This window comes from Eublepharis macularius, chromosome 3, assembly GCF_028583425.1.
Source record: "Eublepharis macularius isolate TG4126 chromosome 3, MPM_Emac_v1.0, whole genome shotgun sequence".
Classification (NCBI taxonomy): domain Eukaryota; kingdom Metazoa; phylum Chordata; class Lepidosauria; order Squamata; family Eublepharidae; genus Eublepharis; species Eublepharis macularius.
The window spans coordinates 574819-646526 of record NC_072792.1 but is presented as its reverse complement, the minus strand read 5'-3'; the positions used below and the strand labels follow the sequence as shown (position 1 = coordinate 646526).

The following is a 71708-nucleotide window of genomic DNA, read 5'->3' as shown; positions in this document are numbered from 1 at the left end:
TCCATAGCCTGACAGGTACAGATAAAAAAAGGGTGACAAATGGAAAACGGCCTTTAACACCCCACTGGGCCAATTCGAGTATAGAGTAATGCTGTTTGGTCTACAAGGAGCCCCAGGAGTGTTCATGAACCTAATTAACAAAGCTCTGCATAAGTGTACAAAGGGGTGGTGGTCTATTTGGATGATGTCTTGGTGTACACAAAGGACCTCGCTTCCAATGTGAAGTTGGTAAGAGAAGTGTTAAGAACCCTGCTTCAGCACTGGTTATTTGCCAAGCTCTCTAAATGCGAATCCCACAGGATAGAACGGGACTTCCTAGGCTACTGGGTGCCCCAGAAAGGTCTGGGAATGGAACCAGCAAAAGTTGAAGCAGTATTAGGGTGGGAAGCCCCCTGAACTAGGAGACAATTGCAATCCTTCTTGGGATTCATGAATTTTTATAGACCCTTAATTGGAAATTTTGCCCAAGTTGCACTACCACTCACTCACTTACTAAAAACCAAAGGGAAAGGCCTGAATGGAACTAAACCAAGTGCAAAGTTAGTATGGTCTGGGGAATGGCAGAGCACATTTATGGAATTAAAATCTAGGTTTACCTCTGAGCCAGTGTTGCACCAACCAAATAAAGCTCATATGTTTGTAATGCAGGTAAATGCTAGTGATGCGGCTATGGGAGGAGTTCTATTACAAGAAAGAGACAGGAAGATGCATCTGTGTGCTTACATATCAAAAACATTCTCAGATGTCGAGTAACTAAAATTAAAGCTGCCAAAGAATTTAAAGAATGTCCACCTTGTTTTCCATTGCAGCCTCCTAAAAAGGGCACCAGATCTGGACCAGTGGCACCCAGACCCGGGGATTCCCACCCCTTTGATGATGAATGGCTAATCTCATCATGAAGTAAAATCTATTTTGGATTCAAAACGCAAACAAGGGACATTATTATACCTTATTTGGTGGAAACATTTTAATCAAAGTCACCAAGAGTGGGTCACAGCGGAAAATGTTAACGTTCCAAAGTTAGTTAAGGAGTTTCACAAACAATATCCAGATAAACCGAGGGGGAGTTGAAAATAAGGGGGACCAAATGTCAGACGGGTTAACCTGTCTGGCATAGAAGGTAGGGAAGTTACATAGTTGCAGTTTAGTTTTCTAGCACTGAAAGGTTGTCAAAGCCAAGAGCTTCACTCCATAGGAAAAGGGGAGGGGCAAGGAGTATATAGTTAGCATTGTTACAGTTAAACAGTCATTCTCAGGAATTGTCTTATATTAGTTGGTTGTACTGGAATTCCTGAATAAAACAGTTTACTGAATCTGTCTCTGCCTGGTCTGATTGGTGCGGATATTTTGAGAAGATCCATTGAACAGTAACTGACATAGAGAACTCTAACATGAATGCTCCAAGAATTATAAACAAATTTCATAAACGCTACTCTGACAAACCTGGTCCGATGTGAGGGTGGCCAATCTTCGGGGGGGGGGGGGATATGTCATGTATGCAAGCATACCTGCCATTAATGTGTTTTGCATTTTGTGCTGATCATAACTGTTTGTATTGTGTTTAACTCATCTGAGAGTATGCAAACTGTTAACCTGCATTGTACCAAGAGAGCCAGTGGGGCCTCTCCGTTAATCTGTTGAAAATAGGTACTTTCAATTTTCCAGCAAGTGTCCTTGAAGGCGAGCTGCTCGCAGCGAACGTTGTATCTTTTCCCAGAGACTGGGATATTTTCACTTTGTACTTCATTTAGTCTAAACTAGTAAGTTCCCATGTAACTTCTTGGGGGTTTCATGCCAGAATCTCAACGGATCTGAAGGGTGGGAAATTTCTCTATAATTAATAGTACCTTTGTTTGAATTGTCACTTCTGCCAATTGCCACCTTCGGGTGAACACTTGTACTGTATGGATCTCAATAAAGTTACTTCAGCTGGAACACCTGTGTATTGAGAGCTTGAGGGATCTAACTGCCAGGGATCGACAACTAGCATAGCAACTAAAGAGTTTTCTCAATGATTTATCTTCCTGTGACCTCAATCAGGGTTTGAGACACAGATTGCTTTACCTGGTCTATTGGACAATCTGTCTGCAGTTAATTAAGGGATATGCATCTCTTTGGATTATATTGTATCACTCTGTTGTTTTTGACATAATAGACCATTCATTTTTGCTGAAATGCCTTGAAACCAGATTAGGCTTGAGAGGTTTTGTGTTAAATTGGTTTTAGGCTACAATTTTGGTCAAGATAAGGCAAATTATGGAGGAGTTGGAAAATCATTACTTTCTCCTGACATACTTAACAAGCCAAGTGTTCAGGTGACAAGTTGTCGGCTTCACAAGCACCGTGTTTCTCTGAACACCAGTTAGGGAGACCAATCCCTACAAAACTGTCAGGTCTGTTACCCACAGCTCTTCCATATTGCTTTCCTGATGTATTTTTCCAGTACTGTTTATGTTCACAGGAGCAGCCTGGTTCCCGAGACAGCCTTATCTCGGATGGCTCACCACAGAGACCTTGAGACAACTCCTTTCTCTTTCCCACCTTATGTACTAGTTGGGTAGACACCGAGGGTGGGGGCTGGGTGAAAGGGGTGATATACTGTAGCAAGCACTTAACACATCATTCTCAACAACAGATCTGTGTACAGCCAAAGCTTCTTTTAGCCTTTGGATTAACTATGGACACTTGTACTTTCTGAATATATATTCTCTCAATAAACAACCTTTGACTCAAGAGACCTTGGATTTCTTGCTGCAAGGGGTGGGAGATGAAATCAGAGTATCCTGCTTTCCATAGACTGACATATTGTTGAGAATTGTCTTTGTCCTCCCAACCCCCACACCCTGGAGAGATGGCTACCAGTTATACACTGACAGAACTGTCTGCACTGGGAGAGGTGGCAGGAGGATCTTCTATCCAACTTCAGGGGAGCTATCAACCGGCACCGGCTGGAGATGTGTCATGGGCTGAGTTAGGAGCTATTCCCTGGAGTAGAGTTTCCCACCTGATGTGGACTTCTCTACCCACACCAAGTCAGTGGGCCCCTCAACCAAGAGAGGATAGAGAGTGCTGCAGAGGGACTCTGGTTATGCGTGGTTTGGCCGGGATGGGACTCAGCAGCTTAGACCCTCACCTCTCCCCTATCGTGGAAAGTCAAGATCGGGTTTGGGAAATGTTGCAAATGTCTACTGCAGCAATTCCACTGGCGATGCTCAATGTGGCTAATTACCATTGGGATGAATCGGCCAGCTGCTACGTGGAAGAGCAGGGACTGCTTGAGAGTGAGATGGGGAGGGAACCCCCTTCTTACAATTTACAGTGGGTCTCACTGCAAGAACTCCACAGTTGGGAACATGTGGAGGTAGGATGCACAGACCCTACTACTCTGGAAGCGGGACAACACCAATCAGAGGATCATCTGGATATCCTGATGGAGGAAGTCCAAGTTATGCGCTACAATCTACTAGTGGTATCATGCCTCACTAAGGGTTGGGCGGACAGTGTATCCGGAGTACAACGCCCCTTAATACATTTAGAGGCTGGAGGAACAGTGTTTCAGGACTCTCAAGCAGGCCGCCTAAGCATGGTGGAAGCAGCACAATCAGCGCCACGGGATGTACAAGTTGGGGGAGACCTTACAGAGAGCTCCCTTGGGTCTACATCATCCAGCTCCAGTGATTATCACTATGCTTCCAGAACTCCTATCAGAGTGGGTACTCCCCAAGATTTGGGGGTACTAGGAGACCCGACAGGAACTACACCAGAATCTGGAGCAAGGACGTAGCCTACGATCTTGATCGAAGAATGGGACTGGGCGTTGAAGATGCAACAAACTTGGGAGGAGGAACTCCTCAGAGCTGCAGTGAATGCACCAGGAAATCCTGGCAATGGAAGGCAACTAGGAGCTATTGCCGAGGTGGCCTGCTATGCCGCTCTGGAGGCCCAAGTGGAGGCCGTGAGGGGGGAACTAGCCCAAGCTGCCCAACTGATGGAACTAATGCTTGCCCAGCCAGCAGGAGCATGGCGGTACCCAGACCGTGGCTGCTGGCAGCACTGTCCGCAAACTACCCTGGCCTGCCGAGAGATCAGCCAAGGGGATCTGCACCCCCGGGATAGCCACCCATCCCTCGCCCGGCTCCAGTTCCTATGCCACAAACCCAACTGGTACCTAGGCAAATACCTCCAGGACCAGGCCCTACGGCCCCCCTTCAGCCACGGCCAACTCCAGCCACTGCTGGAGTGCATGTAAATGTTAGAGCCAGGGGAGTGGATTTACCCATGGGATGGATTAAGCTGGAGGCAACTTTCAATGGCAAGCCGCAAAAGCTAGGATTTTTTTATCGTGCAAGCCCTGCAATTCTTTAATAAGTGGGGGCATCTATTCCACATGGAACAAAGAGTCATTCATCTAGCATCCCAACTGGAGGGAATTGCAGCGGAATGGTACGTGATCCTCTATGACATGGGGGTGCCTGAACTATGGGATTTACAAGCTTTTATAGCAGCGTTAAGAACCCAATATGAGGAAAATGAGGGCTCACACGGAACTATGCGCCCTCTATTAGACAAGGCTCCAATACCATAAGGGAATATGCAGCAAAATTCTGCCAGCTGGCATCCAAATGCCTGACCTACCATGAAGAAGTGAAAATTGAACTATTCAGAAATGGATTAAACCCAGAGCTCCTAGACAGAGCCTTAATGCAAGATGACCCTCCCACTCTCCTAGGATGGATTCAACTAGCGTGTGAAGTGGAAAATCAGACCCAAGTTGTCCGAGGGTCACTGCCACCGCACCCTCAGACTCATCTGCCCCCTCCCCCGCCATCGCCCCCACCCCCAACACTCACCAGCTGCCCCAGGAGCCAGACAGGAGCTCCGCCAGGAGGGGCGCCAGCCGGGGCTCCAGCGGGCTGGCGGATAAGCAAGGCGGGCCGAGGGAGATGACGGCTGTGGCCATGGCGGCGCCACCGCAGAAGGCCTGGCATTGGGCGAATGGTGGCAGCATGAGGAGGAGGCTGACAGGGAGGCTAGGCCCCCGGGCCCCGCAACAAGGGATCCCGGGGGGGAGCAGGAGAAGCGAGGAGGAGGTGCAGGGCCTCCGCCTGGCAGACCAGGCTGCAATGAGACGCTGGCCCTGGCACCAAGGTCCCACCCAGCCTACAGCTCCCAGAGGGCCCTGGGAGGGGGCGGGAGCTGCTGGTCGGAGGGCGTCTCTCTGAGCAGGCCAGGCAGCTGCCCATCAAGGGGGAAGGGGGGCAGCGAGAGGGAAGGGAGGCAGGGACAGGAAGGGAAGGGCCAATGGGGTGTGGGTGGGTGGGGCCAGTGGGTGTGGCCACACCTGGCCCAGGTGGTGGGAGTAGCTCTGGGGGCGTGCACAGGAAAAGAGACATGGGAATGGCCCTAATTTGGAAGGGTATTTAAGGGAGCTGGGAACCCTGGCCGAGGAGGAAGGTGTAGCCAGCAGGTCCCTGGCGTTGAAGGGACGGCTGGCTGGGTGGAGCCAATTGCTGACTGGCCCACCAGTTCAGACGGAGGCTGCCCCGCTGAGGCCAGAGGGGGAGCCCCTCCACGAACCCTCAGGCACCGCCAGCCAGGCTGCTGCCCGGCCAGAAAGGAGGCTAGGGACCCAGCATGGACCCGTCGCAGGCACCTCGTTCCAACCCACCACCGACACTGCCGCTAGGGGGCACCTCCCTGCCTGACACAAGTTGTCCGCCTCATAAAACAAAACCAACTCGGCAGTGTGAGAAGAGCGCCAAGCGCACCAGGCAGAGGCTGCAGAATCCCTGTGGGAATGGGGACAGTTCAGGGAACCAGACAACCATTGGAGGCAAGGCCTGTGTTTACAGTGTAGCAGTAGCGGGCACTTCGCAGCCCAATGCCCTCTCAGAGCTCCTGTGGAACCTGCGGCGACTAGGCCAACGCTGGCCTCTCGCACCACCAGAACGGAATGGAAACCTCCCATGCAGCGGGGAAAGCCCAACACAGGGCTGGAAATGAAAGAACTACCAGGCAAGAATGCCTACCAAACCACAGAAAGTGAGATGACTGTGCAGTTGGGAAACGAGGAGGATCTGCCATAAAGGGGCCCCACTGGCAGGTCAATGAAGAATCCACCCCTACAGGGTGAGAGAAAGGGGGGCCATATTATTCATGCCAGTTGTGCTTGTAAACCCTAAGTGAGGATCACATGTAAGAGTGCAAGCCCTCATAGACTCTGGGTGTTCACGTGATATCATTTCACCAGCCTTAGTCAATGGGTTGGGCTTGGAAACCCATGAATTGAACAAATGGATGGGTCTAACATGAGTCATGCATCCTATGAAACGGAACATGTGCCGACTAGAATGGGAAAACATTGGGAAACCTGACCCTATATTGTCAGCCAGGTGGCCAAATACCCATTAATCCTCAGCAGCCGCTGGCTCTGGGACCACAACCCTTATGTTAAATGGTCGGAGGAGATAGTGATCTTCAGCCGGGAACAATGTCATCAACATGGCTGGAATAAAACATGGGGCAGGACAGTGCCTTCCCCCTTGGAAGTTGTCTTATTGACGAAAAAAGACCAGGTGAGCGTTCCCCACAAATATAAAGATCTTGCAGAAGCGTTCGATGTATTGTCGAAGGCTTTCACGGCCGGAGAACGATGGTTGTTGTGGGTTTTCCGGGCTTTGTGGTCCCGATGTAAACTTGTCCACAGCTGCAGGGTATACGGTATACTCCTGCAGAGGTGAGGGGGTCTCTACTGTCTTTTGCTGATCGTAGCATCTGTTGTATTTTTCGGGTGGGTCTGAACACTGCTTGAAGGTTATGCTTTTTCATAAGCTTTCCCATCTGATCAGTAATTCCTTTGATATATGGCAAAAACACTTTTCCTGTAGGAGACTGTTTTTCCTTGGTTGTTTGATTCATCCTGGGTTTGATTGCTCTTCGGATTTCATTTCTGGAGTAGCCATTTGCCTGAAATGCGTGGTTTAGATGATTAATTTCCTCATTGAGAAAGTGCGGCTCACATATCCGTCTTGCACGATCCACTAATGTTTTCATTATGCCTCTTTTCTGTCGGGGGTGGTGATTGGAGTTTTTGTGTATGTACCGATCAGTGTGAGTTGGTTTCCTGTAGACTTTGTGACCAGTATACCGTATACCCTGCAGCTGTGGACAAGTTTACATCGGGACCACAAAGCGTAGCATCCAGACAAGAATAAAAGAACATGAAAGACACTGCAGACTTGGACAACCTGAAAAATCAGCAGTGGCTGAACATAGCCTAACGCAAACAGGGCACAGTATCTTATTCCAGGACACCAAAATACTGGACAACACTTCCAACTACTTTGTCAGACTGCACAGGGAAGCCATTGAAATTCCCAAGCATAAACAAAACTTCAACAGGAAAGAAGAAACCTTAAGAATGAACAGAGCATGGTTTCCAGTTCTGAAAAACACCAGGCTAACAAAACATTCTATCCCCGACAATATCCCTGCAGAGAAGATTAGCACATCAAGTACCAATCCATATGCAAAAAGAACCTCCTCAGGATACAGTGAAGCCTCCCGCCATTAGCATTCCACACCCTGGGAAACTCTTACAGGATGACTCAGCTCAACCCCACCCCTCCTGAGTAGATACAAATGACCCACATCTTTTCCACACTGTGACACTGAGAGATCTCTGTCTTTTGGTGCTACACCTCTGAAGATGCCAGCCACAGCTGCTGGCGAAACGTCAGGAACTACAATGCCAAGAACCATTGCTATGCACTTTGAAACTAAAAAATATTGACTTGTTGATTTAATTATTGAGATATTACATCCATCAAACTGGTAATTTGGTAACTGCTTTGAGAAAGGGGAATCCGGAACGGGAACCTCTTGCTGGCGACCCGTCAGCAGTTACATTTATTGTATTTCATTTATTGCATTGGAAATATTCAGTTGCACTGCAATATGCAAACAATTTTTCTGTTAAAATACATGTTATTAACCTAATATGAATGATATACTTGAGTGGTTCGATTGATGAAATTATTTTCTACGTGTATGAAACAGTTTGGAACAATTATATGCTTTATTGAATGGTCTTTATAGCCTTTTCATTGATTCTAAATAGCTAATACAGCACTTTTGCTGCTTAATTAGTCAGGTACGGTTATATATATATTGTTGTGAAAGAAAAAAGCTGGCTGAAGTTGCAGGGGGAGCACCTATTTAGCTTCCAGCTGAGAGCTGCTCATTGGAACAGCCCAGAACTGGCCTTTAGTCACCCTAGAGGCTTCATGGCTTTGAAACTCTTTCCTTTTCTCTTTGTGAGTTCTGGTCATGGAATCTTTGAAATGAAATCAAGTCATAAAGCGTAAAGTCAGCATTGAAGTCCTGCCTTCTCCTTGCTTGCCATTCTGTTTTATTACACTATATTGCAATGATCTATTCTCCCCTGAAGATATACGCAGAATGCTATTGATGTACAAAAATACTGGTAAAACTGAGGCTGCAGCTCCCCACTCCCCATGGAGTAATTTAACGAGAGGACAGCCTGTCTTACCAGCATGTGTAAAATTACCAGATTCAGACCCTAGCTCTGTCATGAATTTTCCTTGCCATGCAAGCCTTTGTGGCCTTGCAATGCCCACCATGGCTCCTCTTCCACACCCGGCAAAGGGCCTGGGAAAGGTCGCGGGGGCGCCTGCTGTGGCTCTTCCCCCAGAGCCTGGAGAGGGGCCATGTCAAGGCCGTGAGGGCGCCTGCCATGGTGACTCCTCCAGAGCCTGGTGAGGGGACGGAGAAAGGCCGCATGGGTGCCTGCCAAGGCTCTTCCCCCTCCCCAGCCAGGCAAGGGGCCGGGGAAAGGCCGAGTGGGTGCCCGCCATGGCTCTTCTTCCAGAGCCCGGTGAAGGGCCTGGGAAAGGCCATGTGGGAGCCTTCTGTGGTGTCTCCTCCAGAGCCCAGCGTGGGCTGGGGGAAAGGTCATGTGGGTGTCTTTCATGACTCTTTCCCCCGAGCCCAGCGAGGGGCCGGGGAAAGGCCACGTGGGCACCTGCTGTGGCTCTTTCCCCAAGCCTGGTGAGGGGCTGGGGAAAGGCCACGCACGCACCTGCTGCAGCTCCTCCTCCAGAGCCCGGCAAGGGGCCAGGGAAAGGCTGCGCAGGCACCTTCCCCAAGCCCGGCAAGGGGCCGGGGAAAGGCTGCGTGGGTGCCCACCATGGCTCCTCTCCAGAGCCCGGTGAAGGGCCAGGGAAAGGCCACGCGGGCACCTGCTGTGGCTCTTTCCCCAAGCCTGGCGAGGGGCCGAGGAAAGGCCACACGGGTGTCTGCTGTGGCTCTTTCCCCAAGCCTGGCGAGGGGCCAGGGAAAGGCCGTGTGGGCGCCTGCTGCAGCTCCTCCTCCAGAGCCCAGTAAGGGGCCATGGAAAGGCCGCGCAGGCACCTTCCCCAAGCCCAGCAAGGGGCCGAGGAAAGGCTGCGTGGGTGCCCACCATGTTTCCTCTCCAGAGCCTGGTGAAGGGCCTGGGAAAGGCCGCACAGGAGCCTTCTGTGGTGTCTCCTCCAGAGCCCAGCGAGGGGCTGGGGAAAGGCCGTGTGGGTGCCTTCCATGACTCTCCCCCGAGCCTAGCGAGGGGCCGCACGGGCACCTGCTGTGGCTCTTTCCCCAAGCCTGGTGAGGGGCCAGGGAAAGGCTGCGCAGGCACCTGCCCCAAGCCTGGCAAGGGACCGAGGAAAGGCTGCATGGGTGGCCGCCATGGCTCCTCTCCAGAGCCTGGCGAAGGGCCGGGGAAAGGCCACGCGGGCATCTGCTGTGGCTCTTTCCCCAAGCCTGGCGAGGGGCCAGGGAAAGGCCGCACAGGCGCCTGCTGCAGCTCCTCCTCCAGAGCCCGGCAAGGGGCCAGGGAAAGGCTGCACAGGCACCTTCCCCAAGCCCAGCAATGGGCCGGGGAAAGGCTGTGTGGGTGCCCACCATGGCTCCTCTCCAGAGCCTGGCAATGGTCTGGGGAAAGGCCACGCAGGCACCTGCCATGGTGCCTCCTCCAGAGCCCAGTGACGGGCCAGGGAAAGACTGCATGGGCGCGGCTCCTCCTCCAGAGCCTGGCGAGGGTTCTAGGAAAGGCTGTGCAGGCACCTGCTGCGGCTCCTCCTCCAGCACCTGGCACCTGCTGTGCGCTGGGGCTTCTAAGCTCTGCGCTGAGCAGTTACAATTCCTGCGCCAAAGTGCAGGAGCGCAAGTTAGCGGAAACCCTGGCTCCGCCCATCATCCTCAAACCGATGGCCAATCACAACGCACAAATCAAGTGCTGGAACAATTCCTCCAATGCTACATCAACTACCAGCAAGACAACTGGGTCAATCTTCATTTTGCCGAATATGCGTATAACAACGCCATACACAGTTCTACAGGAGCATCCCCCTTCAAAGTAGTACAAGGATATGAAGGACAAGCCATACCCTTTGAAACTAATCCTGAAACACAAAGACCAGGGGATCTGGGAGAGTGGTGGTCCTCCCTTACAGAACAATGGGAAATCATCCAAAAATCTTTGAAAAAAGCCAAGAGGATTACAAAAAATATGCAGATCGCCATTGGGCAGAACAACGTAAACTGCAACCTGGAGACAGGGTGTACGTATCCACAAAACATTTCAGAAGTGAACAGTCATGCAAAAAGTTAGGACTTAAGTATATGGGGCCTTTCCTAGTCAAAAAAGTGATTAATGATGTGACAGTGGAACTTGAATTACCAAAGAACCTAAGCCAAATGCACTCCACTTTCCACTTTAGTCTCTTAAAGGAAGCACCTCCACCTGATGAGTGGCATCCTAAGAAAGGAGTCCCGCATCCTACACTCATCGACAGACAAGTCCATTATGAAGTGGAAGAAATCCTGGACTCCAAAATAAGACATAATTTTTTTTTATCTTATCAGATGGACAGACTCTGATGAAAGCTTTAGAGAGTGGGTAGAAGCCTCTCACGTACATGCCCCAAAGCTCATAACCAAGTTCCACAAAAGGTACCCCGAGAAGGTGGGGTCTGGTGGGTGAGGGGAGGCCTTTGGAGGGGCAGAAATGTCCGGTCTGTTACCCACAGGTCTCCTATATTGCTTGCATTTTTCCAGTGCCGTTTATGTTCACAGGAGTATTCCTTCTGACAATTCTCTGACCCGCACCGAATGTGGCATCCAAGGCCAGTTTCATGTAGGTGATCCTCCCAGGGTCTGATGGTACTGGGAAGTGGGTGTCTCCCTTGGTGCTTCTGTGCACCTCCCGGGTTTTCCAAATTTTTTTGTGTTCTTTCCCAAATCTGTTTTGGGAAAGATCACAGGAAAACCAAGCTAGCGACTCTGTGGACAGGAAAGTCTGGATTTTCCCAGTCCCACTCACTCAGCAGCCATTTCCCATCCTTTACTGCCTGGAGCAGCCACCCTCCCCTGCATACCCCTAGGAAGCATTTCTGAGGGTTTTTAAAAATCATTACATTTGATATAGCCATTACTGATTTAAAAAATTTTTTTTTGAAAAAAAGGTCTGTGAAGACACGCAAATTATAATTCTGTCCACAAATAAGATCTAAATAAACTATTATTCATGCTGATGTATAAATGCTATGTATCAGAACATACCACTACTTGAGAGAGTCTTCTTTCATTATATTAAACAACATATACTTATATGTAACATTGACCTATACGATTAAAAATGTTCTGGATATTTTCCCATACATAAACCATTCAATACATAAAAGGGACATTTTAATTACTCAGATTTCTTGTGGGGGAAAAAACCAATTGGTTTCAAGTACATAAAACAAATACGCTGAATATGAAACTAAAAAGTGAAGCAGGTAAAAGTGGAGATGAGGAGTTCTTTGGTGCGCCTTCATGATGAAAATACTGATAGGCTCTCCTTGGAGAGAAGCTGCCTTGCAAAAATACACACCAATGGCTCGGCTTCAGTCACCAGCTTGTTTTTCTGCAGAAGTCGCAGTATATTCCTCCACTGAGGTCTTTCACAACTCCCTCTTTTATCAGCTTTTGAAGAAATTTTGTTTCAGTAGTCACATTGTGCATCGTTTGTTTGTGCATTGCAGCCATGCAAAGATTATCATAATAATGCAATTGTGTGTTCGGCTGGCTAAGATCATACCCAAATCCAGCTAAACTCACTTCATCGCATAAATGCGTAGCAAGAACAACAGCAGTGATTCCAATTGTAGGTACGTTCTAAAAGGGAAGGAAAGAGAAGCCATAATTAGCATAGACTATTTTTACAATGATGACAAATGGTGAAATATAACCTGTGTGGAACCTGAACTGAGCATGTTTGTGAAAGGACACTCAGTCAGGGAAAGAGAGGCCAGCTGTGTGCTGCCTGAGCAGGTTTAATATTTCTGGGAATAAGAGTTAGAGAAAGAGAGGCTAGCTGTGTGTTGCCTGAGGAGTTTTAAGCATTTCTGTGAGACAAATATTGAGTTAGAGAAAGAGGCTAACTGTGTGTGAAGCCTTAGGAGAGATCAGTGTGAATGAGTTTATAGGAAGTAACTTCAAAAACCGAGCACTACGTTTATGAAACCGATACGCTTATTAACTAAATAAAAGTTTATTTTTGTTTTGTTATATCCCAGAGTGGCTGTCATTGCTATATCCCATTCCTATCCTCAGGGCCACATAGAACCATGAAGGAGCCTGACGCTTAGGAACGTTACAAAAGGGAGAACTTAAATAAAATATATTGGAATATAATATTCCTGGTGGCAGCAAACTACCCAGAGGGTGTTAAGGGAAATATTAAAAGAAATATCTACTCAAAGAAAGTAAAGGTCATAACACTCCCACTATGTAAACTGCCTTGAACCTCAGTGAAAACAGTCGACTATAAATGTCATAAACAAAATAAAATACAATAATTAATACAGACCTGATCCCATCCCCAAAACCTTGGTCGAGGTTCAGGATACTGCAAAATATCCAAAGCAGTCTCTTTGATGATTATTGGGTTCAAAATGCGGAACTGTTTAGGCATCACAGGAATTTTTTCAGCTACCTGCTTCCAAAAAAACCATCGCACCCAAAGTGGCTACACAGAAAAAAAAAATCCAGTAGATATTGATTATATTTTAAGAAATACAAGCACTACCTAGGATTGTCATTATTTATAGTACAGTTCAATTCTTTAAGCGACCACTAACAATTAAAATTAGAGGGGGGAAAGAAAATCTTCTGTTTACTGTGGACAGGTATATACAGTTTGTTTGGAGCCTGTTGGTTGGATTGTGAGTAGTCCACTTAGGTCTCTGTCATATAATACACTCTTATGATTATGAGTACCATAAGCCCTCTCTCTCTAACGCGCTTCATGCTGCAGTAGCAAGCCACCTGGCTGGGAGATATGTTGCCGGTTCCCGGTGTGGAGACCAAGATACAAATGGAATGCTGATGGAATGCAAAGTAATTAAGTGTGATGGACTTCCACCCTCCTAGCCTCGGAACGAGTAGCACTTCTGACAAAAAAGGTGCTTGAGTAGATTTTCCTAAACAAACCCTTCGGACATTCCCTCTCCCTTCTCCATTCAAGTGATTGAAATCAAACCCTATCCAGCAATCAAGGGCCATCACTCATCTCTGATAAATTTAAGCTCTTCCTGGAAAACCTTAATCTAAACTCCAAGTTCATTATCCAACCCAGGAGACTCTTAATTAGAACCACAGTTTCATTGTCCAGCACCAGGAATGACTAAACTAAGCCTCCCCAGCTCTCACTGATATACCCCAGATTGTCAATCAAGGTTTCGCAATCCCTTTTTCTATCTCAGGAGACAACAGTTAAGGTCATTGTTTGTTGGGCTGAAGTCACCTTCATGTCCAAGGCCCATGTTGCCCTATAATTGCTCGGGCTTTGCCTCAGCCAAAGTGTGTGCCCTTACTTGGATCCAAGTAAGGATCCAAGTGCCTTACCCTCAGATTACTTGGATCCAAGTGCAGTACCCTCATATTTCTCTGAGCCTCCTGGCAAAGAACACTGGTCATTTGAGCCTCCTTTCTCTACAGACCTCTCTATTCCTCTGAAGAACCCAAACACTACAACCTTTATCCAATCTTCTCACTGTTTTTCCTAGGACTCTTGTATGCCTGTGATTTATATATATTCGCCTGTGTGAATTTCTCCTTGTAAATAAAATATTCTTTGCTTTAGAAAACATCTGTCTACACTACAGCATTCCAACGTAAGTTTATTAGTACTTGAAGTTCACAAAAGAATATCTGGGGCTGCTCCACTTGCATTTTACATCTCTCTTAAATCCTGTATTTCCACATTATCAGGCTCAATTTCAATGAGGCAAAGGAGATGAGCCAGTGCAGTGGCTTGCAGTTCTCTGCTGCAATTTGTAAATACCCTGTGACAGGCAGAGCAAAGAAAGTTGCCCCAGAGACAAAGCAGTCAATAACCCCTTCTGCACAAGCCAATTTCACCAGTTCAGATCCTATACTGCGGGGGCTTTTGTGACCATCTGCACCTGATTTGCTGCCATGAACAGTCACTCCAGCTACTATGCGCCTTTTCCACAGCTTTCCTGGGAGCACTTATACTCCAACTTTTTTTAAAAATCCGTTTTCCAGTCTGCTCTTTCCCCGTGTACTCTTTATCTCATCTTTTAGCATTCCACTCTTCTGCCCCCCTCCCACCCTCTGCCAGCCCACTTCATTGTTATTGACCACTGCTGTCTATCCAGCCACTCCCACCTCCTCCTTTCCATATTTCCTCTTCTCTCTTTCCTCTCCATTTTCATTTGTTTTTAATTTTTTTTTAAAAAAGATCCAGAGTAAGATTGACACACTGATGGGCTGAGAGGGAGAGATGAAAGAAAGAGATCGATCCAGCGTCTCAGCAATGCATCAATTCAACACGTGCAAAAAAAAGCAGAAAGAAAAAAAGGAAAGGGGTTGGCATTGTGACATCACCAATGATGGCATCAGTGCCAAAAGTGCCAGCACTTGTCAACCCTGATACATTTTGACACAGTGCAGAGTAAAAAAAAAATGGCACCATACTGATCAAACATGAGGGTGTAAAAGGGCCTAGACAAGCCAATTCCATGCGTTTTGGCTTGACTTCTGGGATAGTGAGGAGTTATGTTCCCAGTGCAGAAGGGGCAAAGTGCTCAGAATCTACCAACAGAAGCCGAACTTGGGGAATTAGGGACTGACAGGGAGAAGTTGTAAGGAATGGATTTTAAGGCCTGAGAAGAGGTTAGGTTTCCTTTTTTAAAACAATCCATCTTGTGCCTGTCAATTTTACCTCAGTGATTGTTCCAGCCTTGGGTGCGTTTATACTCAGTCCCATATCCTATCCCCTTGAACACAGTTTTAGTCTTCTTTTTAACGTCCTGCTGGGAACCCCAGTACAGTAGAGTAGGAGGAAAGCTGAAATTTTCAGTGTAATCTTAAGCAGGTCTACTCAGAATCCTGCTGAAGTCTACTCTTTGGGGCTAACTCCCAGGAAAGTGTTCTTAGGATTGCACTCTTTGATGTGAGAAAAAATTTTGTGTGTGGAGTGGGGTGAGCTTTCTATCCATCACATTTTCTATCAAAGTGAACCTGACATTCTTATAGAAAAGTGTACGCGTGTGGCATTTTTTGTCACAAACATAACTCAGCCAGTATCCATCATAACTCTAAAAAGGCAGGCTCCTTTTTTGAATCCAGCACAGTGCCAGCTGCCAAGTCAGGCCAAGCTGTACTGGACGGAACCTGCAAGGACGTGTGAGGGACACCTCAGTTTCCCATGTAACGTTTCGTATGTAAATAATTTTGTATGTTTCACTTCTGAGGTTTAGTGTGGTGTTTTAATATTTGTTACTGTGGGTTTAAATGCAGGACTCTGACAAGAAGAGGGGGGCTGGCTGGGTGAATGGGGTGTGCTGGGATTGGACAGTGGCAGCAGAGAGAACTGCAGTTTTTGGTCGGTGTGCTGAGACAAAGTGTTCATTCTGGCCAAATCAGGCAAATTACGTGGAGCCTGAGAGTCTGTTGTGTCTGTACCCCTAACCATGTCATTGTTCTATGTATTGCTAATGCTGTACCTTAATGTCATTTGGCAAATGCTCTAACCATCACTTTCATTTCTCAGGCATCCTGGGAACACAGCTGTCTTTTCTCCTTCCTTTGAAGCTCCCAGGAGCAACCTTGCACTGTCTGAAATGTTGCAGTTTAATCTTACGCTTTTTGTCCTGTCTAGGCTGATGTATAAACCCTAGCAGAAATTCCCAGACCATTTCCCATGCAAATCTGTGGTCTAGGTGGGAAGGGGGAAACAATTGGGTATTTAAAGATGTACTTCCTTAAAGTTTCTTTTCCTGTCAATGGAGCATGTACTGCTTAGATGCTTTCTTGCTTCTGAGTAATTCTATGGACATATATATGGAAAAGACTGGATTTCTGAATAAAACCATTTAACCAAGAGCCTGGGTTTCTTGTTCCAATGGTATAGAGACCCGTCTATCATATCCTGTTACCCACAGCCTGACATTTTGACATGAATCCTAGTTTTTTTCTGCACCTGCAACCCTTGGAGAATGGCTACCGGCTTTATGTTGTCAGAGCCTGACCTGGGGCCAACAGTGCCAGAGGATCCCATCAATCAACTGGGACCAGTTCCAACTCCAGATGGGACTTCCAGAGAGCTGGCACCTGTGACCCACACAAGTTTGGACTACCTTATGGACTATAATATATCTGCAACAAGGGGATTTAGTGATGCAGGGACCCTCCCAATGTATCCTGAACTGGGAGCAATCCCCAAAGCCGGGTCTACCTACTACCCATGGAATCTACCACTCACACGAGTGGGGCCCTTGTAGATCCATAACTGCAGAGGAGAGGATGCAATGCCATGGGACAATGTACTTTCGGCATTCTATCGAGATGGAGGGGTATGTTGGCAAGCCGATGGCAAGGGGAGCAGCTGCTCTAATGGGCCAACAAACTCTATTGGGATGGCACTGCTGGGAAGAGGAAGAACACTTCTAATGACTCCTGCACAATTTGGGGATGACCAAGTAGTTCCCTCAATTCCAGGAATAGCAACAGGAACAGAGGGAAGGAGTATCATCCAACCTTCTCCCCTATTGACTGCACTGAATATACCCTCCCAGGGAGTAGGGATGGGTCAACACAACTGTTGACCATTCCTCCAATTGTGGGCAGTGCAGGGGCGCCAACTGCCACATTGGGGATGAGAGTGCCGACGAGCTTACAGACTCAAACTCCCCTACCAGTGCTGACAATTTCCACTTTACCACCACAGAGGGGAGTAGGGACCCAACAAGGGGGAATCCAGCCATTGAGGGTCCCACCTGCTACAGCAAGCACGGGGGCATGGGTTGCTGCAGTAGGAATGAGGGTGCCCCAAACCGGCCAACCACAGGGAGCCCCTGTCATTGTACCAATGGGAGTTGGAGTACAAATGGGCCATCCGCAAATGGGGGGTCCTCCAATATATCTCCCTCAGGGAGCCATGAGGGTTCAAGCATAAGCCTTTCACCCATACTATGGAGGAATCCCACAGGCAGCTGCAAGGGGTTATAGAGCAGATGGAGCCCATCGAATACCCTTCGTGGCACAGGGACACATTCAACCACCCCCCTTTGAAGGGGCCCCGATCTACCAGCCGGTGGGGTACCAGGGAGCAGGAGTCCCTGCAGCGGGATTACCACAAGGATGGTTCAAATGGGAAGCCACATTTGATGGGAACCCCAGGAACCTGGGATTTTTTATAGTACTAGCCATGGAGTTTTTCCAAGATTGGGGACATTTGTTTCCCTCGGAACACAGTTGACTGAACCGCTTAGGATCTCGACTGGAAGGGGCGGCAGACAAATAGTATGTAACTGCATGACATGGGAGCACCTGAGCTGTATGACTTAAATGCTTTTGTATATGCGTTAAGAGCCCACTTTAAAGACCGACTAGAGGAAGAAAGGGCTCACACAAAGCTCAGAACCATAAGACAAGGGTCCAGACGCATAAGAGATTATGCTGCCGAGTTCAGGCAATTAGCCATTATATGTCAGGATTATCATGAAGGAGTTAAAACTGAACTGTTCCAAAGTGGATTGAATGCTGATCTGCTAGATCGAGCACTAATGCAAGACGATCCACAAACCCTGTTAGGATGGATCCAATTGGCATGTGAGGTCGAAAATAGAACCCAAGTAGTGAAACTTGTTAAAATTGTCAGGGCTCACCGCGGACGCCACTGGGTGGGGCGCCAGCATGCATGGCTCCAGCTTCAGGGGGGTGTCAGGGACACTGCAGGACCCTGCTCTGTGGAAGGAGGGGTGGTATACTTCACCCTGGCTCCCTCTCAGTCCACTTGCTGGCATGCTCAACCTGACCCCATCACCACTCTTACTCTCCTCCATCTCCCCCATCAACTTTTCTCCTCGTACTCTCTCGCTTCTCTCCACTCCTCCTCCACTCCATCAGTCCTACACAACCCACCATGCCCAGTAGGTGGATTTCCCTTATATCCTGCCCCTCATCCCAGGCTCCACTTGCCAGACCACACCTCTCTTTTGCCTTCCAGCACTGGCCTGGACTGCCTCAAACAGTTGCAGCTGGGGTAGCTAGTTTGGCTGCATTGGGACAGCTACGGCTGTGCTTTCTTGGCTGGCTGCCAAGCTTCCTCTGTTCTGAGCTTTCAGCAGCCTCAGCTGGTCTCTATTACTCCCTTGCTCCCTGTTTGCAGCTTGGGGCATGGCCCTGTGCTGCTTCTGCTGTCCTGCCGGTAAGGTAGCTGTCTGGCTGGCTAAGGGCTGGCTGCCCCTATTTCTTGTACTTTCTCCCTCTGCCCTGGCCCCCTCCTGGCTGTCCTTACTTCCCCTGTCAGGGCCCGTAGTCTCCCACTGGAGGGTGGGGCTGGCTGGCTTCCACCTGCTCCTTCTGATCCTCTGGGGCTTGGGAGCTGCTCCACCTTCCTGTGGCTGGGTTGCCTCTTTCTCCCCTAGGGCTTGGGCAGGGGCTTCCAGTACCTCTACTTCCTTGTTAGCACTCTGGACAGGTGTGGGTTCCTGTTGCCCTTTGGGGTGGGGTTGGGCAGCATGCCCCTGGCTGGTCTCTCCCTCTGGCTACCTTTTCCCTTCCTTTTCTGCTGGCTGGAGCTGCACCCCCTCCCAGGGGCTTCCTGAGCCTGCCATTGGCATCCCATCAGCTTTCAGGTAAGGGGGCTGGGGCAAGTCCGGGGTGCCTGAGGTGCTCAACCCTGGACAAGAATGCAACAACATGCTGGGGTGAGGAGACCGACCACTGTAGACAGGGGCTGCACCTTGCTAGGTCCAAAAGACCCTTCATAAAAAACTTTGCTCAAATTGCCCTCCCCTTAATGGACTTGTTAAAAATGAAGGGGGAGGGACTGCAGGGGGAAAAGCCCAGTGCCAGGTTGGACTGGACGCGGGAATGCCAGGTGGCTTTCGAAAACCTAAAAAACTTGCTCATCTTTGAGCCGGTTCTACAGCACCCTGAAGAGAACTGGAAATTTGTGGTTCAGGTTGATGCTAGTGACACTGCTGGGGGGAGGGGGTTGCTCCTACAACTCAATGAAGAGGGTAAATTGCACTATTTTTAAATTCAGGTATGTGGATGGCCATAAATATTGGCATTCCTGATATCTGGATCCTCTTATACTGGTTTTGTATTTGGATCAGGTTTTTTTATGGATTCTGAAATTTTTTATGGGTGGGGGGGAGGGACTGTTTTTGAAGTAAATGGCACCAAAATTGAAGTGCAGCAAGGGCTGCCTGTCCACTAAAGACCCGCCACCCCCAAGTTTCAAGAAAACTGAGTTAAAGGGTTTGATTCTATGGACTCCTGAAGAAGGAGCCGTCAGCTACACTCTATTGTTCTCTATGAGGAAAAATATGTCATGCTTTCTCCAGGGCAAAAGCAGCCACTTACCAAAAACAAAACAGAGTTGCACTTACCTGTAACTGCTGTTCATCTAGGTCTTTGTGTAGGCACACATTTGGGACTGCGCTTGCGCAAGCCAGCCGCTCGGAATCAGGACTCTTTAGCTTTTAGGCTCTAAAGTGGGGGGCAACCTCCTCCTCCAACTGGTTTGAGCCTGGTTTTCCCACTGGAGCAGTCATGTGATGGAGTGAGGTCACCCCCATCTTCCTTCAGTTCTCCTGTGCCACCACACGCTCCCAATTACTTTATCTTAGAGAGCTCACAGCAGGTCAGGAGAGAGGGAACGTGTGCCTGCATGAAGACCTAGATGAACAGCAGTTACAGGTAAGTGTAACTCTGTTTTCATCTACGGTCTACAGTGCAGTCCCAAATTTGGGAAACTAGCAAGCTACCTACCCTGGTGGTGGGGTGATGCTCTCAATCAAAGAACAAATGCAAGACAGCTTGTTCCACTGCTGCTTCCCTTCTGGAATGTATGTCCATTTCATAGTGCTCCACAAAAGTCTCCTCAGATGACCACATGGCAGCTCTGCAAATCTCACTCAACTGCACACCACGGAGGAATGTAGCCAAAGTTGCCTGTGCTCTGGTGGAATGAGCTCGTAATGCCAGTGGGCATGGAACATCAATGTCAGATACACCCCAGTGTTACTGCCATGATTGTCTTTTTGTGTTTCTGGACCTCTAAGGATGTGCAAAGAGAACACAGCTGCTGCTTGGCTGTTAGCTGCTTATCTTGAAGGTGTTTTGATTTCTGTTTCCTGGCTGGCTTGAGAACGTGGCCTTGGAATTCCAGCCAGAGCTGTCTCATCCTCCCTGAGAACTCCTTTCTCCCCCTCCTCTCCCTTCTCCTGGGCACTTCATGCCAAAACTCTAGGGGTCTTCCTTTCCCAGGGGTGGGAACGTTCCCCTATAATTAACACTGCTTACCCACCTTGCGTCACTTCTGCCAATGCTTCTGTCTGAACAGCTTGATACTGGTATATCTCATCAATAAAGTAACTTTAACTCATACACCTGAGTGATGCAGTGAAGTGCTTGGGGATTTACCTGGCAAGATCTGACAACCAGCAGATCTGTAACATAAATTAATAGCTGACACCATCCATCTAGATATTGTTTGTGCTGATGCTGCCCTGCCCTTATTAGAGCCTGCATGACAAACAAAGAAGGCTAGATCCCTCCTGAAAGACTGTGCCCTGTCCATGTAAAATAAAACTGCCCTTCTAACATGAAGCAGGTGTGGTATATGCTCTTGTTGTGACTGGCTTTTGGGGAAAAATACCGGGAGGGATATGCTTTGTGACACATGAAACCTGGAAACCACTTTCGGTAGGAATTGTAAACTAGTACACACGACAACTTTGTCAGGATAAACCAGCAAAAATGGTGGATCCACTCTTTGTGCCCATAATTCACTAACACTTCGTGCTGAAGTGACTGCCAGTAAAAATGCTACTTTGAAAGATCCAGACGAGTCAGCCGTGTTAGTCTGTAGTAGCAAAATCAGAGTCCAGTAGCACCTTTAAGACTAACCAACTTTATTGTAGCATAAGCTTTCGAGAATCACAGTTCTCTTCGTCAGATGCATGGAGGGCAGAAAGAAACTGGTCAAATATAGAGGCTTGTGCTGCAGTGGAATTGGTTGGTCTTGGTGGTGCTGCTGGACTCTTTTTGATTTTGCTGCTACAGACCAACACGGCAAACTCCTTTGAACCTTTACACAAGCAAACTGATCCCCACACCAAAAGGAGCTGTCTGCATCTCCATATCAAAGGAGTTGTTTACATCCCTCCTCTCCTCCTCCCCTCCCCTCTCCTCCTCTATATTTGACCAGTTTCTTTCTGCCCTCCATGCATCTGACGAAGAGAACTGTGGTTCTCGAAAGCTTATGCTACAATAAAATTGGTTAGTCTTAAAGGCGCTGCTGGACTCTTTTTGATTTTACTTTGAAAGAGAGACCTGATTAAGGATAAGTTGCCATTGCCTCGAAAGGTTTCAGCATCAGTCGCGATAAAACCAAAGACCATTGTGGTACCACTGGAATTGATGGTGGGTTTAAGTTATATAACCCCTTCAGAAAAAGTCTGGATAAATAATGTGAGCAAATTGTCCTGCCATCAATATTTGAGTGGAAAGCAGAAACAGATGCCAAATGCACCTTTATAGATGCAGATGCTAAACCTGAATCTCGAAGGTGCACTAAGTAAACAAAAATGTTGGCCAGTGGACACATGCTGGGTACCATATTCTTGGATTCAGCTCAAGCCACCAACCTATTCCATTTAAGACTGTATGACCGTTGTGTTGAGGGTCGGCGAGCATTTAACAATATAGTCGCCATCTCATCTGAAAATTGCAGCCCTATTGCTCTAGGAACCAGGCCATCAGGCGAAGCTTGGCTAGGTTGTGGTGTTGTTGTAAGAAATCAAGTCTGGGACCATTGAGAGATGAAGGAACCTTCCCTTGGCTAAATGTTGGAGCATGTGAAACCAATGTTGCCACAGCCAAAACAGTGCTACTAGAATGCAAGTTGCTTTGTCTGATTGTACTTTGCATATGACCTTGTGGATCAAGGGAATAGGTGGGAATGCATAGAATAGCCTCCCTGTCCATTGGATCTGGAAGGCACCTCCCAGTGATCCTATCCCACTGCTCCCTCTGGAGCAAAACCTGCAAGCCTTAGTGTTGTGTGGTGTAGTGAAAAGATCCACCTCTGGGAACCTCCAGGCCTGGAAAACTGGTTGAATGTATGTCTTTTAGAACCCACTTGTGGTGAACCCTGTCTTTTCTGCTGATCCAATCTGCTATGATGCTGGATGTCCGCTAGATGTAGGGCAAACAGTGTAATATTGTGGGCAATAGCCCATTCCCATAATCAGACAGCCTCCATGCACAGCTTCTTTGAGGCTGTGCCCCCTTGCTTGTTTTTTATAAAAGACGGTGGTGGTGTTGTCCAATAAGATTTGAACTCTTCTGTGGGATACCATATCTGTAAGACAGTTAAGGGCATAATAAACAGCATGCAACTCCAACCAATTAATGTGGTACTTCCTTTCATCCACTGACCACACACTGATACATTTTCAGTGTCCTCCCCAACCCTCAAGGGATGCATCTGTCGTAAGGGTAATCTCATGGCTTTTCACTCCAAAAGGCATACCCTGGGACAAATATGCAGGGTTTGTCCACCAAGCAAGCAAGTTGTACCTGTTTCGGAACTGAGAACTGCTTATGAAGAGGATGTTATTGAGGGTCAAATTGTTTTACAAACCAGATCTGTAATAACCTCATTTTCAATCATGCATGCACAGCCACTGATGTAGTAGATGCCATGACTCCCAACGGAGTCTGGATCATCTTTGTGGATTGAAACCCATTAGCCAAAATTTTTTTAGATAGATAAACTATCTTGGTGAGTCTGTCTGTAGGTAGGAAAACCCTATTCAATTTTGCATTTGAATTTATTTTCATTTATCACTAGGCCCAAAGTATGTCGCGCAGAGAGAATCGTGTCTATCTGCGCTCTCAGTACTTCAGGGGAGTGTGCTGTAATCAACCAATCATCTAAATAAGGATAAATTGAGCACCCTAATTTCTTAAGGTGGGCCACAACTACCACTACACATTTCATAAAAAAAACCCTTGGTGCCCTGGCCAAACTAAACGGAAGGGCCATGTATTGGAATACCTCCCCGTTGTACACAAAATACAAGTATTTCCTATGAGTCCTATGGATGGAAATATGAAAATATGTGTCTTTTAGATCCAGGACTGCAAACCATGCATCTTGTGCCACCATATTTATGACCCACTGCAACATAAGCATGCTAAACTTTGCAACTGTCAGATATTTTGTTAAGGCCTCTTACATCTAAAATAGGTCTCTTCCCTCCATCTTTCTTATCTACAAGGAAGAACCTGGAGAAGAACCCAAAAGGAGTATCCAATTCAGACACTCATTGTAAGGCCCCTTTGCTCAACAAAGATTGGACCTCCTCTTGTAACTCAAACATTGTATTATTGGGAGCCTGACAAGGCAAAAAAGTAGGAGGCAATGACTAAAACTCCAACCTATAACAAACTTTAATAATAGAAAGAACCCAAACATCAGTAGAAATACTCACCCATGCTTTGGTAAAACGAGCCACCCAGTCTATAAACAATGGTAACTGTGGTTCTACATCTGGTTCTAGTCAGAACTATTCTTTCTGCCCTTGCAATGAGCCTTCAGCTGCTTGGGTATGATGGGGTGCTTCAGAACGGCCTCCTTGCTTCTTCTTAGATTGTGATTGGCCCCCATAGAGTGTTTTGAATGGATACTGCTGCCTGTAAAGTTGGTATCTGTAGGATCCGTAATCCCTCTTTTGCTGGAACTTTTTTTTTCCTGACTGTCTATTCCCCATATAAGTAGAAGAGTGAGGCAAGATTCCATAAGACCTTGTGGTTTGACAGTCCTTTTTCTTCTACATGAGATACTGTCCGCAAACAAGGTGGTACCCTCAAAGGGCATGTCCTCTATTTTATTGCGTGTCTCTATAGGAAGAGCGGTAGTGCGAAGCCAGGCATGCCTATACAACATTATTGCTGTGTTCAGTCCTCTCATGGAGACATCCAACATATGCCTGCTAGCGCTTATCTACTGTCTAGATAACATCAGTCTCATCTTGAATGACCTTTACAAGAGGTTTCTTATCTTCAGGCAGTGTGTCCATGTACGTAGATATCTGTTGCCAAAGGAAGATGTGACATCCACTCATACTCATCATGAAATCTGCCATTTTAATATTCAGTGTAGATCCAGAGTACAACTTTCTGCCAATTGAGTCCTGTTTCCTACCCTCTCTATCTGCTGGGGTAGCCAAACTGCCTTAGTGGTGACATGCCTGTAATTCTTCGGCTATCATGGATGAAGCAGAAGGATGAGCAAACAGATACGGGCACTTGTCTTGTTTTATCTTGTAGGGTGCCTCTATCGTTTTTGTAGTAGAAGGTATTGAAGCTAGTTTTTGGCGAAGGTCGTACGTAATTTTCACTAGACTTTCAGTCATTGGGAATGCCACAACAGCAGGCATATCTGAATAAATGTGCTTTAAGATACTGTCCTTTGGCTTCCTCTGTGTATTAGATACATCAATGTCCAAGGACTCCACCATACACAGCATCTATTCAGTATATACTTTATGGTCGATCGTTGGAGAGACCCTCTCCAATATTCCAACTGCCACCTCTGGTGACGGTTCCAACATACAGCTGGGGCTATGTTCAAAACCGATCACTTCACACTCTGATTCAGAATCAGATCCCCGTCTTGACACCAACACTTGTACAGATGAGTGCGAAGTCGAATCCGAACTTCATTGACACTTCATTGGCCCAGACTACAACAACGCCAGTGGAGATGGATTGAAAGGATAATAGGCCCATCCATGAGGATACCCAAAAGGTGAATAAGGTGGGTACTAATATCCCGGTGTGTGGCGAGATGAAGGGAACCATTACGAAGAAGCAAAGCAATATCTCCTGCGGTTGTCAGGACACGATCTAGAATCCACTTTCCCCAATTCCAATGATCTGTCCATTGAATCTGCACCCTCATCAGAAACTGACATTAGCTCTCTCGCCAACTCTGGAGACCAGTCTCGGACCAGAGGTGCAGATTGGCACCATGCAGTGGCTTCTACAAATGTTTGGTCTTATCTTTCTTTTTCCTCGAAGAACTGCTAGAATCCTTCTCAGACACCACCGGGGCTGGAGGTGTAGTGCCTTCTTCCCCTGACCCCAGAGAAGGGCGATCCACTAGCACTATGCTAGTTGTTGAATGATTCGACATCAATGTCTCCCTGGACCTTGAGCGTTACTAGTCTCAGTTCTGAGATCAGGAGACCAGATCTGATTGCACTCCACCAGATGTCGGTCCCGACATGGAAACAGAGCGGGGAATGTAGTTTTGACTGATGTCAAGGAGGCACTATCGGATCCGCCGAGCCCAGTGCGTTGGACACTTGGGCTTGTGCAGAATCGGCTGATGCTGAGTGATCTGCTGGGGCAGATTTCTTTGCTGCTGGGCTGTTGGCGCTAGAGATCACTTTCTCTCACAATATAGCCTTTAGGTGGGAAGTCTGATCCATCTGGGTTTTCGGAGTAAACAACTGGCAATGTTTGCAACACTCAACAATATGCCCTTTGGACAAACAAGCAAAACATAGGGCATGGCTATTTTGTCCCGCATTTCTCACATTTTTAAAACAACCATTTATCCGCCATTTTCTCACTCATTTGTGATGCGCAACCAGGAGAAATCGGCTCCAGCTTTCCAAAAATGCAGAAGATCAATGCACAATGCACAAACTACAACTGCAACTACTACCAACTATAACAACTTTAACACTTATAACTGTTAACTTGAAGCTTTAAGGAGCCAAGAGAAAGGACGTCCATTCCTTGAGGCGGCAAATAACAAACTGAGGGAAGATGGGGGCAACCTTACTCCATCATCTGACCGCTCCGGTGGGAAAACCTGGCTCAAACTGGTTGGGGGAGGAGATCGCCCCCCCTTTAGAGCCTAAAAGCTAAAAAGTCCTGATTCTGAGTGGCTAGCCTGCGCAAGCGCAGTCCCAAATGTGGGACTGCACTGAAGACCATAGATGAACCAACAAAGCCTAACAGAATCAATCTCAAGCCAGAGAATCCCAACAGAACCAACATGGCATCAAGTAACAGAAGACATGCACTCTAAAAAAACCCTTGCTTTGAAGCTTCAGCCCTCCTCCCCCCCCCCCCGCAAACCCCTGCTTTGCAGGTTTCCTGGGCAAAAAAGGGAGGGGTGGGGAGGTGAAGCGATTCTCACAGGCGAATGGCAATGCTCACTAGGGAGAGCTCCAATTATGACAGTTCTCTCATAGACCACGAGAGAATTGTTGTAACTAAGTCAGATAGCTGAACTCCCCCTTAGGAGATATGACATTTGCCTCCCTCCCCCCTTCTGTTTTCCCTGGGAAATGTGAAAATAAGAAAAAACAAGCTGCTGAGTCCTTCAAAATGGTAGACCAGGTTAATCCCAATTATTTCCATGATTAATTGGAACCAGATTAATTGGGATTAATTAAAAATATCAATAAGGTATTTGGTATATGAGGCCTCCCTAAAAGGGTACATAGATTTTCAGAGGAACAACAGAACTGAGGTCTCTTTCTCAATTCTGTATGTTTATTTTAAAACATTTTTGCTGTTAAGAAGAGGCATATTATCTCTGCAGACACAAATTCACAGTCTGGAGAACTGCAAAACCAAGCATCTGTGATCTTCTGGATAGAAAAATATCCAAAACAGTCTTACAGAAACCTCTGTGAGAGCATGACATTGGGGCCCTAATGAATGAATTAATGGAATTCATTTATAAAAATCTTTAAACATTGCCCGAATATACAGTATCATACTATATAATTAAAATTAATCTTTATTTCATAATAAAAACCCCTTTGGGCTATAATGTATCAAACTATCTTCAGATAGATTTTCCCTCAAAAAGCAATTTATCAAACAAAATCTGATTTAAATAAAAAAATCTGATGAAGTTTTTTTAAAAGCATTTTTTAATTCTTTTTTTCAGATCATTGATTTTTCCCCACCTTGACAGAAACCAAGACTTCAACTGGAAATAGTCTGTGGTTGCCTAGCAATAGCCACTGAGGGTACTGATTTCTTAAAGCTACAGATGCTGCTTCTAATATTTTGCATTTTTAAAAATTCTGTAGTGTATTTTTTTACTCGTGTTTTTTTTGAAACCTGGTGGTATTTTTCAGGTTTATAGAACAATCTGTGTTATTCGTTCATGGCTTCAGTCTTTGGATTTAAGAATCCACAAATGTGGCCATGTTAAGAATTAGATATACTGATTTTCAAGTTCCAACAATAAGTGCAGTCCTAAGGAGAGTTACACTCATGACTTTGATGGACTTAGAAGATGTAGATGGACTCTACTTAGAAATGCAGTGTAAATATTTGTATGAAATCACACAACCTTATTAACAGACTAATTGTGATACATTCTGCACATCTATTAAATTTACTGGAATTGATAACCAAAATTCTCAGAATTTAATATAAAGTTACGTCTCATGTGAAAGAGGCCTCCCTACAGCAGTTATCAGAGAATTCCACTGCTTTTGTTACTTCTCTTTCCTAAGCCCTTGGCATGACTTGGATGTAAAATCACATCACTTCCTTTCTAGTTCACCTGACCCCTTGACATCAATTTGGTAAACTATGGTTGCACTGTTTACATGTAAAACCAAAGTTTTAATAAAATGTTAAATGTCATTACTTACCAGTGATTCATTTTTCACCATTGCTTGAATCCAATACAAATCAACACTTTTAAATAAAACAGCCACAAACAAGCCATTTGGGTAATACTCATGTTCAGAGAGTGGGGCGCCTTCTGGATATGTCATTCTTATGGTGGTTTTGTTACCAACATGATCTGTATATCCTTGAACGGGTGCATTGTTTAGTCTATAAAGTGAACAAAAACAGGGATGAGTACATATTCTCAGCAGTTTAAAACTGAAAACTACAATATCTCAGTGTTTTTCATTTGATAATCCCCAATTATTACAGAAACATTCAACCATGGATCAAAAATCTGAGATTCTTCACGCAAGGGAACAAACACTAGCTTAGACAGAAAAACAAAAGATACCTTATAACAACATCAAACTGATTCAGTGCATAGCCCAACTCCAATCCATGAAGAACTCCTCCATTCCCCACCACCACGCAGCGCTTACAGCTTTTCAGTTTTATGTCTTCTTGTAAATCATCGTTAGGTAAGAGATCCAGCAGGTCCTGAAGTCTTTCTGACAACTTGTGAAATCCAAAAGGTGGCTCATATTTGAAGATAGCTTTTTCTGTATTTACATTTTTTCTAACAAATGGAGATGTGTGTTTATTATATTTCTCCGCAAATAACCTGCTCATCTCTTTCTTCACAAAAGATGTCCGACACTTAGCTTGCAGAACTTGCTCAGCGTACTCCATTGCTCTCTGGAACATCAAAGCACAAACAGTTGCACACATTAGCATGTACCAGGACTGGGCTTCAGGCTTTGACTATTTGGGGGAGTTCGAGAAGGCTGTCCCAAAATTTAGGAGCCAGACTCATTTTTTAGCCTTCAGGGGGGTCTGTATTTTAATGACAACATTTTCTAATTATTGGTACCAGAAAATCTAATCTTTTCACCATTTTGTACTCACATTTCAGAGAAGTCACTTACCTTGTAAGAGGCATTCTCTCATCTGTGAGAGAAGTAATACGTTTCTAAAGTGCTACATGCCACCAGTTGTTTTTACAAATACTCTTATTTTTCTTATTATCTGTATCAAATTTCTTTTTATCTGTACCAAATTAATCTGTAACTGGTCAATCTAATCAGTCAAAATCAAGTAAACATTGCAAATCTAAGCAGAAATAAATGCCATGGTTTTTAACAGGGCCTATTTCTAAGTATGTTTATGATTATAGTTTTCATATTATTAGAAATATACTGTTCAAATAAAAGTTCATAGTAAATTAAATGCTGATCTTTCAGAATGGAATTGCGTATTTGTAAGTATTGTAAGCTGTTAAAGGTACAGGTACCTACCAGGCAGGGGAGGAAAAGTAACAGGCACCACAATGGTTTGAGGCACAATTTCAAGCTGGTGCCTGGCTTTGCTGAACCTCAGGTGTAATTACACAGACAGTGGACTTGCTCTCATCTACAGCATGACCACTTCCAGTTCCATCACGCTGTACTCTCCCTGCCTGACCTCCTCTCCCACCTGAGACCTATTTTGATCTTCCGACTTTCCTTACCCTCTTGAGGCTTTCATCGCGTGGCTTACCTTAGGTTATGTGAGAAGAAGCTCCTCTTTCTAATGGGCAATGTTCTAAAGAGACCAAGTAAAGGAGAACTGCAGCACATTTTAAAACACCAAGCATGGACTACATGCAAATGTTTTATAACTGCATGCTGAGGAAAATAGGCTGATATGCCTGCAAGGCTGCTTGAACTGCGAGCTCCACCTCAAGGCCCACCGCATTTCACACTGAAACTGCCCATCTGAACACGACCCTTCCGAACAAGATCCAGAAGCAGGGACAAGGAGAGAGGTGACCACTCATTGAACCTTTCCGTCCATTTTTAAGGGAAACAATGCATGGGCACGCACGGATGCGAGGATTCTGTGTCACCCTGTGCTGTGTTGGAGGCACAAATCCAATCTCTTCCTGCCTTTCTTCAAAGGAGCCCAAAGTGGTCCAAATGAGTCTCCCCTCCTCCAGCGCCCTCACAACAATTCTGTGAGGTAGGCAAGACCAAGAGGTGACTGGCTCAAGATCAACTGGTGAACTGAGTGGGAAGCCCAGTTCTCCTCCAATACTCAAATCATGACTGGCAGAGGGTCGAGATTCTGAGATGTGAACCAGCCTAGTCTAAACAGACACATTTTATAAAATTTTAAGGCCATGTTTTACTCAGTTAAAAGAAGCTGCTTTTCAGATTCTTGGACAAGTAAAATGAAGTTGCTGAAGTAACAGAAAAATAGGCTTCATTCTACTTTCCTTCCATCCTAAATTTTGTTAAATTTGCCTTAGTGGGATCATTAGATTAAAAGCTATGAATATTTGAAAATCTATCTTTAAAAAGTTAAAACAAAAAGTTTACTTGGAGATCCCATGAAAGAACATAAACTTATCCATACTCTACTGTAAATGGAAAAGAACTGCCATGAACCATACATATTCCCAAGCGGACAGTAACGCATCCAGAACTACTAAGCTATAAATTGCTATTTTCAGTTTTTAAAAGTGAGAATCTCCAATGTTATGTTAAAAATACAGCTTAAAAACCTTACTACTTCTATCTGAAAACGTTAACAAGCACAACTAAAATGGCTGCAAGCGCAAATAATTTTAGTAGGACCATAGACTCAGCATTTAAAAAAAATGAATATGTGAAAGAATGTTACCCAGTTATAGTGATGGATATTGACAGGCTACTGGCATCTTACCCCGCATAGTTACTAAAAATCATGTAAGGACCATATAAATGAGCCCCTGATGTCTATCATTAAACAGTCACTAACTCAAGGTGCCTTTCTTCGGCCACTTAGTGAACTGGTTATCTACTTCTTTTTTTAAAAAATCCCTAGAAGAAAGTGATGTGACTAATTATCACTCAGTCTCTAACCTGCCTTTCCTGGGCAGAATGATTGTCAGAGCAGCAGCAGACCAACTCCAGGCCTTCTTGGGTAGCTCTTATGCTCTGGACCCTTTTCAGTCTGGTTTCAGGCCAGGTTATGGGACTGCTCTAGTTGATGATCTTTGTAGACAAAGACTGTGCTTCTCTGTTGCTTCTCTCGGATCTATCTGCTTTAGAAGCAGAAGAGGGTATCAGTGTTGTGCCTGGGTTTGGTTTAAATCATTCCCCATGGAATGGACTCAAAGCGTTGCTGATAGAGTTGGTATCTTGTGGGGTTCCACAGGGCACAAGCTTACCGCCATGGTGTTCAATCTCTACGTAAAGCACGATTACATCTGAACATCAAGAAGACAAAAGTAATGACTACTGAGGAGTCACACAATTTTAAAGCTGACAATGAGGAAATTGAAATTGTCCATGATTTTCTATTCCTTGGCTCCATCATCAACCAACAGGGAAATGGCAACGAGGAAATCAGAAGGAGACTGAAACTTGAAAGAGCAGCTGCGAGGGAGCTAGATAAGATCCTTAAAGACAACAATGTCTCTCTGGGAACCAAGTTCAAGATAATCCAAACTATGGTATTCCCCATTACGATGTATGGATTTGAAAGTTGGAGTGTGAAGAACGCTGACAAGAAGAAAATTGATTCATTTGAAATGTGGTGCTGAAGGAGAGTTCTGAGGATACCATGGACAGCCAAAAAGACAAGTAAGTGGGTAGTGGATCTTTTTTTTTTTTTTTTTTGTAAAATTTTTATTGGGTTAGAACATTAATATTTTTACATTACATTGCATTCAATTATCCCCTAATTTTTCGTTTCTAACCCCCTCCCTTTCCCCCCCTTTTGTTGACTTCCAACAGCTTTCCCACCCTCTGTCCCTTTTCCCTTACTTCTATTAATTTCCTCTATCTAAAACAAATATATATTCTCCATTATATTAAGCAGTACATCTTTAACTCTTTTACTTACTATACATCCAAACTATACTTCTTTAGATAAACAATTTATCCCATTTTCCAGTTTTGAATATTTCTATATGTCATAAACCATAAAAATTTCCCACGTTTAAATCAAACAATTTGATTTGTTCTCTATATATTAATCATTTCTTCTTTTTATAGTATTTCTATATAACTCATCACATAGTCAATCATTTTAACTCTTCTATACATTCAGTTTGGTGCATATAAGTCTTATCAAGTAAAAAAAAAATATTGTTAATTACTCAATCCTCATGTTTAAACCGTTAATTATTCTCTATCAATATTCTATCAATTAACCTTTACATATCTATATATATCTCAATCAATTAATTAATCTAACTGCTTATAAATCCACCTTTCTCTTCCTCCCCCGGTAAAGTCACCCCTCTCTTTTATATTTTTATTGTACTTCAGTAGTTCTCAAACTGCCACAGTTTTCCTCCCACCTCCCACTTCTTCTCCAGATATTGTTTCAGCTTCTCCCAGTCTGTGTTAAACTGCCCTGAGTCCAGATCTCTCAGTTTTCTTGTCATCTTGTCCATTTCAGCCATATACAGCAATTTGTAGATCCAATCTTCAATAGTTGGCACTTCTTGTACTTTCCATTTCTGCGCATACAAAAGTCTAGCTGCTGCAGTCATATAAAATATCAACGTCCTATGGTGGGCTGGGATTCCCTCCATTCCCAAGTTTAGCAGCAGGAGTTCTGGGTTCTTATTTATTTGAAACTGTAAAATTTCACTCATTTCTCTTATTATTTCCCCCCAGAACTGCCTAGCTACCTCACACGACCACCACATATGATAGAGGGAGCCCTCATGCTTTCTACATTTCCAGCATTTATTAGAAGTGTTCAAGTTTCCTAGCGCAATCTTCTTTGGTGTCATGTACCAACGATAGATCATTTTGAAAATGTTCTCTTTAATATTAATACATGTCGTTGTCTTCATTGTAGTTTTCCACAAGTATTCCCATGCCTCCATTGTTATTTCTTTATTAAAATTTATAGCCCATTTCACCATTTGTGTTTTAACTGTCTCATCCTCGGTATACCATTTCAACAGTACTTGGTATACCTTGGATATTCTTTTCTTGTCCTCTTTAAAAAGGGTCTGCTCTAGTTCCGAATTCTCTGTTCGTATACCTCCCTTTACAGAGTCCGAGTTATACAAATCTCTGATCTGTCTATACTGGAACCAATCGTAGTTCGGTGATAGTTCCTCTTGCGTCTTTATTCTAAGTTTAGAGTGGGTAGTGGATCAAATTAAGCCTGAATTCTTCCTAGAAGCTACAATGACAAAACTGAGGCTATCGTAACTTTGGTCATATTATGAGAAGACAAGTTTCTCTGTAAAAGTCAATAATGCTAGGAAATGTGGAGGGCAGTAGGAAAAGAGGAAGACCTAAAACGAGACGGCTTGACTCAATAAAAGAAGCCACGGCCTCCAGAATGCAAGATCTGAGCAAGTCTGTTAATGATAGGACATTTTGGAGGTCTTTTATTCATAGGATCACCATAGGTTGGAGGCGATTTGATGGCATATAACACACACATGTAAAGCCTTTAAGAAAAATCATTTGTGGCTTTGTCATTAATATGCAGATGACAACCAGCTCTACATCTCACTATACAAATCCCTTGGTGATGCAGTAGAGGTCTTAAGCTGTGGTAAAACAGCTGAAAGTGAACCAATTGAAACTGATCCCAGACCAGATGGAGGTGGTGCTGGCTGGGAAGGTGGAGATATTGAATTGCACCGTGCTCCCCACTTTCAATGGGGTACAACTGACCCTTGAAGACTTGGTTAAGAGCCTAGAGGTTATACTGGCTCCAGCATTGCTGCTAAAGAAGCAAAAAAATGCCTTCTCCAAACTCAGTTTAGCCTGAAAGATGGCTGCCTATTTTAACGTGGCCAGTCTGGCCACCTGACCCTATGCCATGATCACACTGAGACTAGACTATTGCAATGCACTCTACATAGGTCTTCCTTTGAAAGCCACTCTAAGGCTTCAGTTGCTCCAGAACGCCCGATTATTATCAGGAGCTAAGCAAAGCATGCATATTATTCCCATTCTGTAGTCGCTCCATTAGCTTCCCATCACAGTTACTGTCCTCAGTTGAAGGTTTTGGCCGTGTCTCACTTTGGCAGCTTGTTCCACCTGAACAAGGCCTTCAGTAGGTGCCATCCTGCTCACAGGCATAATCAACAGCTGCCCATATAGATACATTCTCTATGGTGGCCCCGACCTCATGGAAAGGCCTGCCTGAAGGGATCTGGAAAGCCCCTACTAACCTGGCTTTCTGCAAACTACACCAAACTGAATTATTCAGGAGGCCTCTATAAGGAAAAAGTTCAGAGAGATGTGTTGGAAAGAGATAGAGATTGCAGACTATATTACTGTGTACTGTCTGTTGCTGTAAACATGCTCCTACTGGATAGTTCCATGTCATATAATATGCCATGTCAATTTGTTTGTTTTTTTCAGCACTGTTCTCAGCTCTCTATCTGTTGAATTTTGCAAGAATTGTGTGTTAAAAGGGTGTAAAAAAGAACACACAGCCAATAGTTTTCCAACAGCCAAATTTGCGAAAGTCGTATCCATGACCAACCTTTGTATGTTCTGAGTTCACATGAATTTTCGTCAGATCACACTCTTCAGAATCAAAGCTTGATTTGATCATGTAAAAGATGCAAATACCAACCACAACTACTGTCACATACCTAAAATTAGAAAAGAGCCATTTCTTAATTCTCCAGAAATACTGTTCACTTATAACAAAACAATATCTTAAAACTCAATAATATTCACAATTCAGCAAGTATATGAATATGTGTATTTTTTTGCTTTCATGTATTTCAGGTAGATTTCTGGTACTCGGTGCTTCATCTCTGCTAACTAATCTGCCTCATTATGACAGATTAAGAAAAATTAGAACTTATTTGGGTATTTCTCCAGCTGAGCAATTCCCCCAACCCCAAAGCAGGCTGATTAGAGGTCTGACTGGGTAAAAGGCACACAGGTTTCCTGGGGCTTCCGTCCAGTCCTTGGAACACGGCTTCTAATAGGGGAGCCGAGCTTGGGAGGTCAGCAAAGGAAGTTGCTCAGGAGAGAACCCCTCTAGTTCAAGTATTCTGAGAAAGGACATGCTAGCTTCATATCAGCAAGGAGGGTGATGTGCCGTATTATCCTTCCTGCTGTGGAAATCATCACAGATTCAGGTAAGCACCCCATTTCAACCCTAAAATATCTTTAATTGGGAATCCTGGAAATAGTCTGCCTTTTCAAATGTCACATTCCGTGGGGCCCCTCATCGATTTAGCTGTTTTCAAAGGTCGCAGCAGTTTGTTTTTACTTTTTTAATGTTTCCCAAGAAAAAAAGGGGAGGGAGGGGGGACGCGACTTTCACAGGCAAATGGCATCTCTCCGTAGTGCTCATCTGTCCATCCAATCACAATGATTCTCTCACATGGTCTATTAGAGAATCATCAAGATTTGACGGACAGACGAGCTGTCCCCCCCCCCCTTCTTTTTTCTGCCTAGAAAACCTGCAAAGAAGGAAAACAATAAGCTGCGGCAACTGATGGCAGCTTCAGGGCAAGATTTTTTGGGGAACGCGTGCCTTCAGCTGCCTGCTGCCAGGTTGGTTCTTACGGGATTCTCTGGCTTGAAACGGGTTCTGGTGAGCTTCATTGGTTGTTTTTGGTCAGTGGTTGCTTCTGTGTGTATGGCTAAGGCTTCTTTGCCCTGGAGACAGCACTGGATTCTGCTCCCCCATCCGAAACAATGGAGAGTAGCTGATGCTCCTTATTCAGGAGCCCACAAAACTGGACCCTCCGACCCAGTTTTCTTGATGCTTTGAGGTTTTTACTGCACAGGCAGTCTTCATTCTGTAGCGATTTTGGTGCCATTTGCTTCAAAAACAGCCCCTCCAGCCCCCACAGAAAGATTTCCCCATAGGGAATAGCAGACTCGGTTAATTTTGGAATCCTGAAACCTTACAGAATGCTTGGAAGCTACTTAAAACCCTGCCAACTGAATTCAAAAAAGTATTAAACATACTGATTTCATCTTAAGAGATTTCAGGCTCCTGTGCCTAAGAAAAGTCTTTTAGGCCTGAATGTGAAATTCTTCCTGAATCTGACTGTAGGTGACCAGTAATAATGATCTGGGCAACAATCCCAGAATGAGATTGTTAAACTTCCCGGGTAGACAGAAAATCCAATAACCGCTGGAACAGCTGAGGCAAAGGGCAAACAAATACAAACTACGGGTGGGGATGATTTCTAATAGAAATTAAACATCTTAAAAGAAACTGCTAAAGTACTATAACTATATAAGATTAACAAGAATAAAGCATTCTGTATGCCAAGAGATGATCACACATATATTGATACTGATTTTTAAGGTCTGATGATTAAAATAATCTGAAGATCTAATCTTAAAGTAATCTAACATTAATCAATCAAGTCAGTTTGGGATTTAGGGGAACGGGTCTGGTCTGCAGCAAGCCAGTCCTCTTAATACCTGCTGAATTGTTGTTTTATGTGAAAGGATTTTAAAAGGATATTTTTAGGAAGTTGTGAGTATGAGGAGATAGCTCTTGCTGGAAAGAGGTTTTTTTACATATGGCACAGTCTGCTTGAACAGAACTTAATGATTTGTGAAAGAGTTACATTGATTCAGGATTCACTTAAGAGTTGAAGTCCTAATATTTTGGGGTAACAGGGGAGGTCAAAAAGGGTAATATAATTGACTGCCTGGTGGCAAAAATAAAAAAAAATTGGGGAAATGACAAGAATGAAGGTTAACCAGCAAAAAACAAAGATTATCACCAAAAATGTGACAAATGCAAATTAAAGAATTAACAGAGAAGTCTGGATTCCAATGGGAAAAAAGAGTGAAATACCTAGGAATCTATATAATCAATAGAACTAGTTCACTGATGGAAGATAATTATAAAAAATTAATCAAAGCAGTTGCAGAGGACTTAAATAAATGGAAAGATATGCATATATCACTGCTGGGACGTATAGCCACGATCAAAATGAATATATTGCCCAGATTCATAGCTCTATTCCACACCATACCAATTATACAGAAACAGGCGTTTTCCCAAGAGTTAAATAGAGTAACTTCAAAATTTATATGGCAAGGCAAAAGACCTAGAAGAAGACTCAACTGGTACAGATTAAAGAATGGATTCTAATCCAGAATACAAGACTTTTAAAGTTAGAAGAGCATGATCTCAAATTGGGATGGCATGCATTCCTCTGGTATCAAAAAGCCAAGGTACATAAATACCTCAAGGACCATGTAATAAGAAAATCTTTAATGTTAGTTTGGGAAAAATTAAAACCACAGATATATAAAAAAATCACAAAGTGAGTGTCACCAGTGAAAGCATTTACTCACCCAAACTTATTAAACTAGGAGAAAGTACATTGGTATGAGCAACTTCTAGGAAAAGATGGAAAGCTAAATTCAGGCATTGCCACCTGCTTCACTCCTAATACCAGCTGGGTTAAGGCGGGGGGGGGGGCATTGCCACCTGGTTTGCTGTTAATGCCAGCTAGGTTAAAGTGGGCAGAGGGCATTGCCACCTGCTCCATTCCTAATACCAACTGGGTGAAGGCGGGAGGTGGGCATTGCCACGTGCTCCCATCCTGCTCACGGCCTGGGCTTCCCTCCATGGTAATTTTTCTGGAGGGACATGGTGCCTTGCCTAGGCTTTCCTCCATGTCAGCGCCCTCTGGTGGTGCACCAGGGTATAAAGTGAGTTGTCTGAAACACACTTACTCAATTATATAGTAAGATAAGTATTCAATTTTTTTAAATATTATTTCTCTTGATACCCCCCCCAGTATCCCATGGTGTTATGTTTATGTAAATATATATTTAAAAAATTAATAAAAAGCATATGGGGAAAAAGGGGGTAAGATAACTCATCATCGTGACCCAGCATTCAAAATAAGACACGGATTGAAGGGATCCACATGGAATTTGTGTGTTTTCCTGCAATGTTAACCATGCAAAAAATTCTTGCCAAGTTCCACATTTTTACTAGGAGACCTTCAACAATTTGGGGTTATGGATTTTGAGGATGGGATCACCAGGTCTAGAGGGAGACCCGCAGATAAAGTTTAAAAGTAGGAGCAGGGCTCCAGAGTGTTAGGAGATAAGGTCTCTTGGCCTCTTCCATGCACGCTCTCTGCTCTTTTACAGGTTATCCTCTACCTCCTCTTTTAACTGTGTCTAAAGGATGCTGGTTTAAAATCTCTCAGCTGATCTGCTTAGATGAGAAGTGGATAACAGTATATTGATATACTGTTCCTAGAAACTGGTAAGACTATTGTAATCTGTTACTGCAAACTGTTAGCACTGAGATAAACCATTGAGGTCAGATGTGTTAGAACTTATTTTGCTTTCTTTTGGGGGGACTAGTTCTCTTGATAAGGAGACAGAAATTGCTTCCACGGCACAAGCATCTTCAATGTGTGACTGAAGGTAAGTTGTAGCAGCTATTTTGTAGCTGGCTCCATCTCCTGCAGCAGCCATTTTGTGGCTGTGCCCACCACACCATGTCAGAATTCCAAATGTGCCAGCAGGCTCGAAAGGTTTGGGGACTCCTGTTCTAGATTGTGCAGAATGCCCCAGCTTGATTGTTATCAGGAGCTAAGCAGAGCATGCATATAACCCCCATTCTGCAGTCACTCCATTGGCTTGGCTACCTATCAGTCAGTGGACTCAATTCAAGATTTTGGCTATCACCTACAAAGCCCTTCATGGTCTTGACCACTCATATCTGCAGGACCACCTCTCTCCCTATGCTCCACCATGGCAGCTGTGCTCATCTTACCATGGCCTTCTGCAGGTATCACCCTGCAAATGGGCAAAATCAACTGCATCTTGTGTATGCACATTCTCTGTGGTGACCCCTCCCTTGTAGAATGGCCTGCCTAAGATCAGGAAAGCTCCACCTCTCATTGCTTTCTGCAAACTACGCAAAACTGAACTATTCAGGATGGCTTTTTACGCAGGTAATAGGGCTATGCTGTAAGAACTGGCTCAGAGAGATGCTTTGATAAAGGGACAGGGACACTAGACTATACTACTAGGTACTGTCTGTTGATGTAGATATTAGGGGTATGCGATTCGGGTTTCTGATTCGGGAAAAATATCCGAATTGGATCCGATCTGTAAAGATTCGGGATTTACTAATAGAATCCAGCATGCTGGCCCCAATTCGGAAATCTTAAATAAAAGCTTTCGGAAGCATTCAGGTTGCTTCCAGCCTTCCCTGCCAGCCAGCTGGCTGCTGCGGGCCCCCGTGGCAGTGGCGCGGCAGCACAGGAACTGGCTCTGGCTGCGGCAGCCATTTGAGGGGCAAGAAGGACCAGAGGAGGTAGCTCCAGCCTTCCCTGCCGGCCAGCTGGCCACTGTGGGCCCCAGAGGAGCTGGCGCGGTGGCAGCAGAGCCGGCTTTGGGCCATCCTGCCCCTCAAATGGCAACTGGACCAGCAGAGGAGGACCTTCCTGGCTCTCAAATGGCTGCCTTGGTGGCCATTTCAGAGGCAGAATGGGCCAGAGGAGGCACCTCCAGCCTTCCCTGCTGGCCAGCTGGCTGCTGCGAGCCCCAGAGGCAGCAGCACAGTGGCGACTTCAGCTTTCCCTGCTGGCCAGCTGGCTGCTGCGGACCCCAGAGGTGGTGCAGTGGCAGTGGATCCGGCCTTCCCTGCTGCCCAGCTGGCCGCTACTGGTCTTCCAGGTAAGTAGGGGGCAGGGGGAATAAGTGAGGGCTCGGGGGCAGGGGTCTAAGTAGGGGTGGATGGGGGGGGCTGAGACAAAGCTTCCCCCCTCACTTCAGTGTGCTCCAAATCTTTACGGAGCACACCAAAGCGATTTAAATACCCGACTTCAGGGTTCGGAGTTTCCTGAATTTTTTCCCCACTTCAGGTAAACCGAAGCAGGAAATCCGAATCTTTTGGCCATGCACACCCCTAGTAGATATGCTCCTTCCTACTAGATAGCCTCTGCACCATTTAATATGTTGTATCAAATTACTTATGTTTTGGTTCAGCAATGTTTCATCTCTGTATTCAGAATGATGCCTGCTTTCAAAATTCTGTAATCCATTTCCTAATGTATTGTTTATTGAATACCCCAGCCATTGATTGGTTTGACTTAAACTGTGTAATTTGCCTTGAGTCTCAGTGAGAAAGCTGGACTATTAAGAAATGCAAAAAAATAAATAATATAACAGACAAGTTAACCATAGAATGCATTTCCCAGGATGGGAAAGGTACTGCAAAGTCTACAAGAAATATCTGTGTGGTTAATGACCCATATCAAGGAAGCCGTAAAAAGCAAGAATATTTCTTTTAAAAAGTGGAGGGCCTGCCCCACAGAAGTGAACAAAAAGGACCACAGGGACTGGCAAAAGAAGTTAGTAATTTGGCACGCAAAAGGAAAATTTTGCATTTATTTAAATATATCCAGAGCAAGAAACAAGCCAGAAAAGGAACTGGGACTTTGGATGACCCAGAAATAAAAGGTTTGCTAAAGGAAGATGCAGAGATGGCAGAGAAAACAGAGTTGCACTTACTGTAACTGCTATTCATTGACATCTTCTGTGCAGGCACACATGGGACTGCGCATGTGCAGGCCTCCCGATCGGTGATTTTTTTCAAGCTTTATGTTTTCTAGGGAGCGCGTGCTTCTCCGGTGCGCATGCATGGCTTTTTCCACTGAACACAGCACTAGGAGGCAGTGCCCCCACACCCTCAGTTTCTCCTGAGCCGCTGATCCTCCCATCCCAACTTTTGAGAGTGAAAGGAGTACAGCGTCATCGGCATACAACAATAAGGGGATGTGTCTCATTCCCAGTTTAGGGAAGTGGCCATTGACAGAGCTCAAAAAGGGTGCCAAATCATTTAGAAAAAGGTTGAACGGTAAAGGGGCCAGAGTACAGCCTTGTTTGACACCCAATGTAATTGCAATCCTGGAAGTTAGACCTCCTTCTTTCGAACATCTGATCTGACAGGTGGTTTCAGAGTAAAGTTTTTGTATCAGGTAAAGCAAACACCCATCGATCCCCATTAGGCTCAGTTTCTTCCACATAATATCCCTAGGCACCGAGTCAAACACTCCCTTGAGATCTAGTCTTGGCGATTAATGGAATAGGAGAGAAGGCATAAAACAGGTGTCCTTCCCAGGTGAGCTGAAAAGTATCTCCCAAAGAATTGGTTCCTATCCTTCCCCTGGAACAAAAACTTGGTGCCTTCTGAGTCCCCCCTTTGGCAAACAGATCTGTCTTGGGAAATCTCCATTCCATGAACACTTGTTCCAAGTAAATGTCTTGGTTCATTCGTGATTTTCTGAACTGAGTCTGCTCAATTTGTCTGTCACCACATTCATGGTACCTGGTATACATACTGCATGAATGATGGTGCCTTTGCTACTGACCAGTCCCAGATGCAAATTGCTTCTTTGCAAAGCACCTTGAAAGTGGTGCCCCCCCCCCTCGCTTAAGAAAAACATGGCAGTAAAATTGTCTGCCAGTATCTGGATGGTCTTCTGCTTCACGATATCTGTGGATGCGATAAGGGTGTACTGAATGGCTCTCAACTCAAGTACATTAATGTGTAACTCCCTCTCATGTTTCAGCCACATGCCATGTGTTTCAAAAGAACCACAATGTGCCCCCCATCCTGACACAGAGGTGTCAGTGGAAATCATTACATCCAGATTTGTGAAACCAAATACTACTCCTCTAAGTAAATTTTCATCTCTTCCACCAGTTTAACGATCTAATCACCGTCTGTAGAACTGAGTATCTTTTATTCTGATCCAGAGCCTCAACGTTATGAATAGAAAGAAACCATAATTAGAGTCTACGCATGTGTAATCAAGCCGAAGGTGTAACCGATGTTGTGACTGCTATCAACCCCAGTAAGGTTTGTATGGTTAAGGTTGACTGAAACCTGCAGCGACTGAATAAAGTCACCAGTCCCTGTATTCTAACTGCTCTTTCTCTAAGTAAGAACCCTCTGTTTCTAGTGCTGTCCAAAATAGCTCTAATAAATTGCGCTCTTTGAGAAGGTATAAGTACTGATTTTTTTTAAATTAACAATTAGTCCTAGAAGGTTGCACATGTTGACAACCATATTTACATGTCTCTGTAATACCCACTTGACTGGGCCAAATCAGCCAATCGTCAAGGTAAGAAGGAAAGATGGAGCAGACTTGCCTTCTCACGAAAGCCACTACCATCACCATACATTTATTGAATACATGAGGGGCTGTAGAAAGACCAAAAGGTAGTACCTGGTATTGAAAAATTTTGTCCTTACATATGAAATGTAAAAGCCTTCTATGGGTTGGGTATATGGTTATATGAAAATACTAGCAACAAAGCCCATTGTGGAGGAAAATACAACGGGCTCTAGAAAGGGGAGGGTGGGCAGGCGTTAAGGAGGGAGCGGGCACTGCCACCAGCTCCACTTCTGATTCCAGCTGGGTGAAGGGGAGCAGGCCTTGGCATCTGATCTGCTCCTGATCCCAGCTGGGTGAAGGGGGTGGATATTGTCACCTGCTCTGCTCCTGATCCCAGCTGGGTTAAGTTGGGGGGTGGGCATGGTCACCTGCTCTGTTCCTAATAACAGCTGGGTGAAGGGGGGAGGCCATTGCCACCTGCTCTGTTCCTAATAACAGCTCTGTTAAGGAGTGAGGGGAAATTCCACCTGCTCCACTCCTAATTCCAGCTGGGTTAAGGCAGGCGGTAGGCATTGCCACCTGCTCCGCTCCTAATACCAGCTGCATTAAGGCAGGGGTGGGCATTGCTACCTACTCCGCTCCTAATACCACCTGGGTTAAGGTGGGGGTGGGCACTGCCACCTGCTCTGCTACGAATACCTGCTGGGTTATGGCAGGGGGGCAGGCATTGCTACCTGCTCCACTCCTGATCCCAGCTTACTGAAGGGGGAGTGGGCATTACCACCTGCTCCACTCCTAATAGCAGCTGGGTGAAGGCGGGAGGTGGGCATTGCCACGTGCTCCCATCCTGCTCACGGCCTGGGCTTCCCACCATGGCACTTTTTCTGGAGGGACACGGTGCCTTGCCTAGGCTTCCCTCCATGTCAGCGCCCTCTGGTGGTGCACCAAGGTATAAAGTGAGTTGTCTGAAACACGCTTACTCAATTATATAGTAAGATGCATCCTTTAGGTACAGGACTGCAAATCAGGGATCGTGAGGCATCAACTGCAAAACGTATTAAGTGTGACCATTCTGAATTTCTTAGTATGGATGAATTTCCTCTATCCTCTATTTCCTCTAAGATCTAGAATTGGCCTAATACCCCCATCCTTTTTATCTACTAGAAACATCTTAAATAAAAGCATCATCGTGACTACAGGGCAGGAATTTCTTGTACAGTCCCTTTTTTCTGCAATTTAGTTATCTCTGCCTATAATTTGTCTGGAAAAGTGTGATCAGAAAAATCAGGAAAACTTAGGCCAGGGTAATAATCAAACACAATTTTATAACCAACGTTGATAATCTGCAACATCCAGTTATCTGTAGTGATCTCTGCCCATGCTGAGTAGAAACTGGTCAACCTATCCACAAATGTGGCTGACTGTTCCCATGCTAGTTAGAATTCCTTTGACAGAGCCTGAGTTTCTTTGTTCAGGGGTTTTTGCTGACCCTGTTGTGGGCAGTTGTTCGAGCACCTCCAGTGTTGATATGTTGATATCTGTATTGCTTGCCCCTTTAAGGCTGCTGGGAACGGTATTGATAGCGCTGGTTCAATGGTTGCTTAGGTGGAAGTACACTGTAAGATCGAGCTGTTTGTCTATCTTTGTGCTTTTGTAAGAGGTAATTCTCAGTCTTGGTTAAGAACAAGGTTTGGCCCTCAAAGGACAAGTCCTCAATCAAGTCCTTTCTGGTCTCAAAAGGGACTGTCATTGTTCGCAGCCAAGCATGTCTTCATAACACAACTGATGAAGCTAAAGCTCTGGCTGAAGTGTCTGCTGAGTTACGCCCTATGTTAATTTGCTGCTTAGACAGCTTTTGGGCCTCTTCAAAAATCATCTTGGCTAACAGCTTCTGGTCCTCTGGAAGCTTCTCCATGAACGTTGCCATCCAGTTCCACAAAAACACCTGGTAAGCTCTCATTATAGCTGTGTAATTAGCTATTTTGACATTCAGGGCAGCCTCCCGAATAAGTCAAGCTTCCTGTTCTCTTTGTCTACCAGGGCCATGTGGGAAACTTGTCTCTGACATGCCTGCATCTCTTCTGTCACCAAAGACCGAGGGTGGATGATTGAAGAGAAAAGTACACGTCTTCTCTCGTTTTATACAGGCCCTCTGATTTCTTGGAAGTGGGGCGAGCTGATGCTGGTTTCTCACACAGAGTGCTGATTAGCTCTACAAATCCCTCTATTATCAGGAAAGCCATATTGGCAGGGTTTGTTGCCCAGAGCCCCCTTCATTATAATTTGGGCACAGACTTTATGTGGGAACAGTGCATAACTGGGTGATGAGGCCAATGCAATGCATGAAGAAGGGAGAGCCAAGGAACTGGCAGAGCAGCTCCTGAGCCAGCACCCACAAGTGGCTCCCCTCTGCAAAAGTGTTGAAATGGCCACCCTGCACCAGATGAAAGTGCTTGTGCACCAAGATGCCAGACACTGCTGATGTGCCTGTAGGAACTAAGGCTAGCAGTGAGAGAGAGAGAAGCCATGATTCCAGAGCAGGTTCAAAAAGGACAACTTTTCCTGTGGACGCCATTGCCAGCCAGGGCTGCAGGAATGAACTGTTCACACATTGCACCTTTGATATGCAGATATCCGAAGCAAAGACCAGGAAACGAGGCACCTCTGACTCTGGGAATCACCCATTGAAAGGATTGCCTCCAACTATCAAAACAATGGAGTGCAGTAAAATGCAGATGACGCCCCAGTTGTATCTTTTCTTCTGCATAGAGGTGACACAAAGCGCCATCAATAATCACTTCCTCCCCTCTCTTTCCCCTCCCTCCTTCCCTCTATCAAGGTGTCACAACAGAAAACATTAGATCCCAAATTATCTTTTTTGGATATCAAGTGTCTTGCTAAATTGACACATTTATTGCTTTTGTTAAAGTTCCTGAGAACCATCAAAGGGGCATAGACCATTTCCACTAGCCTTGCCTCAAGACTAATAATTGGCTATTTAAGGGAGAGGCAAAAGCGCCTCGGCGCACACACCATTCCCCCCCCCCACAACTTAGTTCAGGCACTATGTTAAATTTTTCCCTCCTCGCTGCTAAGATCTCTGCCTCTCAATGGACAAGTGAGTATTGCCCAGCTACGATACTCCTGCTCATGCAACTCCATATGTTTCCTACCCTTTTATTTCCTAGCCTTGCACTGAATGTGTATGTATGATTCTTAGACCCTGTAAGTTTGAAGGTTATTAAGTAAAGTCTTTGGAAGTATTAGTCTCCTCTCTTATTGGGCAATCCAGGAACTGACCCTGGTATACATTGGTCTAGATCCCTTAATAATAGCCGGCTGTTTATTAATTCCCCATCTTTAAGGCAGTTTGGCTAACAGGTTACCCGAATAAAGATGCTGAAGGATTTTGTCCTTTAGTTTAGGGTCTACTGCTGAAACCTCTATTTCTAGAGACTGTGCCATATGGACGGCTCGGTGTACAAGTGATAATCCTTGTTTGGAGAGATCCTTCCAGCTCCCATCACTGCCTCATCAGGGGATGGTTCTGAGGCTGGACTTGGGCTCCGTTCATGTTCCGGATCTGAGAGCTGGTAAGACATAGAGAGTCCAAGGATCACATAAGGAGTATATGAACTCTGGGCTGTTCCCAACTCCCCAAACTTGAGGCAACCAAGGGTGCACAGCGTGATCTTCCCTGGTCCAATCCATACCTAGACGAGACCTGGTGCAGCCAGGATCGGTACAGGAAATTATAACTAGTAAAAAAGTCTGTTGTGGGTAAAAATACAACAGGCTCTAGAAAGGGGAGAGCAGACAGGCAAGCATTTCCTCCTCTTCCATGACTGATCCCGGCTGGGTGGAGGTGGGGGGGTGTACATAACCACCTACTCTGCTACTGAACCTGGGCAGGTGTAGTTGGGTGGGCATTGCTGCCTGCTCCACACCTGATCCCAGTCAGGTGAAAAGGAGCAGGCATTACAACCTTCTTTATGCGTGATTCTAACAGAGTGAATGGGGGCGGGCATAGCTACCTGCTTTGCTCCTGATCCTGGGTGGGTGAAGGGAGGGTGGGAGTTGCCGCCTGCTCCATGCCTGATCCCAGCTGGGTGAAGGGCAGTGCACATTGCCTCCTGCTCCATGCCTCATCCCAGCCAGATGAAAGCAGGGGTGGACATTGTCACCTGCTCCACTCTGGATCCTGGCCAGTAAACAGAGGTTGGACATTGCCTTGTGCTCTACACCTTATCCCAGCTGGTGAAGGCAGAGGGCGGGCATTGCCACCTGTTCCATGCCTGATCCCAGCCACGTGAATGCGGGTCAGCATTGCCACCTGCTCTGCGCCTGAGCCCAGCCAGGTGAATAGGGGCCAGCACTGCCACCTGCTCTGCTTTTGAACCCAGCAGGGTGAAGGGGGCTAGCATTGCCACCTGATCCATTTCTGATCCTAGCCTGGTGAAGGAGGTGCAGTCATTGCCACCTGCTCTGCTCCTGATCCCTGCTGGGTGAGGGCAGGGGCGGGCATTGCCACCTGCTCCCCTCCTGATCTCAGACTTAAGTGGGCGGGCATTGCCACCTGCTCTGCTCCTGATTCCAGCTGCTTGAGGGCAGAGGCAGGCATTGCCATCTGCTCCACTCCTGATCTCAGCTGGGCGAATTTGGGGGGGGGGCAGGCACTGCCATCTGCTCCGCTTCTGATACCAGGTGGGTGAAGGTGAGGGGCAGACATTGCTACGTGCTCTGCTCCTGATCCCAGCTGGGTGAAGGCCAGGGCAGGCATTGCCACCTGCTCCACACCTGATCCCAGCTGAGTGAAGGCAGGAGGACAGGCATTGCCATCTGCTCTGCTCCTGATAGCAGCTTGGCGAAGGCAGGCGGCAGGTATTGCCCCACCTTCTCCGCTCCTGATCCAAGGTGGGTGAAGGTGGGGGGGCAGATACGGTCTCACCTTCTCCGCTCTGGATCCCAGCTGGGTGAAGGTGGGAGCAGGCATTGCCACCTGCTGCACTCCTGATCCCAGCTGAGTGAAGGCGGGGGGCAGGCATTACCACCTGGTCAGCACCTGATCCCGGGCCTGCCCGCCGCAGCAGGAGGGCTGGAGGGATGGGCTGCCTCTTCTGGGCTTTCCTCCATGGCAGCGCCCTCTTGTGGTGCACCAGGGTAGGAAGTGAGTTGTCTGGAACACGGTTACCCTTTTATATAGTAGGATGTGATCTATCTCCTTCACCCCTCCAAGGAGAATCTGGCAGAAAGCCCTCCTGTAGCTCACCCTCCTCAGCCGAGGAATGGTAAGAGGGGGATCTAGAGTGGAGTGATGGTATTCATGGCTTATCAACAACCACCAGTTCATTCTCCTCCACATGCAGTTGCCTGTGTTTGGTCTTCTTTTTGGATTTCTTGCACAGAGGTTCCGCAAATTGTGAAGAAACCAACTTCATGCGATCCAAGCCTGTCAGATCTGCTCTCTTTGGATCGGGCTCCTTCGGATTCGACTTCTTCTGGGCTGGATCTCTCGACTCCGAGCTCCTCAGATCCGAACCTATAGCAGCGGTTGACTCCAAACGCCACTTCTTAGTCTTGGTCGATGAAGTTGGCGTTGGCTCCGATCTCGAAGGTGACTTTGTGCACTGCTTCTGGATCAAGGAAGACCTGTTAGACTCTGGATCTTGAGTGTCTGATGATGCTCACTCCGAGATGGTCCCAATGTCAAAGGATCCAAAGTAGTGGAGTAAATGGGCATCGGATCTGATCTGGGGATCTCGCCTTCAGAGTCGAAGTCGGGCTCTGGGTCTTGGAACGCTCACCGCTTCCCACAACTGTTGGAGAAGACATTGTGGGGGTAGCTTTTATGGCCCTTTCTCAGAATAAAGCCTTCATCCTGGTTGCTCTTTTGGCTCTTGCCTTGGGAGTGAACTCTGGCAATGTTCACGTTTGTGCCCTTCCCCCAGACACTAGACAAACAGAGTGCCCATCTGTTTTTGTCATTTTAGTTGCACACGTTGTGCAACATTTGAATAATGTTCTCTGTCATAATGGTGTTACTAATCGTGTTCTTCTCTTTCCTTCCCAGAATGTGAGTGGATGAGCCAGAAACTGGTCAACAACAAAGAAGGAATTTAGGGTGAGGGGTTGCTGCCTCCCGGTGCTGTGTTTGGTGGGAAAAGCATGTGTACTAAGAGAGGTGCTTGCACCCAGCAGACATGAAAAAAATCACCGATTGGCAAGTCTGCACATGCGCAGTCCCAACAATGACGTTCAAAAAATTCTGTGATTGATTGATTGGATTTTTAGCCTGCCCTCCTGGGTAGATATAAGGGCAGAGCTGGCATCTGGGTCTGTTGCAGGGCCTGGTACCTGTGCTGGTAACTCTGCTAGCCGATTCATGATTGTAAGTGAGAAGTCGTTTCAGGTTGGGGGGCTGCCTGTAGGCAAGGAGAGGTCTTCCACCCAGGGCTTCTGAAAGAGAGGCATCAGGCACCAGGCCCTGCAACAGACCCAGATGCCAGCTCTGCCCTTATATCTACCCAGGAAATACAATTACAGGACCCAGTGGCGTCAACTACACTGTCTCTGGCTCTTACAACTGCTCATCCTCCAATGTGATATATGCCCTCATGTGCCAACAATGGCCATCTGCTCTGTACATTGGACAAACCAGCCAACCTCTGCACAAAAGAATAAATGGACACAAATCTGACATTAAAAATGGCAACATCCAGAAATGTGGGAGAACACTTCAGTCTACCAGGACATTCCATCAAGTACTTGAAGGTCACCATAGTTCAACAGAAACCTTTCAAAAACAAAATCCAGCGGGAAGCTGCTGAATTGGAATTCATATGTAAATTTGACTCAGTCAAGCTGGAGACTATGAATGGTTATCTCATTATCAGAAGTAACTGACTTCCTTAACAGAAGCAAACTGATCTCCATATCAGAAGCTACTGTTTGCATCTACTCCGCCCTCCCCTCTCCACCTATATATCTGACCAGTTTCTTCTTGCCCTCCATGCATCTGATGAAGAGAACTGTGATTCTTGAAAGCTTATGCTACAATAAAGTTGGTTAGTCTTAAAGGTGCTACTGGACTCTTTTTGATTTTGCTACTACAGAGTAACACGGCTAACTCCTCTGCATCTAACACCAAGGCTCCTGACCAATGAAACAGGCACAAGAGCTGCCCCCTCAAAGGCCAGGAGTTGAATCCCCATATCTATCCCCCTACGGCTCAGGTACAGGACCTCCGTCTTCGTGGGGTTCAACTTCAGTCTCCTCTGCTTCACCCATCGAGACACTGCCCCCAATGCTCTACTTAGGTCCTCAGGAGCAGAGCCAGGCCAGCCGTCCATCAACAGATACAACTGGGTGTCATCTGCATATTGATGGCAACCCAGTCCGAAACTCCATGCCGGCTGGGTGAGAGGGTGCATGTAGAGATTAAACAACAATGGGGAGAGTAATGCCCCCTGGGGGACGCCGCACACCAAAGATTGACGTGCTGATAACCTCTCCCCCAGCGCCACTCTCTGTCCCTGACTGTGGAGAAGAGACAAGCCACTGCAAGGCAGTCCCTTGAATCTCCACATCGGCAAGGTGATGGGTTAACAATTAATGGTCAACCATGTCGAATGCTGCTGAGGGGTCTAGCAACACCAGCAGCGCTGACCCGCCCTGATCCAGATGCCTGCAGAGATCATCTGTGAGGGTGACCAACACTGTCTCAGTCCCATGACCCGGGTGGAAACCAGACTGGAATGGGTCCAGGACCAATGCCTCATCCAGGAAATCCTGCAGCTGCTCCACCACTCGCTCAATCACCTTACCCAGAAACAGGAGATTCGAGACTGGGCGGTAACTGGACAGATCGGTGGGGTCCAACGTTGGCTTTTTCAGGAGGGGCCTCACTACGGCTTGCTTTAATGCCCTGGGAAAACCCCCAGAGCTCAGTGATAGATTAATAATGGCCTCCAACGGGGCCCTCAGCCCATCGAGAGTGGCCTTAATGAGCGACGAGGGGCAGTGGTCCAAGGGGCATGTAGTGGGCCTCACCAGCCGCAGGATCCTGCAAACATCCTCCTGGGAGACCAGACCAAAGTGATCTAAAATTGGGGGTAGCGAAGGGAAACTGTACCTATTTTTAAAAAATTGTGTTAAGCCTGACTGAATAAAATACATGGTAAATGTTACTGAATCCCTTTACAATCTGAGGTAATTTATATCTCTACCACATTAATGTATTCCAACTAAACTTAGTCAAGCATTTAAGTGTCTTGCACATTAAAAGATGTCAAGCATGCAAAAACGTAAGTTAAAAATGTATTTTTTTCAGCAAGAGCGCCAGCTGATTTCTTCTTGACGTTAACAGGACAGAAAATTTTACTACTAATAAAATGCCCAAGCAGCTTAAGAAATGACTTCACGTAACTCCATGTAATCTGACTTATCGAGATATAGACGCAAGAGGGTGCAAGAATGTGTGCACGAGAGCCTAAGTGTGTGATGAAGACCAAGGCCAGGAGAAGATCAGAAATAAACAGGGTTACAGACATCCGTAGAAGAAAACCAAAGAAGTCCCAGACCCATTCGGGGATGGTGAAATGTGTAGTTGGCAACTCCTTTCCCCCAGAAGCCCCTTAGGAACTGATGTGAGACCCTACATGGCCATATGTCCCTGACAGGAAGAGGAAGAACAAACTATAAAGTCCAGAATACTCAACAGGCAAGACCGAGAGAGATCCTCTATAAAAGCTCTCTCTTGACTGTTCAGCACCCAGAGGCCTATCTAGCCAGCCATTTGGAAGAGCTGAATGCGAAGGTGCTTGAATGTGAGAGTGCTCGAATGAACGTAGTGCCTGCCTGATGCTAGAGCATATTTAGCAATAAAAGAATGCTACAGCCTTGTTTTCAGAGCACACTGGAGTCCTGCCTCTTCCGGTACCTGAGCTCAAGATGAATCCACAGCACACGGACAGCGTGGCAATGGGGAGAGTCTGATCACCCCTTCCCCATCTCCCAGCCTCTATTAGCATTTATTCCTAACAATCTCAAGTTTAAAAGGTTGGACTGTGAATGTCGAATGTCTTCTTACGAATTGAATTCTTACTTTTTGAGTATTTGTGTACAAGGACTTCACAGACCCCACGCCTAGGCCAGCAATACAGCATGTTACAGATTAAAGTACGTTCTGTCTCCGTTAGAGTACAGCTGGGAGAAAAGCAGGGAGACTACCGTGGAGTATAGTCAAAGCAAAACAACATTTCCAGGGGCTTCCCCAGTGGCATATTTAATTTTTCATTCAGCTTTTCTAATCTACTTCTGAAATTTTCTCCCACAAGATATGACGATGATTCCTGAGTTAGATGGATTTAAAAGATGTCTAATCTTTTCTCAATCTAATCTCAAGTTCATGGAAGAGAAGATGATCCCTACAGTTGTCAGCTTTTGAAATGAAAAAGGAACTCCGGTTTCTCCGGCAGCTATCTCTGCATACTAGCTGGTGGGGGCAAAGGATAGTTGCCCTCCTCCTTAGATTAAAGCATCCTTTGGTCTCCTCCTGAACAGCTTTCCTGATATTCTTTTTGCAACAGATGTGGGAGTTCCAGAACCGTTCCAGATGTGTGGTTCTCAGACCCTCTCACTCTCCAGCCTGATTTTAAATAAATGGGGGAATGACAACAGATAATTTCAATCACTGTCGGTTGCTAAAGCTGAAGAGCAGATTCACCTTCTAGCCTGATTTAGTTCGAGCATTTCTTCAAAAGCTGAGCCTTTCTTTCACCGAGACCATCCTAGCTTCCATAAAACTATACCCGTTCTCCTCCTGATCAGCTGCACTGGTGTAAGAGCACCATTCATGCTGCCATAGACACACAGAAGGAATCCAAAACAAGGACAAATCCCACTAATATTTGATGCCATGGGGTCAGGGGTGGATTGGGGAAGGGGGGAAGGCAAGGAAAAGGGCCCTCTTCTCAGCCCAACCCTGGCAGCCCCCAGCAGGAGATGCCTGGCCAAGCTGTGCAGCTGGGACAGAGTGTCCCTCTCCGAGCCGGCAAGGGTAGTTTGGGCACAGCAAAAAGACTCACAGAAGTAGCAGGCTGTGCCAGCCAGCCCCTTTCTTTGGGCTGGAATGGCTTTGGTGGAGGGGGTGGCCCCAGGACTTAGTGGCCACCCCTGCTCTGAGCCCTTGATCCACTGGATTAAGCGAAGTTCTTAACAAGCTTTCAACTGCCCTTCACTTCTCACTGTCAAGTCCCTGGTGCTCGCTCATTCCCAGTCTCATTCTGTTTGTGATCTGGCCCCCCCTTGCACGTCGGTTTGGCTATGTTTCTGAGCAACGTCCTCTGCTAGCTTTCCTCTCCCAAATTCCGGACCAATATTAATACTCGATCTCTTGCCGCTGGCAATAGACTGACTCAAAAATCATTTAATAACCTAATGTGTAATGTGCCACTTGATAAAATCTAGGAAGTCAGTATATTTTGGTATATTCTAAAGAATCGAGTGGAGAGGATAACACCGCATTCTAGTATCAGAAACTGCTGAAAATATTCTTTTAAAGAACAAAATTAAAATAAAAAAATGAATTAATAAAAAGATGAAATTCAGTTTTCAAAACCACAACAGATCATTTCTACTGCAAAGACACAACAAGATGTAAATCACTTATTGGTATTTTCATTTAACCAAAACTTTATCACTGATAACCTACAAGTGTTGCAACTTTGCAGAATTTGGCAGCAAACAGAGCTTTCAAAACAAATCCAGCAATTTAGGTTTTTTACTCTCTGCCCAAACTATACACTAGTATTTTAATCATAACTTTATATATTTGACAGAGACACTTACTTCAAAATACATTTTAACCCCCCACTTCTCCTTTTCATCTCCACGTAGGGCGTGGCAAAGACCTCCAGCATTCAGTTTTCAGCAGAACACGGTCATTTTCATTCAGCACCTTCTGCAAAGAAAACTTAGGTTTTAAAATAAAAAAGTACTTTTTTGCACTTAAGATCACATCCATCCTCAGTTATAAAACCAGTTTAAGATGGAAAGACTCGAGGAGAACTTGTTTACAGAAAATTACTCGACCTTCAACATGCCAGAAAAGGCCAACAGAGCTCTATTACTTAGCCAACCAAAATATTTCAAAAAATATGCTTGAATATTTTCTAGCTAACTAGGCAAATAATTAAAATCTAGGAACATTCCTTCTATATCTGTAATTTAAAAAGTAAGTACCTGTCTGTCCATGGGACAGCTAAAAGTCTCAAAATTAGTCACTATGTCAGGATCACTTTGGGAGTTGCAGTGCTGACAATGAAGGACATTAGAACATTACACAAAAATACAAAGGTGGTTTAACTACTTTCCTGACCTATCACAAAGTCTCTGAGCAGGAACTTCAAGACTTAGGTTCTCTGCCACAGAAGCCTTCTTGGACAACCCATGTACTCTCAGGCTAATCTACCTCACAGGATTGTTGTGGGAATAAGAATAGTGGAGAGAACAATGTGAACTGCTCTTAGATACTTTTCACACTCATACTTTAAAACATTTCAGTACCTGTTTTGCGTTCCATGTTTGCAGGGGTTTCACACTTGCAAGTTGGTCATGGGACGCAGTGGCATTCTTTGTCCCCATTACCCCGATTTTTCTCCCTGTGGGCATACTGCGATTTAATTTTTAATCAGCTGCCCCCTCGCTGCTGGCCCGATTAATGTCAGTGTGACCACTGCTGCTCTTCTCCTCCCTCTCCTTTTCCGTGGGAGCTGATTGGTTTGTGTGGAATTAAACACACCCACCCAAATCAGCTCTCTGAACTCCTTTTCTGCCATTTTTGGGGCCGCTCTGCAGCCCTCCCGGGCAAGCAGAGTGGGCTCCCCGTAGCTCACCTGGGGCAGCTACTCTCCTGCTCTGCAGCCCTCCCTTATGTCAACCCCTACCCCCACCCCACTGTTCCTAGTGGTAAGGCAGGACTTTCATTTGCACATCAGCATTTTTTTAAAAAACTTCGAGCATGCATAGTAATATTTCAACATTACTACATCTTCTGACTGACAAGGCTCCCCTATGCCCACCCTTATGTCAACCACCCATCCCCACCCCACTGTTCTCAGTGGTAAGGCAGGACTTCCATTCGCATGGGGAGGGGGGGCAACAGAGGAAGAGAGCAGCCACCCCAGCTGAACTGCGGCTCAGCGCATCTCAGCTGAGCTGGGGCTGGGCACAAGTCTGCTCCTCCTCACCCACCATGCAAAGGGAAGTCCTGCCTTACCACTGGGAACAGGGTGGGTGGTTGACATAAGGGTGGGCATGGGGGAGCCTTGTCGGTCAGAAGAAGTAGTAATGTTGAAATGTTACTACGCATGCTCAAAGTTTAAACAAAGATGGTGACGTGCACTGCAATGAACTGAAAGCTTGAAACCAAACAGAGGCTTTGAGGCAGGTCTGAAAGGAATCACAAGAGGCCAAATCGAAACTGCTGGGAACAGTACTAAAGGAGCGAGTGCTAAGCCGAAGCCACTGCAATCACCTCGACTGCTCAGAAATAGCACTTTAAACTGTAAGTGTGAAAGGGGTCTTGGTCTCCACTGGGGAGGAAGGCAGGGTATAAATTAACTAAGTTTATAATAACAAAGGGACATCACTGTTTCCCTTTATTTGCAAAACCTTTGATTTACATACAGGCAACATTATGTAGGATGCTCAAGAGCAGGAGCCAGAAGAAAACTATTTTAGCTCTTCATGGTAATATAATCAATGTAGTATAAAACAAAGCCTTACTAACTATCACAATTCAGTGTGTGCTATAACCCTTTGCAAAGCTGTCACAACAGAGCAGAGAGAGAGGTGGTCTTGTAGGTATGTGGGTCCAAGATCATTCAGGGCCTTGGGGATGATAACCAGAACCTTCAACTGGACTTAGTAATCAACGGAGTGCCTGCATAATGGTTGTAACACGAGCATTCTACACGAAGCCTGATAGCAACTGGGCGGCAGCATTCTGCACTAATGGGTGTCTGAGCTGTCTTTAAAGGCATACCACTCACAATACCCTAGCCTCAAGTAACGATAGCACTGATTTGCGTGACCATGTCAGTCTAGCCAAGGTAGGGTTCCATCTTGATACCACAGCCAATTTCAGCTACAATAATTAAACAGCCAACTGGATGCCATAGCCGTACACAGACAGTATTTTCCTGATGGTGTGTTCGTTCACTCTAATCAATTTACAGCCCATAATTTGCTCTGGGAGGCTGTCTTTAGTTATACTATGAGCTGACAGTAAAGAAATGTATGGCCTTGTTTTAGAGAAAACATAAAAGCAGGCAAAGTTCTTGCATTGTTATCAGAGTTTACTGGACACATGTCAGATTTGCACAGAATGCTTTAAAAATAGCAAGTTCAAAATAACAGCTGGCTTTGTAGAACCACACCTGTGTTTTACAACAAAAGCTGACTCTGAGCTTTAAAGGTGGCACGCTCGTGTTGAATTTCTTACTTCACCATAGCTGTTGACTAATCATGTTGTGATTTATTGCACTAACGCCTTGATGTCATGAAACCTGTAAAAGACCCTGTTCCTCAAAGAAGGGGTAGGAAAAACCAGTTTTTGGCATGAAATTGTCTTGAGTTCCTGTGCCTATTATTATTGCAATAACAGTGTTAGATAAAAGAACTCCCCTTACTCCCTGCCTCCATGACTTAGTGGATGAGCATGGATGAGCCATCTTCAGCGTGACAGTCTTCCAAGCTAAACAGAAGTTCAGGAAAAAACTGAAATTTTTAAAACAAAGGCATTTTGATGCTGCGAATAAAACTGGAAGATGCTTGGTGCGTTGCTTAAGAAAAGAGAAGAATATTTGGAATCAGGAAAGGAAATCAAGTAATCTATGCAGAGCAAGAAATAAAAAAAGTCTTCTCAAACCTTTATAAAGATGAACCTACAAATGAAGCAGAGGTGCTTCTACCTATAAAAAATGTACACCTGAGCACAGAAGAATCTTGAATCAAGCAATTACAAGAGATCGATTCTATAATCAGAAAACTAATGACTGAAATACAAGATAAGAAGAACAGACCACCAGCATAGTCTAATACATAAAGAAGGAAATGATCCATCAATATCGCAATCGTATAGACCAACTTCTTTATTGCATGTGTACTATAAATTTTTTACAGCAATAATGGCAGGGCAACCAAGAAAATGTATTCCAGATTGGCAGTGCAATCCCGAGTGAGGGGTGGAGAGCGCGCAGGGAGCAGACTAAGGGGGTACGTCACCATGACTCAGAATTACGCAGGCATATCTGCCCTTTCCGCTGGCGGATGGCCGGAGATGCAGGAGAGGTGTGAGGTCCTGCATTGGTGCAGGGAGGGATGGGGGTGAGTTATGAGTTAGTCGGCATCCTAAGCTGGTTTGAGCCCAGACATGCCCCCTAATGTGGCGGAAAGGTACACCAGCAAAGTAGGCAGCGTAGCCCATAGGCTCCCACTGACCAGCCAGCAGTGGCCTCCCCACCACATGCCCAGCCCCACCTACGTGCCCCAGCAGCACATAGGAGCACAACTACAGCAGGGACCAATCTGCACGCTCCCACACACGCTCCCACTGCACCCTAACCCCCACAATGGTCGAACCTCCAGCCGCACGCCCGTCCACCCTACAAAACTTCATGCCTGCCCAGCCAAGAAGCCAGGTAAATCGGGAGTGTTTTTTGAAAGTGGGTGTGGCCAGATGGGGCTTTTGCCAAGCATGGCTTCTGATTGACTACTGGAAATTTAATTGGCTGTGCAGGTTTTTAAAAACCACTGCTTTGGCTGAAGCTGCTTCCACAGCACAAGGATGTTCACTGTGTGACTGAAGGTAAGCTGTAGCAGCCATTTTGCAGCTGGCTCTGCCTCCTATGGCAGCCATTTTTGGTAGCCATTTTGTTGGTGCTGTAAATGTGACTGCAGGCTCAAAAAAGTTGGGGACCCCTGGAATAGAGGGAAGGCTCATTTCATTTGCAGATAATATTAAATTGGGAGGGAGAAGAAGCCAACACAGCAGAAGACAAAATCAAGATTCAGGATGATCTTGACAGACTGGAAAACTGAGTAAAGCTAACAAAATGGATTTCAACAGGGATAGATGTAAAGTTCTGCATTTAGATAAGGAGAAAATTAGAGGATGGATCAGACTTGTTTCGGCAGTATCTAGAGGTTTAACTAGACTATACACTGAACGTTTCTCAACAGTGACATGAGGCAGGTAAAAAGGCAAATGCAATTTTGGGTGGCATCAACAGAAGTAGTGTCCAGGTCACATGAAATAGCAGTACCCTTTCGCTCTGGTTAGACTTCATTTGGAGTACTGTGTTCAATTTTGGGCACTGAAGTTTAAGGGTATTGAAATACTAGAATATGTTCAAAGGAGGATTTACAAAGATGGTGAGAGATTTGGAGACCAAGTCCTATGAGAAAAGGTTGAAGGAATTGGATATGTTTAGCTTGAAGAGGAGATAAGTGATAGGTGATATGATAGCCATCTTCAAATATTTGAAGGGATGTCACATAGAAGATGGAGTCATTTTCTATAATCCCAGAGAATGAGGCCAAAACCAACAGGTTAAAATTAAATCAAAAAAGTTTATAGCTAAAGGTTTGGAAGAACTTCCTGATAGAGCCAGTTTGGTGTAGTGGTTAAGAGTACGGGACTCTAATCTGGAAAACCGGGTTTGATTCCTCACTCCTTCACTTGAAGCCAGCTGGGTGACCTTGGGCTAGTCACGGCTCTCTGGAGCTCTCTCAGCCCCATCCACCTCACAGGGTGTTTTGTTGTGGGGATAATAACGACATACTTTGTAAACCACTCTGAGTGGGTGTTAAGTCATCCTGAAGGGTGGTATATAAATCAAATATTATTATTATAGCTGGAGCAGTCCCTCAGTGGAACAGGCTTCCTCGGGAGGTGGTGGGCTCTCCTTCTTTGGAGGTTTGTAAGCAGAGGCTAGATGGCCATACGACAGCAATGCCGATTCTATGACTCAGTCTAAACTTAGGCAGCTTGTAAGAGGAAGGACAGGAAGGGGTAAGTCAGAGCTCAGCTCTCATGGCCCTCTCTTATTTGCCCAGGGTAATGCCAACTGACATTTTGGGGTCAGGAAGAAATTTGTCTCCAGGTTTTTTGCCTTCCTCTGGACATTGAGGGAAGTGGGGGGGCAGCTGTGGTCACTGAGGGAGTGGGGGGGGGGTAGCTGTGAATTTCCTGCATTGTGGAGGGGGGTGGACCAGATGACCCTGGTGGATACTTCCAGCTCTTTGTTTCTATGATTTTTTAAAAAATAAAAAAGGACAATGATGCAAGCCTCTCTGGGTTCCCACTGGGGGAAAGGCAGCATATAAATAAAATCAAACAAAAATAAAAGTATTGAGAATTTGAAAAAAGATACATAATTCTGTGGCTATGGCACCTACTGGCTGTTCCTGTACTTAAAGTAGCCTGTCTGGTATCAACCCCAATGGGTGCTGTCTTCCAGATGAGGTAAAGGGGGAGCACAGCACCTAAAACGTTTTGGGGAGGTGCTACAAAGCCCTTTTACTGTATTTCAGGATTTTATGATGCTTTTTGTTTTAAATCTGAATTTGTAAACTGCCTTGAGCCACAAAGGAAAGGATGAGTATAGGCATTTTGATAAATAAATGCAGTTTATAGCTTACTCTGTTACTATGTGCATGGCTGTTTTTAAAAATGTGTGCTATTATTGATGTTTACAGTGCTGCTAAATTTTATTCTATTTTATTTTACATTTTAAAATATTGTGATCCACTCTGAGCCCGCTTGCGTGGAGAGTGGAATAAAAATGAAATTTAAATAAATAGAGATTCACATCAAGAAATGGTTTTTCTTTGGGTTAGAAATCTACGTGCACCTTTTGCTTGCTTGGCAGAGATTGCAATGCGCAGTTCAGTGAGCAGAAGCATCGCTAGCACCAAACTAGCAATGCTTCTGCTCCAGAAGCAGAAGCATAGCTTTTATAAGAAGTCTGCCCCAGACTTCTTATAAAAGCTATGTGAGAAGCAAAACCCACTAACTTTTGAGCAGCTATGATAATCTCTTGAAGTTCAAGAGCTGCAACATACACATGTGCTTGGGGGTGATAGGGTCTTACACCATGCCTTAGAAACATATTAAGATAATATTTTGTGCAACACGGCCAATTAGGCTCTTACTTTTGACAAAATAACAGTCCGCAATGTAATAGAATTTTAGAATGAACGAGCTGCTGAACAGCTAACCCGTAAGGTATGGGAAGAGAACTGGAGCGTCTCTTCAAATCATTAAATATCTATGTTGGGAGGGGGGATAATTGGGTGGATCCAAATATGTAGTTAAGAAAACTTAAGTTGCCCTTAAATTTTCTTAAGAGGGAGCGGCAAATTTCACTACTTCCTCCTTAGCCCCTGAAATTTTGTTCCAGGGGTGGTCAGCAGACCTTCAGGAAAAATACAGTGGGGATGTGCAGAGAGAGGAAGAATTAGCAAAATTCACCACCCTCCTCTTAAGAAAACTTACTTAAATTTTCTAATGTGGTTGGATCCAGGCCAACAGAGCAGAACCTTTTCAATTAGGTCCAAAAGCAGATAAAAGGAATTCAGTACTCTCAATCCAAATTATGACCCTTCAACAGACAAAGAAGAAAGCAGGCTTGTATGCTTCCATAAAAGGGCTCGTCAGTCAAGCCTCATGGGCCTAATCTTCTGATTCCCCTACAACATTTAACACCTTGGCTCCCCACAATGCTCCTTGAGTGTTCCTAGGGAACTCCCAAGAGGGTGGCTGATCACCTTACTATATAATTGAGTAAGCATGTTTCAGACAACTCACTTTATACCCTGGTGCACCACCAGAGGATGCTGACATGGAGGGAAGCCTAGGCAAGGCACCACGTCCCTCCAGAAAAAGTGCCATAGTGAGAAGCCAAGGCCAGGAGCAGGATGGGAGCACGTGGCAATGCCCACCTCCTGCTTTAACCCAGTTGGTATTAGGAACAGAGCAGGTGGCAATGCCCTCTGCCCACCTTAACCTAGCTGGCATTAAGAGCAAACCAGGTGGCAATGCCCACCCCCTGCCTTAACCCAGCTGGTATTAGGAGTGAAGCAGGTGGCAATGCCTAATCCCAACGTTAACCCAGATGGTATCAGCAGTGGAACAGGTGGCAATGTCCGCCTCCCTTTGAACCAGTTAGGATCAAGAGTGGAGCAATTGGCAATGTCCGCCCCCTGCCTTAACCCAGGTGGTATTAGAAGCAGAGCAGGTGGCAATGCCCACCCCCTGCCTTAACCCAGCAGGAATTAGGAGCGGAACAGATGGCAATGCCCACCGCCTTCCTTAACTCACGTGATATTAGGAGCAGAGCAGGTGGCAATGCCTAACCCCCATGTTAAAACTGATATCAGCAGTAGAACAAGTGGCAATGCTCGCCTCCCCTCTGAACCAGTTAGGATAAGGAGCGGAGCAGTTGGCAATGCCTGCCCCCCCCCCCGTTAACTCAGCTGGTATTGGGAGCGGAGCAGGTGGTAATGCCAACTCCCCCTTCAGCAAGCTGGGATCAGGAGTGGAGCAGGTGGCAATGCCTACCTCCTGCCTTCACCCAGCTGATATTAGGAGCAGAGCAGGTGTCAATGCCCACACACACACACACCCCACCTTAACCCAGTTGGTATTAGGAGCGGAGCAAGTGGCAGTGCCCTCTGCCCACCTTCACCCACCTGGCATTAGGAGCAAAGCAGGTGGCAATGCCTACCTCCCGCCTTCACCCAGCTGATATTAGAAGTGGAGCAGGTGGCAATGCCCACTCTCACCTTAACAGCTGGTATTAGGAGCAGAGCAGGTGTCAATGCCCACACACACATACACCCCACCTTAACCCAGTTGGTATTAGGAGCGGAGCAAGTGGCAGTGCCCTCTGCCCACTTTCACCCAGCTGGCATTAGGAGCAAAGCAGGTGGCAATGCCCACTCCCTACCTTAACCCAGCTGATATTAAGAGCGGAGCCGGTGGCAATGCCTATCCCCAATGTTAACCCAGCTGGTATCAACAGTCGAACTGGTGGCAATGCCTGCTCCCCCTCTGAACCAGTTGGGATCAGGAGCGAAGCACTTGGCAATGCCAGCCCACCCGCCTTAACCCAGCTGATATTAGAAGCGGAGCAGGTGGCAATGCCCACCCCCCGCCTTAACACAGCTGGTAATAGGAGGGGAGCAGATAGCAATGCCCATACCCCATTTTAACCCAGCTGGTCTTAAGAGCAGAGCAGGTGGCAATGCCAGCCCCCCTGCCTTAATCCTACTGGTGTTAGGAGTGGAGCAGGTGGTAATGCCCACTCCCCCATCAGTAAGCTGGGATCAGGAGCAGAGCAGGTGGCAATGCCTGCCCCCTGCCTTAACCCAGCAGGTATTAGTAGCGGAACAGGTGGCAGTGCCCACCCCCACCTTAACCCAGATGGTATTAGGAGCGGAATAGGTAGCAATGCCCACCCCTGCCTTAATCCAGCTGGTATTAGGAGCGGAGCAGGTGGCAATGCCTACCGGCCATCTTAACCCAGCTGGAATTAGGAGTGGAGCAGGTGGAATTTCCCCTCACACCTAACAGAGCTGTCATTAGGAGCAGAGCAGGTGACAACAGCCTCCCCCCTTCACCCAGCTGGGATCAGAAGCAGAGTAGGTGGCTATGCTCACCCCCCAACTTAACCCAGCTGGGATCAGGAGCAAAGCAGGTGACAATACCCACCCCTTTCACCCAGCTGGGATCAGGAGCAGATCAGATGCCAAGGCCTGCTCCCCTTCACCCAGCTGGAATCAGAAGCAGAGCTGGTGGCAATGCCTGCTCCCCCCTTAATGCCTGCCCACCCTCCCCTTTCTAGAGCCTGTTGTATTTTTTCCCACAACGGGCTTTGCTCCTAGTCTGGCATAATGTAACAAGATCTCATTTTTTCCTTTGTTTGGGGAACTGTAAAGAATTTTTAGGAAAAAAAACCCCTTCTCTGTACATAGCTATGGTCTGTTCTGTTACTTTAACATGCTGTATACGAGACTTCCGGTTTGGGATCCATGGAAGTCTAATGCAGCTCTAAGAGCAGAGCTGACCGGGCTGCCGTTTCAGCGGCCGGCGGGGCAATTAAGCCAGCGGCCAACTGTTCTCAGGCGGAGAACAGGCACAGAATGCTCAAGTACCTCAGGGCGCGTTGATCTCGGGCGAGGGGGGGTCCTGCACAACGGACTCTCTCCCGTCCCTTGAGGTCCCACCCTAAGACAGGTCGGCTTAAATCTCTGCGGCAGTCCTGGAGCCAATGCGGCTGGCATAAGACCCACATGCCCAAGCTTCAACAGGAGGAAAAGAAGGTGAAAGAGATCCTGAGACTGAAGCAGTGATTACAACCCAGAAAGATGTCTGAAAAGGTAAAGATCACTATCTCTTGAAACGGGACGAATTACTTAAAGTAATGAAGTATTAAAGTGGACTTTTAAACTGCAACAGATTGATTATAAGTAGAGGAAGACTCGGCAAGAAACAGATTAGAAAAAGGACTAAGTAAAACGAAGTTATTAGAGAAATTGGACATTTGTTTTTCATACCTGTGGCTGCAAGGAGATAACAGACTGTGAGAAAGTTTCTACCATCGCGAGAGCTGCTGAGGGGAGCTGGGAAACAGAAAGTGCGTAATAGGGATAGAGCTGCTGGAGAGAGACGGCCCTTACCGGCAGACAGGAAGAAGGGAATCGCCATTTTTGAAAAGGGAAGGGTACTGGCTTCAGCAGAAGAGGAAGTATGCCATATTGGCTTACAAAAACTACAGAAAAACCATAGAGAAAAGACGCCCGACATTTTGGACACTTTAAACGCTTTTTTTTTTATGAAACCGGGACATTTAAATTTAAATTAAATTAAAAGGACATTAAGCCAAGCGCCACGGAGCTAAGGAAACGAGCAGACTCGTGGGAGCGAGGCAAGTCAAGCCCCACGATGTCGAAGAAAGAGTGGCAAACGGCTATAGAAAATTTGGATAAAAGATTTTTGGAAATGTTAAAGGTTCAACAGGAGTTGGTGAAAGAGGTTAAAGAGGTTAAGGAGACAGTAAAAAATGAGTTGGCAGAAGTTAAGAAGGGAATGGAAACAATACAAAGTGATTTGCAAGCAGCACAACAAAGTCAATGTAGTGGAGAAGGCGGTGGAGAATCTCTCAGATACGCAACGAACGGAGATGAGGGTGATGAGGGGAAGAATGGCTGTTGCGAGGAGCAAGTATATGGAGAAGCAGCTGAGGTTTCGTGGCTTGCTGGAGGTAGAGGGAAAGACAGCCCAAGAACAAATTGTTGAGGTGTTAGCTGAATACCTGGGGAAGGAGGAGGAGGAAATTGTGGCTATCCTAGATGTGGTGTATCGCATAAATTCAAGATTTGCGACCCAGAGGAAACTACCAAGAGATGTGATTGTGCAATTTACGACCAGAAACATGAGAGAAATGATTGTGAGTAAGCAATTTCAAGACCCATTGGAGGTTGATGGCAAGACGATTATTATCATGAAGGAGCTACCCAGATCGGTGTTGCTTGACCAGAAAAAATACAAAGTTTTAGTCCAAAACTTGAAGGACATGAAAATAAGGTACAGATGGGAATTGCCGGAAGGGTTGTCATTTGAGTTTGGAGGAGTGAAAAAGCGCATCAGATCTGAATTTGAAATGGAAAAGTTTTTGAGGGACAATGAAAAGGACTTACCAACAACAAGGCTATGAATATGGAATGTAAAGTTTTATCTTGGAATGTAAATTGACTTAATTCACCCAATAAGAGAAAAAGTATTTTCCATTGGCTATTAAAACAGAAATGTGATATTGTGTGTTTACAAGAGACTCATATTAGAAAACAGGATGCAAAATATCTTAAATTGAATAAATTGGGCAATGATTTTGTAGCGGCCTCAAAAAAGAAAAAAAGGGGAGTGGCATTATATATAAGAGAGGAGCTACAGCCAAAGCTAGTGATTAGAGATGTGGAAGCCAGATTTTTAGCAGTGGAGTGTACATGGAATTTAAAGAAAGTGTTGGTGATTGGAATTTATGCACCTAACGAAGCAAAAGAAAGCTTCTTTGAGGATTTGAGGAAGCAATTAGATGAACTGTCTTATGACCAGATAATTCTTGCAGGAGACTTCAATGGAGTCACAAATTTGGAGCATGATAAAAAATCAGCAACTGTACAAAAGACAAGAGGATTATTACCAAAGACTTTTTTCGCATTAATGCAACAGGAAACTTTGGAAGATGTATGGAGAATACAGAACCCCACAGGTAGACAATATACATTTTTCTCCGCAAGACATTCCACTCTACCACGAATTGATATGATCTGGGCCTCAAAGGACTTAGTGCTTTGGACTAAGGATGTAGAAATAATGCCCATGGTAGGCTCAGATCATAATCCAATCATGTGGAAGTTTGGGAAAAGAACCAAGAGGAAAGGATGGAGAATAAATGAGGACTTGTTACAAGAGGGAGAAAATATGGAGATGTTGAGAAGGGAAACTAAGTTCTTCATACAGTACAACATGAATCGAGAAGTACCAACCAATAAGGTATGGGATACATACAAAGCAGTAATCAGAGGTATACTAATGGACTTAAATGGAAGAGCTCGAAAGAAAAGAGATGAGAAGAGACAGGAGATTATGGAAAAAATAAAAGCCAAAGAAATACAATTAAAGAAAAGACCAGGGAAAAAGAAAATCTATCAGGATATTAAAATCCTTCAAGAGCAGTTGACGGCAATGAATAATAAAGAACTGGAATGGAATCTTAAGAGAATGAATCAAAAGTCGTTTGAAGGTGCAAACAAACCTGGGAAGTACTTGGCATGGCAACTGAAGAAGAGAAAGGAGAAGAAGACAATAAATAAAATATGTGAGGACAATAAAGTACATTTGGAACAGACTGCTATTAGTAGAGCTTTTTACAAATTTTATGCTAAACTGTATGACAAAAAAGAAGTGAATAAAGATTCAATAGCGACATATTTGGGGAAAATGAAGCTTCCAGCAATTTCGGAAGATTGGAGAGATAAACTGAATAGTGAAGTAACAGAGGAGGAGATAAGAAAGGCAATTCAGTCAACAAACCTGGGAAAAGCGCCAGGACCTGATGGACTTACAGCTAAATTTTATAAGGTAATGGTCAATGAACTGGCACCATTCCTAGAAGAAGTGATCAATGGTGTTTTGAGAGATCAAAGAACTCCAGATACTTGGAGTGAAGCTAATATATCATTGATCCCCAAAGAAGGACAAGACTTGACTAATGTTAAAAACTACAGGCTAATTTCCTTACTTAATAATGACTACAAGATCTTTGCGAAGATCTTGGCAGAAAGAGTAAAGGGATGGTTATCCGAAGTTATTGGAGAAGAACAAGCTGGTTTTTTACCGAATAGACAAATCAGAGACAATTTAAGGACAGTTATAAATGCTATTGAATATTATGACAAGCGTTGTGACAAGGAGGTTGGGTTCTTCTTTGTGGATGCTGAAAAAGCATTTGACAATTTGAACTGGGACTTTATGTTTGCCACTATGGAACAGCTACAAATGGGGGAAAGATTCATAAGAGCAGTGAAAGAAATTTACAGAGACCAGAGTGCAGCAATTGTGGTGAATGACGAGCTGACTAAGAAACTGACTATTGGCAAAGGTACAAGACAAGGTTGCCCGTTGTCTCCACTGTTGTTTATTTTGGTCTTCGGAAATTTTGATGATACAGATTCGAGAAGATAATGCGATCCGTGGAATAAAAATAAAAGACTTTTCCTATAAGGTCAGAGCATTTGCAGATGATATAATGTTAATTGTGGAAGATCCAATTGAAAACATGCCTAAGGTAATAGAAAAAATTAAAGAATTTGGAGATCTGGCAGGTTTCTATGTAAACAAAAAGAAATCAAAGATACTATGTAAAAACATGACTAAACAAAAACAACAGTTACTAACGGAAATAACAGACTGTGAAGTAACAAGTAAGGTGAAATATTTGGGAATTGAACTGACTGCAAAAAATATAGATCTATTCAAGAATAATTATGAGAAACTGTGGACTCAAATAGAGCAAGATTTGATTAAATGGAATAGATTGAATTTGTCATGGCTGGGAAGAATTGCAGTAGTTAAGATGAATGTGTTGCCAAGAGTGATGTTTTTGTTACAGACAATACCAATTATCTGGGACTCCAAACAGTTTGAAAAATGGCAGAGGAAAATATCGGATTTTGTTTGGGCAGGCAGGAAGCCTCGGGTGAAAATGAAAGTATTACAGGACGCAAAAGAGAGAGGTGGAATGCAACTGCCCAATCTAAGACTTTACTATGATGCAATCTGCTTGGTGTGGTTGAAAGACTGGATGACTTTGAAGAATCATAAATTATTGGCCTTAGAGGGATACAAAAAAATATTTGGATGGCATGCATATTTGTGGTATGAAAAAGTAAAAGCAGATTCTATGTTTTTGCACCATTATATCCGTAGAAGCCTCTTCACAATTTGGAAGAAGTACAGAAACTACCTACAAGAAGGAACTCCCTCTTGGGTGGTTCCTTACGAAGTAATAGACCCGAGAACTGTTGACAATGAACAACAATGTTTAACATACAAGGAAATAACACAAACAGACCTTTCCAAGTTAAGAATAAAGACGCAAGAAGAGTTGTCTTCAAATTATGACTGGTTTCAATACAGACAGATTAGAGACCTTTACAACTCGGATTGTGCAAAGGGAGGGATAAGAATGGAGAACTCAGAATTAGAGGAAGTAATTTTACAAGAAGACAAAAAGGAAATCTCTAAGGTCTACAAGGTGTTGCTAAAATGGTACACTGTAGATGAGACAGTTAAAGTGCAAATGGTGAAGTGGGCTATAAACTTTAATAAAGAAATAACAATGGAGGCGTGGGAATACTTGTGGAAAAACACGTTGAAGATCACGACATGCACCAATATTAAAGAGAATGTCTATAAAATGATTTATCGTTGGTATTTGACACCAAAGAAAATTGCGCTAGGGAACTTGAATATGTCTAATAAATGCTGGAAATGTAAAAAACATGAGGGATCTTTGTATCACATGTGGTGGACTTGTGAGGTAGCTAGGCAGTACTGGGGGGAAATAATAAGAGTAATAAGTGAGATTTTACAATTTCAAGTTAATAAGAACCCAGAACTCCTGCTACTGAACTTGGGAATGGAGGACATTCCAGCACAATACAGGACATTGTTATTTTACATGACAGCAGCGGCCAGACTTTTGTATGCGCAGAAGTGGAAAGTACAAGAAGTGCCAACTATCGAGGACTGGATTTATAAATTGCTGTACATGGCGGAGATGGACAAAATGACAAGAAGATTGAGAGACCTTGATCCAGGACAGTTTAACACGGACTGGGAGAAGCTGAAACAATACTTGGTGAAAAAATGGGAGGTGGGAGGAGAACTGTGGCAGTTTGAAAATTACTGCAATATAACAAAAGAAGAGAGAAGTGACTATACGGGGCGGGGGGGAGAGTTAATTGAAAAATTTCTAAGCAATTATTTTATTTGACTATTATATATAGTATGAAGTAATAGTGGTGTCATTATAAGATTTATAGGGATAGAAACTGATTAATTTCATCGCTGGCAGATAATGGTATAATGGAGAATTTATATAATCAAAACGAATGAATATAAGAAAGGAGGGGAAAGTATACAGTAACATACAGAATATGGGTCAAATTGATTGACTTATGCTTAAAGTATATATTTAAAGTACAGTTAAAGTGACTGATTATTTCTGACAGAGTTGCATAATGGAGAAACTAGACAATTAAAATATATTGAAGGTATGCAATGTTTATAATGTACTTAAAGTTATGTATAATGAGGAACAAATTGTTTGTTCAATATAGAGGAGATCAGAATGAGTAAGATAGAGCACAGGTTACCAAAATGATTATTGAAGAATATATGCCAGAAATGTATTATTTAGTTGTTAAGTTAAATGGAAAGGGAAATGAGACAGCACTGTGATATAATAGATAAGCTTAGAAGAGAGTGAAAGTATATGTTTAATAGGTAAAATAAGTTTGAAATGAGTAGGGGAAAATAGATAAGGGGTTGGAAAACTGTTGGAAGTCAACAAAAGGGGGGGAAAGGGAGGGGGTTAGAATTGGAATATTTAAAGGAAATTGATTGTAATGGACATTAAAATATTTCTAATCCAATAAAAAATTCTTTTAAAAAAAAAGAATTTTTTTTGTCTTTTTCACTTTTAGAAAAAAAAAAACCCTTCTCTGTACATAGCTATGGTCTGTTCTGTTACTTTAACATGCTGTATACGAGACTGCCCTTGAAGACAACTTGGAAACCCCAGCTGGTTCAAAATGTGGCAGCTTTTTTGTTGCCTGAGGTTAAGCAGCAGAAACATTATGCCTACGCTGGAAATCAAATTGTTTCAGGATCCAAAAAGCACTGGTGCTTACCTGAAAAGCTCTTCATAACCTGAGACCCATATACTTGAAAGACAATCTGTTCCTCGGTAGAGATGTAAAGATCTGGGGAGGGGAGAGAAGACGTTTTATGGAAAAGGCATTTTTTTTCCTATTCCCCCAACCACCATGAGTTATTTTGCTTTTTCTAATAAAAATGACAAATGTTGGGGAGCACTAGAAGTACTTCTATGAAATACTGACTCTCTAGTAATGAGTGGACTGCTTCTTAAGAAAAGACATTTCTCTCTAAACATGTGATGTATGAAGTTTTTATTGTAAGATCTTGAACATTGATTAGAGAACTGTAATTTTCTATGTTGACATACTCAGCATATTTCAAAGAATATTTTTGTTGTGTAATGCAAATAATTTTGACAACAACATGCCATAATGTGATTGATAATACATTAAAGAGCTCAGTTCAGCGTTATAAAGTTTAATTCACATAAGGCGTGAGGGGTTTCCCCTCCCCCCTAATATACACCAAATAATCGTGGGGGGAGTGGAAAATAGAAAGTAATTTTTGTAGCAGTAAATTTCATCTTTTATTTTTTCCTCTACCTGTCAAATGGGAAAAATTGGCCCATGTGGTGACATAGCATTGAGTTTAGATCTCTCATCAAGTACTGGGTGCACCGTAATCATAATTTTGCTAAAAGAAAACTATTTATTTGTTTTTATTTATGTCATTTATGGTCTGTCTTTCTCACTCACATTCAAGGTGGATTACACAGTGAGAATAGTAGAGTCCTTGTACAGTAGAACAAGGACAAGTTCATGAACGATGCTATACAGTAAATAAACACGAGTTTACAAAGGCATAGCACTAGCAAGAATCCAATAGAGCCGAAGAAATGTTGAAACTAAAAAGTTTATACTTTCAAATTCCATACATCTGTCGTATAATAATACAATTCTATACAGGAACGTTATAAGTGATGCACTGCACGCTATTAAAGCAACAACTTGCCCCGACAGTTCCCCTTTCCCCACGAGGCCTCCAGGGCCTCCACCTCTCCCCGGGTCTGGCGCTCGGCTCCCCTCCGGCAAGCGCCCCTCTCGGCCGGCGTCGCCGCGCCCCGCCACTCCCGGGCGCCCCCGCCGGGCTTCGAGCCGCTTCCGCGGAGGCCGCTCAGCCCTCCCGACCGGGCCCTCCTCGGCCCTCCCCGGCCGGGGCCTTCGCGGCGCTCCCGCGCTCTGGCCGCTCGTTGAGTGCGCGGGCCGAAAAGGCCCCCCCCCTCCCCGTTCCCCGCGGCCTCCCCGGCTGCGCGCCGCCTGGGCGGGGAGAGGCCCGCGCGCGGGGGAGGCGACCCGGGAGGCCCGGCCAGGCCCGGCCCGAGGGGGAAAGCGGGCGGCGGAGGAGCGGCGGGGACGCCTCGGCCACGGCCCTCCTACCTACCTGCCCCAGGCGCCGGCCGAGCTCGGCCTCCGTCGCCGCGGGAGGGGGGGAGGCCCGGCTAGGCCCTCGGAAAGCCGGAGGAGAGGAGAGGCGAGGCGAGGCGAGGCGAGGCGAGGCGCGCCCGCCCGCCTTCGTGCTCGGTGCTGGGCTGGCCGTCACGGCAGGCGAGGCGGGCGGAGGTTCTGGCGGGCGGACCGGCCCCTCGCCCTGCGGCCGGGAGTGAGGCGCCTGCGGGACTGCGCAGGGGTCGGAGCGGGTTCGCGTCTGAACGGGGCCTCGCGGACTCTCGCCTGATCCTCCGGGGTTGTTTTGTTTTATAAACCCGCCACTCCGACGTCGAATCAGACCGCACAGCCAGCGCCACAGACTGAACCGTGGAAAACAGAGCCCGAACTTTGTGGCCCCGCAATGGTGCAAAAACAGGGGTCTGAGCTATGGGTCCTCGTGAATTCCTGTGATGTTTACATTGAAAAAAGACAAAAAATAGAGTCATGTTGTAGCTCATGTCTTAGTCTTTAGGCAGCACCAAAACATGCATGCAAAAACATCATTTCAAAGTTTGGATCATGATGGAACCTCAGGTTTTTAACATTTGTTCACCCCAAATTCAATATTTAAGAACTCACCACATCCGTAGCCACAAATTTCTCTATAAAAATCCTCCACTTGTGTGTCCTGCTACTGCACAAAACCATAGGTCCAAAGCACAGGTCTGCATGATGTGTAAATGGTCTCCACAAAAAATACATCATACGATCATACATCTCATCAATTTAAACACCAATTCTTCCATCTTTTCTGTATAATTCTACTGTGTCTTGCTTCCATCTTGTTTTTTGTCCTGATCAGACACTGTATTTCTATATCTGCCCAGTTTTGATCAGGCATCTGATGAAGAGAACTTGATTCTCGAAAGCTTATGCTATAATGAAATTGGTTAGTCTTAAAGGTGCTACTGGACTCTTTTTGATTTTGCTACTACAGACTAACACGGCTAACTCCTCTGGATGTATTTCCTTGTGGATCTTTGATACAGGATTTTTCTTGCATTTTACAGATGCTCATTTTCTGCACTTTGCACCCTGGCACTATCAAGCTAACTACAACATGCTGGTAGGTCGCTTCTTGACACTCTAATTTACAATAGCACTCCCACTCTCTGCCTGGATTATGACTCCTTCCTTTTCCCAGTCCTCATATCTGATGAAGGGAGCTCTGATTCACCAAAGCTCATATGCTAGAAATCAAGTTGGTCTTTAAGGTGCTACTGGACCCGAATCTTGCTCTTGAATCTGGGTAGCAAGCTTCTCCTCCTTCTTCCTCTTGCTTTTCTCACTGAGATCCAAGGTG

General features: G+C 45.3%; 1 protein-coding gene and 2 long non-coding RNA genes across 5 annotated transcripts; 2 read left to right on the top strand and 1 right to left on the bottom strand.

Moving 5' to 3' along the window:
- Positions 1 to 11731: 11731 nt before the first annotated feature.
- Positions 11732 to 70598, bottom strand: ST3GAL5 (ST3 beta-galactoside alpha-2,3-sialyltransferase 5). Of its 3 annotated transcripts, XM_054973163.1 has the most exons (9): positions 70359 to 70598; positions 68951 to 69022; positions 53972 to 54066; positions 53255 to 53366; positions 34804 to 34915; positions 28664 to 29007; positions 28290 to 28476; positions 12914 to 13072; positions 11732 to 12219 (listed from the first exon to the last, which is right to left on the bottom strand). In XM_054973163.1, the coding sequence occupies exons 4-9, from the start codon at positions 53323 to 53325 to the stop codon at positions 11953 to 11955; spliced, it is 1140 nt and encodes a 379-aa protein (XP_054829138.1). In that variant the 5' UTR covers positions 53326 to 53366; positions 53972 to 54066; positions 68951 to 69022; positions 70359 to 70598; the 3' UTR covers positions 11732 to 11952. The 3 variants fall into 3 exon arrangements, with proteins under 3 accessions (XP_054829138.1, XP_054829137.1, XP_054829139.1); XM_054973162.1 differs by lacking the exon at positions 53972 to 54066; XM_054973164.1 differs by lacking the exons at positions 34804 to 34915; positions 53972 to 54066; positions 68951 to 69022; positions 70359 to 70598.
- On the top strand, positions 35739 to 42646 carry LOC129325488 (uncharacterized). The gene is made up of 3 exons (XR_008596635.1): positions 35739 to 35834; positions 38418 to 38535; positions 42045 to 42646. It is a non-coding gene; the product is annotated as an uncharacterized LOC129325488 (long non-coding RNA).
- LOC129325487 (uncharacterized) lies at positions 45911 to 51026 on the top strand. The gene is made up of 3 exons (XR_008596634.1): positions 45911 to 45999; positions 47812 to 48020; positions 48477 to 51026. It is a non-coding gene; the product is annotated as an uncharacterized LOC129325487 (long non-coding RNA).
- Positions 70599 to 71708: the final 1110 nt, after the last annotated feature.

What these genes read in the sequence shown, in the direction of transcription:
- ST3GAL5 (XM_054973163.1), bottom strand. Translation starts at nt 53,325, where the DNA reads ATGCTGGAGGTCTTTGCCACGCCCTACGTGGAGATGAAAAGGAGAAGT. An exon ending in GGGTTAAAATGTATTTTGAA is followed by an intron (nt 34,916 to 53,254) that starts GTAAGTGTCTCT and finishes TTCTAATTTTAG; the next exon opens with GTATGTGACAGTAGTTGTGG. An exon ending in TGGTGAAAAATGAATCACTG is followed by an intron (nt 13,073 to 28,289) that starts GTAAGTAATGAC and finishes TTTTCTGTGTAG; the next exon opens with CCACTTTGGGTGCGATGGTT.